We start from the raw sequence: 72,089 nt of genomic DNA on the forward strand, positions 1-72,089 counted from the left end.
ACTGTTATTGATCACAATCCGCCCTTCTTGGATCATTTTCTCCACTTCCCTTTTCAAAGTACGACAACTCTCAATGTTGTGCCCTACGACATTGGAGTGGTATGCGCATCGCGCTGCCGGATCAAAGTTCCTTACAAGTGGATCTGGAGTACATGCGGGGAGTGGCTCAATCAAACCAGCATGCCTTAGCCTTCCAAACAGACTGGCATAAGATACTCCGATAGGGGTGATAGTCTTTCCTCGTTTCAATAGCCTCTTCATTCTTGCATGTTGACAGGGCCAGAAACCTGATCCAGGTGGCTTTTGGTAGGCTTGTGTAGGTGGGTAGGCATTTCGTGGAGCCGGATACCTGGAAAGTGAAGTATGGCCGGGAAAGAAGTGGTGTTGGGGAGCGGAGAAGCATTGAGGAGTGATGGAGCTACTCGGGTAGCTGGGAAAGCCGCCATAAGTGGGTTGGGATGGAGAGTATGGGGGATCTTCCGTTATGGTGTTGGGTGTTTGGGAAATGACAGAGTTCAAGAGGCTTGGCGGTGGAGGGGGTGGTGCTTTTCCAGTTATCCATGCCTGATACATATTTGCCACATGTTGTCTCAGCATTTTCACTTCCTCTACCAACCCGTTGTTCCGTTCGACCAATTGTTGTCGGTCATCAATACCGACCCACTCGGTTCTGCGGTTCTGAGCCATTGTCCTTTGATTTTGCTTTGCAGGGAGGAGTTACCACAACCAACCACTTTTCTATATATGAACACAGCAAAGGGAAGCCATCACGTTAATGTTAGGGCATTTGACAAACAATCATATATCAGAGATACAATGCACCTAAGCAGTCAGACAATTGTGCCCCTCTGAAAATCTCCCACACTTTCCTTTATTTATTTATTCTTTTTTTATATTATTATTATTATTATTATTTAGTGGTGGTCGAATCTTATGGAGATTGTCTACGTATCATGACCCCGCATGAATCAGACCGAGCGTAGTTTGTGACAATAAAAGATAAACAGTAAATAGACATTTTTTTTGTTTTTTTGGAATTTCCAGCTTTCAAATTAAAACAAACTTGATTGCAAAAGTTTAAAAACTAACCATACTAACAGACTTTTGACGAGAGACAACAAACGGCCTCGAAGGATTATTTTGAGGCCGGGGAGGATTATTTTTTGACACTTTACAAACCTGTCCGTTCTTTTACGAAAATAAACTTTTCGGCAACTGAAAGATACTCTAAGGCTTATTTCGGCAAGAACGGTTTAAGACGCGGCCGAATATGGCTTGGCTTTTTTTTTTGACTAAAAATTCAAATGGTATTCACCTGACCGCTGACTTCTTTTTTTTTCAAATTACAATGAAAACACGGTGTTGCAAACACGGCCCTTCAGTGCCTCGGGGACGAAGATTTTTAAGGCTGTGTGGGTCAACTTGACCAAATTTCTAAACATGACCCAAAGGGTGGCTGTTTATGCAAAGTCAGCCTTCCGGCGTCCCTTTCGGGAACATTCGGCTATTTATGACAAAACAGCATCACCTGACTTATTTATGACTCTTTTGTCTTTCGTTTTTCAAATTAGAAAACTCAATATTGCAAACACGACCTTTCAACATCTCGGGGACGAAGATTTTTAAGGCTGTGTGGGTCAACTGGACCAAATCTTAAAAAATGACCCAAAGGTGGTTCTTTATGCAAAGTCAGCCTTCCGGCGTCCCTTTCTGGAACATTCAGCTATTTATGACAAAACAGCATCACCTGACTTATTTATGACTCTTTTGTCTTTCTTTTTTCAAATTACAATAAAAACCTGGTGTTGCAAACACGACCCTTCAGCGCCTCGGGGACGAAGATTTTTAAGGCTGTGTGGGTCAATTGGACCAAATCTTAAAAAATGACCCAAAGGTGGCTGTTTATGCAAAGTCAGCCTTCCGGCGTCCCTTTCGGGAACGTTCGGCTATTTATGACAAAACAGCATCACCAAAATTAAAATTTGACATATATTTTTTGTTATTTATTTGTTTTTGGCTTTTTAGCAAAATGGGGGGTTGGACCCGATGAGGGTTGCCTACGTATCTCACATCCGGTGAGAATCAAACCCGCGTAATTCGGGCAAATAAACTATTTTTCAGAAGACCATTTTCCATTTTCTATTTTTTTTATAATAATCAAATAGACTATTATTTTTCATTCATAACAAACGAACAAATTAACGAAAAACATAAAACATTCCTTCCTATCTTTTCTCTTTTTTTTTCAAAATTTTGGCAGAGTTTCGACACTACTTGGACATTGGTTTTTTTTTTCTAAAAATAAGTAGTTGTATCTCTACACTGTTATTTTCTCCTCTTTTTCACGATTTTCTAATTTGTGGAAAATGATGACAACATACAAAATCTTTTTTTGAATTTTCCATGCTTTTTTTATATATATATATTTTTTTATATATATATTTATTATTATTTTTCAAAAATGTGGCATGAGAGACATAAGGATTTCCAAGACTTCTTGGATTTCGCAAATGTTCCCCATGTGCTTTTTCCCAAAAATGAAGCGTGGGGGACATAGGGAATTCCAAGACTTCTTGGATTCCACAAATGTTCCCCATGTGCTTTTCCCAAAAAATGAAGCGTGGGGGACATGTGGAATACCAAGGCTTCTTGAATTTCACAATGTTCCCCATGTGCTTAATTAACATAATAACATGCTTATCTAAAAAAAATCGTGCAACTTTCTTATTTAATCAACATGATAAGGAGTGCCATTTGTCCTCAACTATCATTGGTCCGCCAAATGACCCATTCACCCTTGAATAAATACAACAGGTAGCACATAGGATGCCAAAAAATGGTCTATTATTTTCAGGTTGCTTGTCCTAGACGGACCCAACCCCTGTGTTGAGTCCCCTAAGTCAAATGCACATGATGCAAATAAACGTTCCTACTAGGGATCCGGTATGTGGCTTTGTTATACTAAGTTCATAACCTGGGTATTTGTTCTAGACCTGGCTTACCCGAGCGGACAACTCGAGCCGAGGATGGGAGATGTGTACCGGTAACCAAAAGGCCATCCGGTTTTGCAACTCCTCCGAATCCTCGTTCTATTTTGGTATATGACACTAACATAAAGAAGTCACGACCAGCGTGCACTCCTCAAGAGAGAGAAGAGAGGGGTTTCGGCACAGTTTATATATACAGTCCATATAATATCAAAGCAGTAAAATACATCATTTAGCACATTGAGCCCAAACATGTAACAAAATCAGATAAAACCAAATATAACAATTTATCTAAGCTCGAATTTCTAACCCTGAACCAGTGGTTCTGGGTTTTAGTTCCCCAGCAGAGTCGCCAGAGCTGTCACACCTCCTTTTTACGCACCCGCGAGGGTACAAGGGAGTTTTTTCCAATTAAAGGACAATCGAAACGGGATTTATTTATTTATTTCAGAGTCGCCACTTGGGAGATTTAGGGTGTCCCAAGTCACCAATTTTAATCCCGAATCGAGGAAAAGAATGACTCCATATTACAGTCTGCGTACTAGAAATCTGGATAAGGAATTCTGTTAACCCGGGAGAAGGTGTTAGGCATTCCCGAGTTCCGTGGTTCTAGCACGGTCGCTCAACTGTTATATTCGGCTTGATTATCTGATTTTATACAAATATGATCTTATGTGCAAATTTTAACTTTTTGCCGCTTTCATCATCTACTGTTATTTTTATCAAGAATTGCAACATCGTGGAAACCCATTTCGAACCACGTCACATCAATGCACCTGTGGTTGTTGGCATATTTCAACTCTGTTGAGATTTGGATTTGGGTCACATAAATGTGCACCCGAGTTTAAGGAAATTAAATTATTAAAGGCGCGCCTAAAGCGACTAGCGTATCATTTACTTTGGGTAGGGCCATGGAATTTTGCTAAACGGTCCATCCCGAAGTCTAAGCAATTTTAAAGCAAATATTTACTGAGGGCCCCGCAATTTGTATTTTTATTCGGCGAGGCTCATCTCATTCTTATTTTTTTAAAGGAATTTGCAACATCGTGGACATGCATCTCGAACCACGTCACAATCAATGTACCCGTGATTAGAGACACATTTCAACTCCGCTGAGATTTGGATTTGGGTCACATAAATGTGCACCCGAGTTTAAGAAAGTAATTTAATTAAATCGCGTCTAAAGAGGCTAACGCGTTATTATCTTTGGGGAAGGCAGTGAAATTCACTAAACGGTCCATCCCAAATTCTAAGTATTTATTATGACTAATTATTGAGGGCCCCGCGATTTGCATTTTTATTTGGCGAGGCTCGTCTCATTTTTATTTTAAGGATAAACCTACAGTGACTACATTTCTCTATTAAGTTCGTCTCTAAAATAAAAGAAAATTTCTTAATTATTTACATGCTGAAAAACGTAACTTATTTATTAGTTCACGGCTAATGCGAATGGAAAATTGCGATCGAGTTTGTACAAAGAAAAACCGCTTTCATTCTATATTCTATTATTCAATAATACTAGAACACGAGATTGACACATCATAATATCAAAACAGATTAACTATTCTTCGATTAATTTAAACTAACATTTATTATATGAAGAAATTATACATATGCAACCTCATTACTCATTAATCAATCAACTACATTTTTATACAACGACAGGAAAATTATATTCAAACACAAATCCAAACAGGAGTAATTCAACAGGAACAAAGCCTGATTAATATTTCATTTCGCTTCAAGCCGAGAGTGTACAAATGTGTACCTGGAAATGGCAGTACAAGAAGAAAAGAAGTAGGAGTCAGCAGCAATAATACCACAGCAACAGCAGATTCAGCAACACCGCAAAACTAGCAACAACCAGTAGAATAACCCAGTAACAGATTGAAAACCCAACAATACCAAAGTGCAATCACAGTCAAAGCCGAAGAGCAAACGACACAAGATGCAATAGTTTAATGATTTTTGAATAACACTCGAGAAAAGCAAACGGAAATTATTCGAGTGAAAGTTCAAATTGCATTTCTCTTTTACTCTCAAAATGTTTCAAGTCTGTCCGCTCTCAAGTGTAAAAATCTCTCAATAATCTCCACCCTTTTTCTCTCAATGTTCAAGTCCTCCCAATAATGTTCAACCCTTTTTATGTCAAGAATAACTCTTATTTATAGCAAGACCTTGTCTTGAATTCCCAACCCCAAATTATTCCCCCAATGGCATGCTTTGTCCCACTATTAAATGTCTTCTTTATTTTAAACTTTGTCCCCCATGCCTACACTAAATAAATACCACATTCTCAACCCATTACAATATGTCCCCCATGCCCACATTAAACAAGTACAAGATTCCTTCCCATTATGTTTTGTCTTGTCCCCCATTATATTAAACAAGTACATCAAAAACCCCACCCCATTATATTTTGTCCCCCATGCTTAACATAAAGAATCAAAATAATGTTCAATTACCAAACTACCCCTCCGACCTTATTGCAATTACAAATCTACCCCCGAATGCAATGCAATTTACCAAATTACCCCTCTGCTCTAAACAATCAATTAATCATAACTTGACCAAAATATAGTCAAGATGACCAATTTCTCAACAATCTTCAACAACAATTATATGAACACGATGAACAACACAACTCCAAATTAATGGAACTAAATTAACCATATCGGGAACCAATCCTGGTTAATTTAGCAAGGATACAACAATACAAACAACAAAATACATGATTCAAACTAAATCAAACCAATCAAAAACAAACATAAACTCACATTAAATCACTGGATTTAAACATGAACTTCAAACCAAGGCGAACATGAATTAAATCTATTTTTAAGCAACAAAACATGACGGATTCACATGATTCAAACAACATTACTAATTTCTGGAAAATACATAACAACATGAGACAAATTGAAGAGATAATTAATTAAATTTCAATTTGAATCTAACAAACATTAAACTAACAAATATTTACATGAACAATAATACAAACATGAAATAAACATGAAAAACAACTAATTAAACTTCTATTTTGAAATCTGAAAATTAATTTAACAAAACATATGAACATGAACAAAACCAAAAATCAAATATTTAACCATAGACATGAACAAAACAAACATTTGCCGCTTTTAGATTCGAAAAATATCAAAACAAAATACGGACAAAATAAAACTCAAAAAATCTACTAACTGAATAGAACAACATACATACGGACTGTTTCGATGACCCTCGACCAAAGCTCGACCACAAGACGACGAACGAACTTAAGAAGCCAACTGAAGCCGCGCCAAAGCAGCATCAGCAGTTGTCGCGGCAGAAGTGAAGGAACAAAGCAGCTGGGGGTTCGTTTGGTTACGTGAAGGAACTGGGGTGCGTTCAGTTGTTCGCGCGAAGACGAAGAAGATGAAGGTGAGGCAGCAACTCGTCGATGAAGCAGAAACAACTAACGACGACGGAGCAGCAGCAGTTCGCCGGGGAAGAAGACGATAGCGGACAACAGTAGCTCGGAGGTGACGCAGAAACTGTGCACGCGTGGGGCTGCTGGAGGTCGACGACGGACTGTTTTGACGTGAGGTTGAGGACTGGCTCAGCAGTAGGAGCGACGATGATGAAAGGGAGTCGACGGACTGGTTGTTGGAAGGTCATAGAAGAAGAAACAACCATGTTCAGTTGGCGCTCGACGAAGACGCAATAGTGGGTTTTCTTCGGAAACCAGCCATGATTGCTCCAATCGTCAAGTTTTCCGGCGATTGGAGGGGTCATTTGGAGACGAGGAAGAAGATGGAGACGTGAGGTGAGGAGTTGGTTGTCGATGGGGATGGTGAAGGGCAGCCATGGTCGTTGCTTGGAGTTTTAGTTGTGGAGAAGAAGAAGATGGAGGGGGCGGATGGTTTTCTTAGTTTTTAGGGTTTTTTGGTTTGTGTTTTGTTTTGTGTTGGACAAAAAATGAAGAAGGGGTGTTGGGTTAATGGGTTAATGGGGCGGACCGGGTCGACCCGATCTGAAGTGGACTGGGTCATGGGGAAGATTGGACAATTGTTTGGGTCTGGGGCCCAATCCGATTTTTCGGAGTATTTTTATTATCTTTTCTTCTTTTATTTTCTAAAACTAAATTATAAAAATACTTAAATTATTATTAAGAACTAAATTAAGTTATAAAAGTGCAAATTAACTCCCAATAATAATTAACGCACAATTAAGTAATAATTAAGCATAAAATTGTTCATTTGGACATTAAATGCTAAAAATGCAAAAGATGCCTATTTTTGTAATTTTTAATTTTTGTAAAACTAATTTAATTACTAACAATTGTAGAATTAAATCCTACATGCAAAATGCGACATATTTTTGTATTTTTTATTAATTTAACAAATAAGCAAACACAGACAAATACAAATAATTATCCAAAAATATCACAAAATCTCACAAAATTTCACACCAAGGAAAATCATTTGATTTTTGAATTTTTTGGGAGTAATTCTCATATATGGCAAAAATCACGTGCTTACAGCAAGTGGGTCTACCGAAAGAAAGAGGGAATTCCTGAAGTGGAAGATGCTAGGTTCAAGGTGAGATTGGTTGCAAAAGGTTTCAGCCAAAATGAGGGAATTGACTACAATGAGATTTTCTCTCCGGTCGTGAAGCGTAGCTCAATTCGCGTGCTACTAGCATTGGTTGCACAATTTGACTTGGAGCTTCAATAGTTTGATGTCAAAACTGCTTTCTTACATGGTGATCTAGAAGAGACAATCTATATGGATCAACCTGAAGGTTTCCTAGTTGAGGGAAAAGAAGATCGCGTATGCCAACTAAAGAAGTCTTTGTATGGTTTGAAGCAATCGCCTTGACAGTAGTACAAGAGGTTTGATGCATTCATGACTACACATGAATTCTCAAGGAGTGCATTTGATAGCTGTGTGTATCACAAGAAGATGTCTGGTAACTCAATGATTTATTTACTGTTGTATGTTGATGATATGCTTATTGTTGCTAACAACATTACAGAGATAAATGCTTTGAAGAAACTGTTGAGTAAGGAATTTGACATGAAGGATTTAGGAGCTGCAAAGAAAATCCTTGGTATGGAGATTTCAAGAGAAGACGGTGTTGTACATCTTTCTCAGAAGAGGTACATTGAAAGGGTTCTCGAGAGATTCAATATGCATACGTGCAAGCCTGTAAGTACACCATTAGCTCCTCATTTTAAACTTTCAGAGTTACAAATGCCTCAGTTCGAGGATGCGGTGGAGCATATGTCAAAGATTCCTTATGCCAGTGCAGTTGGTAGTATTATGTATGCTATGGTATGCACACGTCCAGATATTGCTCAATCTGTAAGTGTGGTAAGTAGATACATGTCCAACCCAGGAAAGAGGCATTGGGAAGCTGTCAAGTGGATATTGAGATATCTCAAAGGAGCTTCTGGTGTTGGTCTTACCTTTCGAAATAGTGGTACATATATTTCAATTCTCAGTTATGTGGATTCTGACTATGCAGGAGATCTTGACAGAAGAAGGTCCACAACTGGATACATCTTTACCCTTGTTGGCAGTGCCGTCAGTTGGAAGTCGACTCTGCAGTCGATTGTCGCTTTGTCTATGACAGAAGCAGAATACATGGCAGCAGCGGAGGCGGTAAAGGAAGCTATCTGGTTGAAAAGTTTAGTAGCGGAATTGAGTTTGGTTCAGCTGGAATCAACTCTTAGATCTGATAGTCAGAGTGCTATTCATCTAATGAAAAATCAGAGATTTCATGAGCGCACTAAACACATTGATGTCAGATTTCATTTTATTCGAGATGTTATTGATGAGGGAACTATCAAGGTCGTGAAGGTTATCACAGACAATAATGCTTCAGACATGTTGACCAAGATAGTCTCGCTCGCTAAGTTTGCACACTGCAAGGACTTGGCGGGGGTGTGCATCAACTGATGCAACTCTGAAGAGAACAGTTGCTAGGTGGAGGTGGTATGTTCAACAATGGTTTGATTCTTCTTGTTTCTTACAACGGGGTTGCCCAGTAAGCTTAGAAGTTTTGGCCAGAGTTGTTCACACGCTCGAAACGCAAACCAAGGTGGAGATTGAAAATGTTGGTTTATGTTTAGTCAACAATGGCATGCTGAAAATGTTGGTTTATGTTTAGTCAACAATGGCATGCCAATTGGAAGAGTTGGTGGAAAGAGTTGGTGTGGATGCTAGGAGGAAGCTTCCTCCTTTGATGTCACCCATGACATCAAGAGGAGGTAGTTTGATGTCACCAATGACATCAAGAGGAGGTCTTTACCTCTATAAATAGATGCACTCCTTCACTTGTAGAAATTATCCCAAAAATAATACAACACATTGTAGTGAGTAGAGAGTTAAGAGAGAAATTCTCTTAAGTGTAATTGGGAACTCTCCCATTCCTTTGTTAATATTAAAAAGGCAACTGTTCTCTGGTGGACATAGGATTATTTTGATCCGAACCACGTTAAATCTTGTGTTCTTTCTTTTATGTTTCCGTTAACACTAGGAAAAACAATTATTTGAGGTTAAAGCCAAATGATTCTCTTGGAATTGAAGTACATAGTACTTTCACGGCATAAGCATGATATAATTCGCCTTAGGAAAGTTTTGGATTATCAAATTTATTTGGTTATGTACTCTGCCTAATTTGGGGCAGTAACGTTCGTCCTAATAATCTGCATTTTTAATACATATCTTGTCTCACATAGTATTGAACCTTTGTACCTAATTACATGACAGATGGTACTAAGTTTAGAGACATAATTACAATTCTAGGTACACTTCAAAATTACGCCTTAATCAATTATTTGTAGAAATGCTTTAGGCGCGCTTAATAAACCATCGTGACTATGGGTACAGTTCCCGTGGCATAATCATAATACATAAATCCAAATTCGGGGGTGCATTTCATGTAACCCGATTATAACAACTTCGAATAATAAAACCCTTTGAAATAATTTGAGGCGTGTCATACCAAACAAAATTTATAATCCATGGCCCTCTTAAGATTAGATTCAAGAACTAACACTTAAAGAAAAAGGTTTTGAGGTGTGCCATAAATAAATTAAATTATCCATGGCCCTCACGAATGTTGCTATTGAAAATTGAATCGTCGTAGTTGCTTTGGGCGCGTTATTTAAATAATTCATCATAGCTATGGGTATGGTTCCCGTAACATAGTTGTGATTTTTAATAATAAAATCGTAGTGTACATTTTATATGACCCGAATCTTGCCTCTAACAAGGTTAAATAGAACGTGTCATGAATCACGGGTGCATTTCATGTAGCGTGGCTTACGATGTGTTTTAAATAACCTTGAAATAATCTCTTAAACAAATAAAGGCGGTGATAAAGTTAAAAATACACAATAGGTTTAAAACATGTAGTAAATCAGAAATAGGCCAATTATTAATAGTTAAGCGACCGTGCTAGAACTACGGAACTCGGGAATGTCTAACATCTTCTCCCGAGTTAACAGAATTCCTTACTTAGAATTTTTGGTTTGCAGACTTTTAAATAAAGTCAAAATTTCCTCGATTTGGAATTTTAAAATAAACTGATGACTTGGAACACCAAAAAAACTATTCCAAGTGGCGACTCTGAAAAAATTAAATAAAAATAATCTCATATCGAATAATGTCACTTTAATTGGAAAAACTCCCTTATACCCCTCTCGGGTGTAAAAAGGAGGTGTGACACCACCGCCTCGTGATTGAACCATTGTCTACAAGTGGAATTCAGTTGAAGCTTGTTAGCATCACAGTATCAGAAAAGAAAACAATTGCAGACAAAGAAGAAAATAATTGCAGACTGCAGATTGCGGACCGCACAAAATCACAGTACGGTCCGCACTGAGGTGGGGATCAGACTACCCACTCTCTGATAAAGGCCATCGCGGACCGCACAAAATGGTATCGTGGTGCGTATTAAGGCATCGCGGACCGCACAAAATCCACCGCGGCCGCGGTCCTCAACTTTCAACTTTTTGAAGTTATACCATCGCGGTCCACACAAAATGGTATTGTGAACTGCAAAGAAGCACCGCAGACCGCACAAAATACCACTGCGGACCGCGGTAAGCCAAGAACAGTAATACCAACCTAGGGTTTCAAATATTCATCTCAATTTTAGCCTAAAATCACATATTATTGATTCCCTAGGTGTTTAATCAACTTTCTTCATTAACTAACCCTAATTTAAACATTATAAAGTAAAACCTACGCATCGATTGAAAGAACAGGGAAGAAAAAGAACAAAACTAACTAATTAAAAGAAAATAACAAAGTTAAAAACTAAGAAAAAAAATTAAAATTACCAGTAGTGAGATGCAACACAGATGAATGAGAGTGAGTCATTGAATACGTGCCATTAGGGCTTGGGTGAACAGTATTTGTTTTACTATTTGAGAGCAAAGGATCGAAAAGTTTTAAATGAGGGCCTCAAGTCCTATTTATAGAAAAAGGACCTGGGGCCCGCTTCACCTACCCACCGCGGACCGCACAGAATAGCACCACAGTCCGCGGTACTCACAAGTATGAATCACTGAGGGTATGTCCACTGCGGATCGCTAGAAATGCAATGCGGCCGCAATGGTCCACCGCGGACCGCACAAAATGCATTGCGGCCGCGGTGGCAAACTTCAGAGAACCCCATTCTTGACCAATTAACTCTGTGGACCACATTGAAATGCTGCCCCCGCACTAAGGTCTTTGTGGCCGCATAAAATGCAATACGGCCGCAATGCAAACTTCAGAAAGTGCACATTTTTCCTAACTTGGTCCTGCACTACATCAAAACAATCCTACACACATCTCACAACTAGTTAGTCCAAAGAAAATCCTATACTATAAAGAAAATCAAAGAAAAACAAAAAAAAGAGATGCATGGGTTGCCTCCCAAGAAGCTCCTGATTTAACGTCGCGGTACGATGCAGGTTACCATCAAATCACATGAGATCGATCAGTGCCACCACGTGGCTGTCATAGTGCTTGACCCGGTGCCCATTAACTCTGAAGACCTCTCCATTTTTGTTTTTCAAATCAAGTGCACCAAAAGGAGTCACAACCACCACTTCAAAGGGTCCACTCTATTTCGACTTAAGTTTTCCCGGAAACATACGTAACCGGGAGTTGAACAAGAGAACCAAATCCCTCACTTTGAACTCCTTGCCGCGAGCATATTTGTCATGAAGATACTTCATCTTGTCCTTTTTTAAGAACTAACTGGAGTAGGCATGGAATCAGAATTCATCAAGTTCATTAAGCTATTCCATACAAAGATTTTCTCCCACATTCCATTCAAGATTCAGCTTCCTCAAAGCCCACATGGCCTTTTTCTCTAACTCAACCGGCAGATGGCAAGCTTTCTCAAATACCAACCGGTATAGAGGCATACCAATCGGAGTCTTGTAAGCAGTCCTATAAGCTCATAGAGCATCATCCAACTTCTTTGACCAATCGGTCCTATTTGCATTGACCATCTTTGACAATATACTCTTTATTTCCCTGTTTGAGACTTCAACTTGGCCACTCGCCTGAGGATGATAAAGAGTAGAAACTTTGTGATTGACACCATATCTTGAAAGCAAGGTATCAGAAGCTCTATTACAAAAATGAGACCCCCCATCACTTATGATTGCTCGAGGAGTATCAAACCTAGTAAAAATGCTCTTCTTGAGAAATGCAACAACACACTTCAGGCCTCATTGTTGGGTAAAGTCACGGCTTCAACCCACTTTGAAACATAATCAACCGCCACGAGAATGTATGTGTTCCCACACGAACTAACAAACAGGCCCATAAAATCAATGCCCCACACATCAAAAATATTAACTTCGAGAATAGTATTAAGAGGCATCTCATCTTTCTTCAAAATTTCACCCTCTCTTTGACATTCATCGCATCTCTTCACAAGATCACCCGCATCTTTGTACAAAGTTGGCCAATAAAACCCACAACTAAGAACCTTCGAGGCGGTCCTCACCCCACCATGATGACCACCATAGGGTGAGGAATGACAAGCCTCTAAGATACTCAATTGCTCCTCCTCCGGGACACACTTTCGGATCACACCATCTATGCAGATCTTGAATAAGTACGACTCATCCCAATAGAAGTCCAAACTATCCCATTTGAGCTTCTTCCTTTGGTTAGAAGAGAGCTCACACGGGATTATACCAGTCACAAGAAAATTAGCAACGTACGCAAACCATGACATACCATTCACCGACACAGAAAGGAGTTATTCGTCGAAAAATGAATCATTGATCTCTAGGCCATCACGAGGCCTCCCCTCCTCCTCCAAGCGGGACAAGTGGTCCGCCACTTGGTTTTCACTAACCTTCCGGTCCACAATCTCCAAATCAAACTCTTGAAGTAACAAAACCCATCACATTAGTTTAGCTTTGGAATCCTTCTTCGCCATCAAGTATCAGAGTGCGACATGATCGGTATGAACTATAACCTTGGCACTCATAAAATACAGCCAAAATTTCTCCATTGCGAACATAATAGCCAAAAGCTCTTTCTCAGTCACCGTGTAGTTCACTTGAGCATCATTCATTGTCTTACTCGCATAGTACACCAGATGAAACATTTTGTTCACTCTTTGACCCAAGACCGCCCAACCACAACATCACTCACGTCACACATGTGAGAAGGCACGGGAGAAAATATGATATATATTGATATATATTATGTGTGATGCAATACAAGAGGTGCTATTTATAGCTACTCTATACAAAGGGGATACTACTCCTATTCCAATGTGGGACAATACATAGCTATCTCTAACACTCCCCCTCAAGTCGGAGCATATGAATCATATGTACCGAGCTTGTTACATATATAATCAATGCGAGGACTAGTGAGGGACTTGGTGAAAATATCTGCAAGTTGATCATTCAATCTCACAAACTTCGTAGTAATATCTCCTGAGAGTATCTTTTCTCTGACGAAGTGACAATCAATCTCAATGTGTTTAGTTCTCTCATGAAACACCGGATTTGATGCAATATGAAGTGCATCTTGATTATCGCACACAAGTTCCATCCGACTGATTTCACCAAATTTCAACTCCTTGAGCAATTTTTTGGTCCAGACTAGTTCACATGTTGCCATAGCCATTGCTCGGTATTCTGCTTCTGCACTAGACCGAGCAACTACATTATGTTTCTTACTTTTCCAGGACACCAAATTTCCTCCTACTAAAACACAATATCCAGACATAGAACGTCTATTAGAAGGTGATCCTGCCCAATCAGCATCCGAGTACCCAACGATCTGCTCATGACCTCGATCCTCAAACAGTAATCCTTTACCTGGAGTCGATTTTATATACCGGATAATGCAGACAACTGCATCCCAATGACTATCACAGGGAGAATTCATAAACTGACTTACAACACTCACAAGATAAGAAATGTCGGGCCTAGTCACTGTGAGATAATTTAATTTACCAACCAACCGCCTATAGCTTGCAGGATCGCTAAGCGGCTCCCCTTATTCAGGCAGAAGTTTAGAATTCGGATCCATCGGCGTGTCAACAGGTCTACAACCTGTCATCCTTGTTTCCTCAAGAATGTCTAACATATATTTCCTTTGAGAAATAATAATACCTGAGCTAGATTGAGTAACCTCAATACCTAGAAAGTACTTCAATCTGCCTAGATCCTTAGTTTGAAAGTGCTGGAAGAGATGTTGCTTCAGATTAGTAATACCATCTTGATCATTGCCCGTAATGAAAATATCATCAACATAGACTACCAGATAAATACATAGACTTGAAGCAGAGTGCCAATAAAACACAGAGTGATCAGCTTCACTACGAGTCATGCCAAACTCCTGGATAACCGTGCTGAACTTACCAAACCAGGCTCGAGGAGACTGCTTTAGACCATAAAGTGACCGACGCAAGCGACATACAAGGCCACGAGACTCCCCGTGACCAATAAAACCAGGTGGTTGATCCATATAAACCTCATCCTCAAGATCACCATGAAGAAAGCCATTCTTAATGTCCAACTGATAGAGGGGCCAATGACGAACTGCAGCCATGGATAGAAAAAGGCGAACTGATGCCACTTTAGCCACTGGAGAGAAGGTATCACTGTAATCTAGCCCAAATATTTGAGTGTATCCTTTGGCAACAAGACGTGCCTTAAGTCGATCAATCTGGCCATCGGGACCAACTTTGACTATATAAACCCAACGACAACCAATGGTAGATTTACCTGAAGGAAGAGGAACAAGCTCTCATGTACCACTTGTATGTAAAGCAGACATCTCGTCACTCATAGCCTGTCGCCATCCTGGATGAGACAATGCTTCATCTGTATACTTAGGGATGGAAACCGAGGAAAATGAAGATATAAAAGCATAACGGGGAGATGACAGACGATGATAACTCAAACCAACATAATGAGGATTAGGGTTTAGTGTGGTACCTTTTCGAAGTGCAATCGGTGTACTAGGAGCATGATCCGCAGTAGGAGCCATGTTAGGTGCAGGACGAGAACCAGATGGGCCTGATGTAGGGCGCGAACGACGATGATAAGTCAAGAGTGGTGTTCCTGTGGCTGGGGAACTAAGAGGGATAACACTAGACTCCTCAAAAGTTGGTATGGGTGAAACCTTTGTGGTTGAAGGTGGAGGAGGATTACTAAACTCCTCAAAAGTCGGTATAGGTAAGACCTCAGATATGTCATGGTGGTCAGCAGAAGTGACATCAGTTGTGAAGAAAGGTTTAGACTCAAAAAATGTGACGTCAGCTGACATAAGGTACCTATGAAGATCAGGTGAATAACAACGATATCCCTTCTGAACACGAGAATAACCAAGGAAGACACACTTGAGAGCACGAGGAGCTAACTTATCTTTCCCCGGGGCTAAGTTATGAACAAAACATGTGCTCCCAAAAACCCGAGGTGGAAGAGGGTATAAGGCTGACTGGGGAAACAATATTGAATGTGGAATCTGACCCTTGATGGGAGATGAAGGCATCCTATTAATCAAATAACAAGCTGTGAGAACTGCATCGCCCCAAAAACGCAGCGGAACACGAGACTCAATTAGAAGTGTGCGAGCAATCTCAATAAGGTGCCTATTCTTTCTTTCTGCAACCCCATTTTGCTGAGGGGTATAAGGACAAGATGTCTGATGAATAATTCCATGAGAAGACATAAACTGCTGAAACTGAGAAGATACATATTCTAAGGCATTATCACTGCGAAAAATGCGGATAGAGACACCAAATTGGTTTTTGATTTCAGCACAAAAACTCTGGAATATAGAGAATAACTCAGAACGATCTTTCATTAAGAAAAGCCAAGTACATCTTGAGTAATCATCAATAAAGCTAACAAACTAACGAAATCCCAAGGTTGAACTGACTCTACTAGGACCCCATATATCAGAATGAACCAAGGAGACAACAGACTCTGTATGACTCTCAACACTACGCGTAAAGGAAGCTCGGGTATGTTTCCCAAGATGACACGACTCATAATCTAATCTAGACAAACTGGATAAACTAGGCACCATCTTTTGAAGTTTGGATAAACTCAGATGTCCTAAACGTCTGTGGATTAGATCTAGAGGATCTGTAACTAGACATGTTGTGGAAGGACTGAGCGAGTTAAGGTAGTAAAGACCTTCTGATTCACGATCTATACCAATTGTCCGTCCCGTACTGCGGTCCTACATAATAAAAGAATCATCAATAAAATATATACCACAATTGAGGGCACGAGTCAAACGACTAACAGATGCAAAACTAAAAGGACAACCAGGAACATAAAGAACGGAATCTAGGGTGATAGAAGACAATGGGTTGGCTTGTCCAGCTCCTTGTGCCTTAGTTTGACATCCATTGGCTAAAGTAACAGTAGGAAGAGACTGTGAATATACAATATTTGACAAAAGTGATTTATTACCAGAGATATGATCAGAAGCGCCTGAGTCCATGACCCATGGTCCAAGAGTACTAGACTGGGAAACACAAGCAAAAGAATTACCAGCAATAGGAGTATCAGTCTGGGCAACTGAGGCTACTTGTGGAGATGTTTGCTTACTTGCTCGATACTGAAGGAGCTCATTATATTCTTCTTTAGATACAGAAAAGCCCTAGTTACCTGTAGTTTCGCTCTGAGCAACGTAGGCATTTTTGGGTGGACGGCCATTTAAGGAATAACACATTTCACGAGTGTGTCCAAGTTTGTGACAATAAGAACACTTGGGTCTAGATCTCCCAAAACGACCGCCTCCTCGTCTATTCTCCATAGCTTGAGATTCCCGAACATCCACTGTCTGGGATGCAAGAACAGAGGAATCAAGTATCTGTGATGAAATCACTAGGTGACTTGGTGCTGCAGTAAGGCGAAGTAATCGAGAGAATAATTCATCAACTGTAGGGATAGTCGGACTCGCCAAAATCTGGGCTCGTACTGAACCAAGATCATGAGGAAGTCCAGCGAGTGTAAGAACTAGAAACATTTTCTGTCGCTGCTCTTGTTGTTTTGACACACTAGCAGAAATTGGCATCAATGTCTCAAATTCCTCCATGACTGCCTGTACCTGACCCAAGTAAGTAGACATATCTAATTCTTGCTTCTTTAAGTTTGTCATCCGTGATATCACATCATAGAAGCGAGATATATCATTAGTGTATAACGTACGAGCCTTTGCCCAAACCAAATAACATGTCTGGAATGGCCGAAACAAAGACATCAACTTAGAATCAATAGAACGCCACAAGATGCTACATAATTGAGCATCAATTTTTGCCCAAAGCGCTATCGCCTTTTCATCTCCTTTGCTAGACTGTTTAATCAGATGATCTTGTACACCTTGACCTTTACACCACAACTTGACAGATGAAGCCCAAGCTAAGTAGTTTGAACCTCCCATTAAAGGTTCCGAGGTAATCATAACATTAGAGTTTCCAGAACTCATGCTTTTAGACCCAAAAACATCAATTCCCAAAGACATCTTGTAAATTATTACCAAATAAGAGAAATAATCAACTGTAATCCACTGAAAATAGAGTAAGGAACACTGAACCAGAATAGGAAACTACTGTAGCAGTTGGAAAGTTACTGTTGCAGCCGGAAAATATTCAAAGTGGTCGGAATGAAATAAAAACAGTAGGGGTAGGATCGGAATTACCAGAAGACCCAACTGTTCTGAAGGAACTTTTTCAAAAAATGGCCGGAAGTTCATTTTTTTTTTGAAATCACTATTCACGCCGGAAAAATAAAAAAGTGATCGGAATTTGGTGTAACCTGGATGGGTAGGCTCGGAATTGCAAGGGAAACAATCTGTCCTGAAGAGTTGTCGCCAAAAAATGGCCGGAAGGTGACCCACGCAACGTTGGAACTTCGCCGAAAAAATTTCTTTGGACAGCTACAGTATCACCGGAGATTTTCACTGGGATTTGGTCGTCGGACAGTGACTACTCTTGTGGTAGTGTTGGATTTTGTGCACAACACTGACCGAGACAAAGCAGACGCAAAACAACTGTGAAAGTCACCGGAAAAAAGGGTTCCGGTGACTGATTTTACTTCCCGGAATCGCTGGAATTTATGCACAGCGATAAATCTCTCACGATAGCTCTGATACCATGTGAGAAGGCACGGGAGAAAATATGATATATATTGATATATATTGTGTGTGATGCAATACAAGAGGTGCTATTTGTAGCTACTCTATACAAAGGGGATACTACTCCTATTCCAATATGGGACAATTACATAGCTATCTCTAACAACACATAAGCTCGAAAGGCAAGCTCCAATTAGGTGTGGTAATAATACGAGGGGTGGTCAACTTGTGCTTAAGAAGTTCAAAGGCTTGCATACATCTCTCATCGAACACGAACTTGACATCTTTTTCCAATAACTTACATAAGGGATTCACTACCTTCGAAAAGTCTTTGATAAATCTCTGATAGAACCCCGCATGCCCAAGAAAACTTCTAACTCCCTTGACAGAGGTAGGGGAGGAAGCCTTGACATCACATCAATTTTTGCTTTGTCCACCTCTATACCATGCTTTGAAATTTTATGCCCAAGAACTATGCCTCCTCCACCATAAAGTGGCATGTCACCCAATTAAGCAAAAGATTGGTTTCTTCACAACGGGCCAACACTCTATCAAGATTTTTCAAACATTCATCAAATGAGCCATCCACAGTACTAAAGTTGTCCATGAACACCTCCAAAATATCTTTCACCATATCGGTAAAAATGGCCATCATACACCGCTGAAATGTAGTCGGTGCATTACACAACCCAAAAAGCATCCTAGAAAAGGCAAAGGTGTCATATGGACAAGTGAATGTGGTCTTCTCCTGATCTTCCGGAGCAATCAAGATTTGGTTGTACCCAGAATACCCATCCAAGAAACAGTAAAAGGCATGTCCAGCAAGTCTATCTAATATCTGATCAAGAAAAGGCAATGGAAAGTGATCCTTGTGGGTCACTTTATTCAACTTGAGGTAGTCCACCTTCACCCTCCACCCGGTGATAGTCTTTGTTGGAATCAACTCATTCTGCGAATTTGTAACCACAGTCATACCACTCTTCTTCGGCACACATTGCACCGGCGAAGTCCAAGAGCTATCAGAGATGGGGTACACAACCCCGGTATCCAACCACTTGATCACCTCCTTTTTCACAACTTCTTGCATTGCCTCGTGCAACCTCCTTTGATGTTCCAAGGAGGGCTTTGCATCATCTTCCAAAAAAATCTTTTGCATACAGAATATGGGGCTTATTCCCCGAATATCAGCTAAGGTCCATTCAATTGCCTTCTTCCGCTTTTGAAGCATCGCCAATGTGGCATCAACCTGCATATTAGTAAGATAAGAGGAAAGAATAACTAGCAAAGTTGAAGTAGGGCCTAAGAATTCATACCTGAGGTGTGGAGGCAACAAATTCAACTCCAACACCGGAGGTTCCTCGATTGAAGGTTTTGTTGGTGGAGTATTCCTATTCTGAAGATTCAAAGAGAGTTTCCTAGGCTCATAAGAGTAAGAGCCCATTCCATGTAAAGCATCAACACAGTCCACCCGGCTTGCATCCTGATTGACATCAAAATTCAACAATACCGCCTTTAGAGGGTCCTCCACATTGATCATTGCACTAGTATCATCAACTATCACCGCCGTGACAAAATCCACAAAAGAGCACACCTCAGAACTATTGGGATGCTTCATAGACTTGCACACATGAAAGACCACTTTCTCATCACCCACCCGGAAGGTGAGTTCCCCTGCTTCCACATCAACTAAGGCCTTCTCAGTAGCAAGGAAAAGTCTTCCCAATATGATTGGAACCTCATAATCTATCTCACAATCCAAGATCACAAAATCATCTAGCAAGGTAAATTTGTCCACCCGGAGAAGCACATCATCAATAACACCCAAAGGTCTCTTCATTGTTCTATCTGCCATTTGCAATCTCATGGAAGTCGGCCTCGGTTGCCCAATACCCAAAGTCTTGAAAATTGAGTAAGGCATCAAGTTGATATTTGCCCCCAAATTACATAAAGCTTTTGCAAAGTCCGCACTCCCAATGGTGCAAGGAATGGTGAAAGCATCGGGATCTTCTAACTTCGGGGCCATTGAGTGCATGATTGCATTAACTTGGTGGGTCATCTTGATAGTTTCATAATCCATGGATCTTTTCTTTGTCATTAAGTCCTTCATGAATTTAGCATAACCCGACGTTTGCTCTAGAGCCTCCATCAAAGGCACGTTAATGGATAAGCTCTTCATCATGTTAATAAACTTCTTAAACTGATTCTCCTTTTTCTGCTTCTCGGGCCTTTGAGGATAAGGTAAAGGTGGCCTTGGCAAAGGAGCCTTGGCTTTAGGCACAACCATTTCCAGCATGTCTATTACGTGTTCCCTAGACGGGTTCACGTCTGAGTCTCCACCTCGGCATCTTGAATATCAATCCTCACTTCATCATTCACGTTCTTATCAATCACATTTGCAACCACCAAAGGGATCTCATTCTCTTTCAATTCAACTTCATCACTCAAAATTTCTTTTTGTTTGGAGGCATGCACATCACCGCCTCGTCCACTTCTTGTAGTTACCGCCATAACATAATTGTTCCCACCCTTCGGGTTAACTACTGTATCATTTGGTAGAGCCCCCTTAGGGCGAGTATTCAAAGATTGTGAGATTTGGCCTAATTGAATCTCCAAGTTTCTGATTAAAGTATTATGGGAAGCCAACTGAGCATCAGAGTCCACATTCTTTTTCATATCTGTTCAAACATCTTTTCAATTCTCCCCATTCTATTATTGGAAGAACTAGGACCTTGGGATGAAATGGAGGTGGATTATTCGGTTGTTAATACATTGGGGGCCTTTGAAAGCCTTACCCCCTATTTCCTTGATTGCCATTGTTCCAACCACCCTGGTTGTTGTTACCACCCCAGTTGTTGTTGTTGCCATTCCAATTACCCTGATTGTTCGGATTATTGTTCTGATTGCCCCAATTGGAATTTCGGTTGTTGTTTCACCAATTACTATTCCCTTGTTGTTGTTGATTGACCCAATTGCCTTGGGGTCTCCATTGTTGTTGGTTGGAAGAATTGCCCCTTTGGCCTTGATAATTGTTCACGTATTGCACTTCTTCATTCTGCCTATCATAACCATCATCTTGGAATCTACCATAATCATTATCAAATTGATCCGAATTCCTTTGGGTCTATTGACCTCTTTGTCTTCTTTTGTTCACTAGCATGTTGACACCCTCCATAACATTTACTTGGCGTGGATTTTGAACCTGCTGTAATTATGTCTTTGCTAGCTGGTTCATTATTGTTGTCAGCTATGCTATAGCCTGCCCATTATCATATAGCTCTTTGTGCAAGTGAGTGATCGTGGGGTCACCCTGTGGCATATTGGCTTTACTTTGCCAAGCGGAGGACGTGTCGGTCATCTCGTCAAGAATGTCACAAGCCTCATCATAAGACAGCTTCATGAAATTACCCCCAACAAGTTGGTTCACTATGTACTGATTTGTTGTGTTAATGCCCCGATAGAATGTCTATTGTATCATTGCCTCAGTCGTATCATTGTTGGGACATTCCTTTACCATGGTTCTGTATCTCTCCATATCTCATATAATGGTTCGTGGGCTTCTGCTTGAAAGCTAAGATCTCATCTCTCAATTCGCCATGTACCCCGGCAAGAAAAACTTTGCAATGAATTTATCTGCCAACTCATCCCAAGTAGTGATAGAATGGTTGGGAAGCCTTTCGAGCTAGTCCAATGCCTTCCCTCTAAGTGAGAAATGGAATAATCTCGACCGAAGTGCATCTTCTGACACATTAGTTTGCTTGCTCTCCCAACAGGTACCGATGAAACCCTTAAGATATTTGTAAGCATTCTGATGGGGAGCACTCGTGAAATACCCTCGCTGCTCCAACAATGTCAGCATCACATTTGTAATTTAAAAATTACCTGCCCGGATCCGGGGTGGGACAATTGCAATAACATAGCCTTGGTTTGGAAGCACCCGAAGAGCCACTCTTGGAGGTGTCGGGTGAGGGTCTGGAACATTGTCATTGGCCTGGTGGCCTCTCCTTTGTCCTTGAGGTACTATAGGAACCTCATCATCAATATTGTCATCTACCTCTTTCCCTGGTGGAAGGTCTCCAAGAGGTGCGCTGTTTGCAGCCATTTTGTACCTGAGTTTGCGATACACACAAATTAGTAACGCATAAGGAAAGAATAACAATACACAAAACTATTTAGATAGATATCCAAAACCGTTAGCTCCCCGGCAACGGCGCCAAAAAGTGATCGGAGCCAACCCTACACCACTACAAAGTGGTGAGAGCGGTCGAAGCAGGTTTTACCCGAGATAGTCGGATCGAATCCACAGGGAGCTATAAGTGAGAATTGGATTCCTATCTAAACTAGAGATGTGTAGTGTTCTTAATTACTATTCCAATCATCTTTTAGTTGGTTGTTAATTCTAATATTTATGCTAATGATAGGCTAAATTAAACTAAGATTGTTTGTTTGTAGGGTTTTCTAATTAATTAAAGAGGCACTAGGGAAGTGACTTTCTCCTAGGTGAATACTTGACGGGATCTAAAGCCTAAGGCAAAGAAGTTATGTTAGGGATTGTGATATAGCCAATGCACGGAATTACTCACTCTATACCTCTCGGTAGCTTGAGTGACCTTGTCCTAATTTACTTTATCAAGACCAATTGGGTGTCCAAATTGTGCAAACAATATAGGCTCAAGTTGGATATTACTATTTCTAGGTTTAACCCTTTAATTGGGGCTATCAATCTCTTGATTACACCTCAATTCCTTATTGGAATGATTTTCCTAGACTCAAGTTCTCTTTCTCAAGAAGAATCCAAGTCAAATAGGCACAAATTAGTGTTTGCAACCACTAATTCAACATGAAAAATACAAATCAGTCCAAATAACAACTACCTATAAACATCTAAGCCTTAAATTAAAAGACCCATTAAATACCCACACTAGGGTTGAGCCACAACCCTAGCTAATGGGTCTAGCTACTCATAATAATGAAAGAAAATAAAGAAATAGATGAAGAACAACCCATAAGATTTAATTACAAGCTAATAATTGAAGATTCAATGATAAACCCACTATAAAATTACTCAAACTAGTCAAAAACCACCGTTCACGTGCTCAGCTGAAAGTTAGATTACAAAGGATGACCTAAAAATGGGAAAAAAAGTATTTATACTAGGCTAAATTTTCTGGACAAAAATACCCTTGCGGGGGTACCGCGGACCACAAGAAATGGAGTGCGGCCGCAGCGAGGCTTTTTAGCTTCAAACTCCGCTCTCTGAAATTGGCCACCGCGGGCCGCATAAAATGCACCACGATCGCGGTGGCTTCAACTGCGGTCCGCACAAAAAGGACCGCGGACCGCATTGGCGATTACCTCCAAAATCCCAATTCTCTGAACCCCATCTTTGCGGACCGCACAAACTTGATTGCGGCCGCGATGAGGCCACTGCGGTCCGCACAAAATGCTTTGCGTCCGCAGTGCTTGAGGTTCCAAAATGTGCACCTCTCTGAATCTCCTCACTGCGGACCGCACTAAATAGAATGCGGTCGTAGTGGATTTGTTACATTGTGCTTGGACTTGTTCTTGGTACTTGTGCATGTTTCACTCCTTTTTGAGCTAGTTTTGACTAATTGTCACATTTTTTACCAAATCATTCAAACAAGTACAACATGTAAGCCTTTGGGACTATTTTGTATACATTTTTAATCAAAGCTCAAGTAAGAAGGAGTGTAAAATGAACTATAATCCCTAGTTATCAGGCTACATATCGCCCTTTTCCTCCTCTTTCTCGTGATCTCAAGGTCCATGACTAGGAGCCTATGAAGGGTTGAGAGGTTCTCACTCGGGATGACCTTGCAATCCATGCAAAGACCTCTATTGGACTTCTTGCAGAGTAAATAATCAATTTGAGTCTCGGCCACCGAACTTCGGAAGGTGACCAAGTGCTCCCTCTTCTTTGGGAAACTCGAGTTTGCTATCACCAAATCAAATGCTCTAACAAAGTCCAGGAAAGATGTTATAAAATAGTACAATACATTATAAAATGATGGGGAACAATGATTCAAACAGAGTGTTAAGTTCTTTTCTTTTCTTTTTTTCACTAATCATCAAATTTGAATGTTATCACTTATGACTTAACTTATATTTACTAATTTTACATATCATTACAAATAGTGGTCATCACACATTTGCTCCCTTTTTTTCCAAACAATAAAACAAAGAAAAAAAGGTTTACTCCAATTTTACGTCTATATTTATTAACGGTCCAAATAAGTTGGTTCTTGCTATTTCAAAAACTTTAATGTTTTGTTATAGTTGTCCCAGAGTACACATTTCCAAATATTTTTTTGGTAAAACGTCAGCTTCACTCTGATTGGAACGTTATTCACTTTAAAGAAGTCACTGTCCATTAACAAATAAAAAGAACAAAATTTTGTTTTCTCACAACCAAAGGTTCTTCCATGCTCGTCTCGTCGAACTTGGGCAACCTCTAATACCAGTTGTTGACTTGTTGGGCTCAATTAGCCTACAAATATTCTTAATATAGCTTTATGCCAAATTTGTATGTTTTTTTTCTCCAAAGACCTCCATTATAAAAAATTCCTAGACCGTATATGTAAAAATCTGTTCGCACACCAATAAATATCGTATAAAATTAACAAATATAGTACGTGTATAAATTATACTCCCTATTAGATTCTTCTACTTTGAATGAAGAGATGCTATAGAGACGTAATCAGTAAGTACACTCTACCACCAAAGGATGTGGTGCAGTAGATAAGATTGCTCCTCCCTTAACTAACAGCTTGTTTGGATGTTTTACGTATCGTTTCATAATGTATCATATTGTATTGTATTGTACTGTATCGTTTGATGAATACAATATTTGAATGGATTGTGTCATTTTATCGTCATTTCATGGTATCACGCACCAGTAATATGATGAATAAACTTGCAATATTATAAAAAAAAATTATGATACGGTATATAAAAAGGTAGAGTAAATGATAAAATAAAATTATTTAATACCAATGAAGGGTGAGATTGAGAGAAAAACCCAAGGAAACGACGCGACCATACCAAATCGGTCGTTACATAAAGTGACACATTTCATCGTTACATAACATCGTATTTAACGATACGATACCATAAAATTTAAGTAACAATCAAAAGATTATATTTAAAGTAATAATATGATACGATACGATACAATAGGTAACAACCATCCAAACAAGCTGTAAAGGTCTCAGATTCGAACCTTGGATATGAAAAAATTCTTGGTAGGGAGTGCTACCTCCCAAATGCGACCCTACCCGATGCAAATCCGGATATAGTCGGGCTCCAATGCGGATACCGAACACCGGACACCGAATGGAAAAAAAAAGTGAGTACACTTCCCATTTTTTTTTTTTTTTGGTAATTCAGTCATTACACTAATTTAATATGATAATATGAAGTGGGGTCCAGTTTTCGAGCTCCCAAAGATGGGGTCACAAACCAACTGTTTCTTTCTCTCAAATATGCTGTTTCATATTATCTTCAATTCTTCTTTTACCCAAGAATAGATCTGCTTTCTCTCTCTTCTTTTTCTCACTACAAGTAGTCACCTCAAAAGGGGTGACACCAAAGACCTCAAGCTATTTTCTCATATTTTTGTTTCTCTACTTTGGTCTTAGAGATATATTCTGAAATAAAGTTAACTTCTTTCAAGAGCACAACAAAGAAATGTAAGCTTCCTTAGATCTGTCAAGCTCCAGTTTTTACTGCATATTTTTCTTATTTCACCAATTTCAAGTTTAATGTATGCTTCTTTCTTGTAATTTAGCTCTATATTTTCTTGTTTTCTTGTAATTTAGCTCTATAATTTAGCTTAATTGATAAATGTGTGTTTGATCTTTGGCCTATTATTGAAAAGGAAGTTGATTGTAGTGACGTTATGCAAATGTCTTTTAATTTGTATATTTTTGGTTGGGTTATTGCAATTTGGTGCATTATCTTCTGAAAAATTACAATGAAAGATAAATCTTTGAAGCTTAATTTGTCCAATTGAGTTAGTAGTTACTATACTGTTTGAATTAGATTGAGCTGATATAAACACTTTAAACAGTTGGGATTTTTGTTAGCAATGAAAGTAATTCACAGATCTTAGATTGTAAGCCCAAATCTCCATTCCCTCTATAGATAGTCACAATTAAAGTTGATTTATATTTATTCAGAAAATTTGTGAGCCCTACACCAAGGGAACTAGCTCTGGTATTTAAGTGGAGAAGGGTAGAGGGTCGGGCCGATCATCCCCGAGTTTCAAGAAGAATTAACCCAAATAGCCGCCCACTCAACCACTTAAACTAGAAATAGTAAGTGGAGGTATAATATATGCATAATATGTGTAATATATATGTATAATCGTGTATAATCTATGTATATGGCTAGAAAAAGTAAACAGTGAATATGGTCAGCTATTCATGTAAAGATCCCGAGTTTCAAAGACTGTGGTCAGCCCAAAGGGTCGGCTTCGGATGGATTTCTCGGTCATAACAAAAAATTCACAAAAATTGTGATACATTTTGATGTAGATTAAATAATTAATGTAATGAATTGTGTTATAGGGCAAATTGAGGAATGAAAAGAAGATGGGGAGGAAAGGAAGCTGGTTTTCTTCTGTAAAGAAGGCTCTGAGCCCTGATCCTAAGGAAAAGGCAGACAAGGTATATTGAAATAGCAATTCCCTACTCCTTTCCTTATGAAAATTCTCTCTTTTATCGATGGTTCTGATATTTATTGTGCTTAAATTTTAGAAAGCAAGTAAATCAAAGAAGAAATGGTTCGGGAAAGAAAAGCAGACGCTCCCCGATTCTTCGACTGTGGTGACCGCCACAGTGTCGCCTCCTCGTCCTGCCCTTCCTGTGGAAGAGGTCAAATTTGATGAAGTGGAAGAGGAGCAGACGAAACATGCTTATTCGGTCGCAGTTGCCACAGCTGCTGCTGCTGAAGCTGCTGTTGCAGCTGCCCACGCTGCTGCAGAGGTTGTTCGATTAACTACAGTGAACCAATTCACTGGCAAATCAAATGAGGAAGTAGCTGCAATCCGAGTTCAGACTGCCTTCCGAGGTTATCTGGTATGCTTTTTAAAAATAATAGTGTTCTTTTTGTTTTATATAGGAGCACTTTTTAAAGCTAATTTACTATAAGTCTAATTCTATCAAACAAACAGCACCAATACATGTATGTTGTTTCATCTCATTTTAATTGTTTGGCTTGTGAAAATGTACAATAATTGGTTAATGCTGAGATATCCATGCAATTTTTGGTTTATCATTTGTAGGCGAGGAGGGCATTGAAGGCCTTAAGGGGACTCGTCAGACTCAAATCACTTGTTGATGGACCTACTGCCAAACGACAAACTGCAAATGCTCTCAAATGCATGCAGACTTCATCTCGTGTTCAATCTCAGATTAGCTCTAGAAGGATCAGGATGTTGGAGGAGAACCGAGCTCTCCAGAGGCAGCTTATGCAGAAGCATGCGAAAGAACTCGAGAGTTTGAGGGTTAGTTTCTTTCTTTATTCCTGGAACAACGGAACATAATTCTACAATCACTTTATGTGATTTAATTTAGGAGCATCTATATTCTGGTGGCAATATGTCTTTTCTGAATGAATTCAAACTCTTCATCTAATAGCACTCTTTGTTTTCTCATTTTTGCTAGAGAGGAGAGGAATGGGATGATAGTCTACAATCACAGAAGCAGGTTGAAGCTAGCTTGCTCAGCAAATATGAAGCTGCAATTAGACGAGAAAGAGCGCTTGCATATTCATATTCTCATCAGGTATTCAACGAATATGTGTTTCATAAATAAAATTGACATTTTGGATAGCACAGTCCAATGAAATATTACATTTTCTATGGGAAGTTTTTAGATGTATGCAGCGCTCTAAGGTGCAAAGCCCCTTTTCCCCAATACTGCCAACATTCATATAGTCCAAAATTAAGAAGGGATTATTAATTGGGCCGCCCTCTAAAATAATAGCTGGCAAATGTATATATTTTGTATATAAGTATGTAAATATACATACAACATACATATAATATACATATTATAAAAATAATCAGTGTATATGGTTTGTATATGTTGGCTAGCGCCTGTAATTAATTTTGGCCGACAAGCCAACAAAAGCGCAATTAAGAATGGATGATAGGCCTCGACCTCTATTATACATGACATAATGCAGGACTTTAAAGATAGACTGATTAATGTGTTTAGAAATTATGATCTTTCTCAAGCTACGAAGGACTTTTCGATTCATTGATTCTGTAAACTATTAACTGAACAGCAAACCTGGAAAAAATCGTCAAGATCTGCCAATTTGTTATTCATGGATCCAACGAATCCTCAGTGGGGTTGGAGCTGGTTAGAGCGGTGGACGGGTGCTAGGCCTTGGGAAACTCAAAGCTTATCTGAGAAAGAACGTAAAAATGATCAGATGTCTGTTAGAAGCATGAGCATTACTGGAGGAGAAATTGCCAAGGCGTTTGCCCGTCATCAGCTGAATTCTGAACTCCCTTCATCACCTACTACTCCTTCGAAGCCAAGAACTTCAGTAACAGCGAGAAAGCTGAAATCAGCAAGCCCAAGAGTTAGTGCAATAAACCAAGATGATGATGATGCTCGAAGCATGTTTAGCTTGCAATCAGAACGGAACAGGAGGCATAGCATTGCAGGGTCATCCATACGAGATGACGAGAGCTTGGCGAGCTCTCCCTCAGTCCCAAGTTACATGGCCTCTACAAAGTCTGCAAAAGCAAAAACACGGTTGCAGAGTCCATTGGGCGTAGAGAACGGCACACCAGAAAAGGGATCGGCAGGGCCTGTGAAGAAGCGGCTATCTTATCCACCTTCACCTGCCCGGCCAAGGCGACATTCAGGCCCACCAAAGATTAACAACACCTCATTGAACACCTCCATCACTGAGAATAATGTGAACGTTGTCATCAACTAATAAGCGACCCTACCAACGCCCTTCTGGCTTATTATAGGTATGCATTAAAAATGCCATTCATTGTGCGACCTCAACTGCACCACAAAATTCTTATTAATTCATTGCTGTACGGGCTTGCCCTGGATGTTTCTTGCTTTTCATTTTTCTTACTCCCGCTGTTGTTGATGAACATAGAAATGCAATAGTTGTGAATCATTTTAGACAGCATTTCCTTGATTGTGATTACATATAATTCAATTTTTATTTATGTACCGAACAGTGAATGAAAAACTATTACTATTTGTTTGTTCAGTCAATTGTATATTTGTATACTGCTTGTTTTGCCTTTCCATGTATTGTTTTTGCCTGCTAAGAACTCTGGGGATAGTCGTTGGATTATGGTCTTGAAAGGAAAAAAATGTCTTTTCCCTTCGTCCATTTTTCCACGATCTAAATAAGATATTTATTCTCCTAATTAGTTTGTAATTGAGGTATAGTTGAATGTAATATTTGATTTGGAAAAGATATCCTTCCATTTTTGTTATATCTTCTTTTTTTTACTTCATTATCAAATAAACGAAACAATTTCGTTTAACAAATCCATCATACTACTGTTTGCATATGAAATTCTATCTCAGAAACGGAAATTGCCATACTTGTAGTACTAGTGTTTTATTGTAACGGTAGATACTGCTTATCCTTACATGGATTCTTTTTTTGAGCCGAGGGTATATTGGAAATAGTTACTTTACCTTCACAAAGTAGGGATAAAGAAATAGAATTGTGTTACGTTAACAATCAGTGTCAAAATAATTTAATTATGATAGTCAAAAGTCGATTAGGATTGAAGCACAATTACCCAACCATTGCTTTTTGACATGTAAAACCTACATTTTTAATAATAAAACTTTTTTGACCCATGAAATATAAATGGGTATAAGAGACATGAGTTAAATAGGTGTGATCATTAAAAAAATAAGTATTTAATATGGCATTCATGTCATGGAGAGAATGAGGCTTTTATGGTGTCTCTTGAATACTGAGTAAAAAATAAAAATAAAAATAGTATGATGGATTTGTTATTATCCAAAAAAAAAAAGACTTCGGTAGGCTATTTTTATAAATCGGATGATCATACAAGAAATTGACTCCAAATAATGATTACTCACTTCATAAAACGGTTCAAAATATAACTAGAAGAAATTTTACTTAAATTTATTGGACTTTTGAGTTTTTCAACTATTAAATAACTTATTCTTTGAACTCTAAGAGTGAGGCATACTAATCAATAAAAATGGGAGGAGAACTATGGGGTGTCGGATTTCAAGTCCTAACGGAGATAAATAATACTACGTGATTTTCTTGTCATCTTTAAAAAAATAAAAATTTCACGAGTAAAAAATTATCAATGTATGTCTAATCCACGAGACAAATCAATTTAAAAAAGCTATTTGCTTGTAAAATAAAAACTCACTTCTAAAAATGATTTACGAAACATATCTTGATAATTGAATATTGTTGAAAAAAAAAAAGATAATAAAAAAACATTCAAAAAAAACTATTTTTGTTTCTTTTAGAGAGAAACCCTAACAGGAAAAAAGTGGGACCCAACAAAAGATTCTATATAAATTTTGGAGAAGCCCATGTATGGATTCTCATTTGGTCTAATCTCTTCTTCTTCAACCCCTTAAGTGAAGAACCTTCCGTAAAAATGGTGAACACTCTTTCTTTAATTTGAATATTTCTTCTTCTTCTTCTTATTATTGTTCTATTTCAATTTATACCACACTGTATAATTTTTTTAAGGTTCAAATTGTTTGTTCTTCTAACCCTTTACTGATAAATTTCCAATTCCCCTCCCCCCCCCCCCCCTTTTTCTTTCTTTTCCAGTACCTAATTCTTGATTTTTTGGGATAGTCATAGTATGATACATAGTGGGTTCTATGCATCTATAGTCATCTGGGGTTCCTTATTTGTTGGTTCTGATCATAAAGCTTTAATATTTGATTTTCATGCATCTTTAATCTTCTCTGTTTGTTGCCTATGCACTTAATAAAGCTTCGAACTTGCTTTTTCCTTTGAGTTTGAGATTTTTAGGTTATACTATAAACTTGGATAGAAGGGGGAGCCTTGGAGCAAATGTAAAGTCGTCCCCGCGTGACCTGTAGGTCACGTGTTCGAGACGTGGAAGCGTCTCTAATGCTTGCATTAGGGTAGGCTGTCTACATCACACCCTTGAGGTGCGGCCCTTCTCCGGACCTTGTGTGAACGCGGAATGCCTTGTGCACCGGGCTGCAAAAAGGGAAAAAAAACTTGGATAGTTGCGTTGCATGATAATTTGGTTAAGCATCTTTTTCATGTCTGTGTTCTCAAGATGACACCGTTTTGCTATTTTCAATCTAAAGTATCAATTTTCATAAGCAATTGCTACAAAAGCTTTTGATTTGTTTCTAATATTTATAATATGGATTATAACATTGTTAAGAAAGTGATTATTTTTCTTATGTTTAAAAGAGGAGTGCAGATTTATTTATTTGCTTAATGAATATTTTAGTACACCTCATCTTAATTTTTTTTCCTTAAAAATGTGCTTTTGATTCGCTGTAATTTAATGTATTTTTTATACTGCTAATTAGATGTTAACGACGTATTGTAATTGAAGCAAAACTAGACTTGATAAAGTGATTAATAAGCCAATGGTATTATGGAAAACAAATCCAAGTTAAAAGCAATCACATGTTTAGATGATACACTACATATACAATCTTAACAAACATGCAATAATGAACACTATATTTTGTCGCTTATAATTCACCATATTATTATCATCGTATCACTTGACTATGGACCAAATGGTTTGATGTTTGTTTGGTATCATAGTTTATCTTTTGCTTTGAGAACTCTCTGTGATTGGCGATGATGGGATTGCTCTAACCCATTAGGAATTGACCAGCTTCTTATTAGGAATTCTTTTCTAGAGTGGGTGGACAAAGAGTCGTAGTGGTTTTTTTTTTTTTTTTTTTTTTTGGGGGGGGGGGGGAGGCAAAGGGCTTTTGTCTTTGGAAGCAGATGTTTAACTTAGATAGTGTCATTTCACCGATATATTTTTCTATTCTTCCAGCTTCAAATCTACTCACTGTTGCAACGTCCCTGTTGTTTTCTGTTAACCTAGAAGTGGCCTGTTGCATATATCTCGTTTTATTCATTACTATTTCGAGCTTCTTGTTTGTGGCGCTAGTAGCATCTGTATCTTCTTTGCACATTCTTGAGTCGTTCTTCAAATGGGAATGGTATTGGAGAAATGGTCATATATTGGGCCGCGAGGGCTTTGGTCTAGTAGTAAGAGTGTAGGGCGTGATGTGTGGGGGTAAGCACACGTCATTGGTTCAGCACTGCCGCTGACAAGCCTGGTATTTGAATGGAGAAGTATTAAAGGGCTGGCCCATTATCCACCAGATTTCGAACCGTGCACCAGAACCCCCCAACTCCCCACCCCCACCCCACCCCCCCAAAAAAAAAGATAGCCCATATATCGGATTACCTTAGTCTACTAAGCTATTTCTCAGTTGCATTGATAATGCATCAGTAATTATGTCATCATGCTGCTTAATGCTCACGATGTGGTTTCAGTATAATGGTTACTTTATCTTGATTATACTCATAATTTTCCTAATTCTAAATTGTGCTTCAGCCTGCACCATTGGTAGCAGGACTGGCTATAGCTGCCGCTGCATATGCTGGAAGGTATGGAATCCAGGCATGGAAAGCATTCAAGGCCAGACCTCCGACTGCAAGAATGCGTAAGTTTTATGAAGGAGGTTTTCAGCCTAAAATGAACAGGAGGGAAGCAGCTCTTATTCTTGGAGTCAGGTGTGTTCTCTCATTCATGTTAACACCTTGCTGCTTTTCCAGTATATCACCATACTCCCGCTATGACTTTAGTGTTGAGCCAAAAGTTATTAAGTAAAGTACATAACAGATGAACTTTGCCTAAGTAAAATAATTGAAATTCTTTATTATCCAGTCAAGTTTATTCAGTAAAGGAAATCTGGTAAGGTTTCCCGGCCTACCTCTTTTTTGCCTTCTTTCTTTTCCTTGTCTGATTCAAGTATTACTATTCATGCTTGATCATAGCATACGGTTCCCAGAGACATGTAATTTTCATGTAAATGTAGAATTTCAATTTCTGTGCCTTACTAGGAATGTAAAAGTGAAGGGGTTACAGATAGTAATAAGTATGAGCTTTTTTTAGTAGAGGTTAATTATTTATGCTGTCCCCGTAGCCTGGCCAATATTGATATTCTAATTACTTCTAACTTAATAAAACATAGTTACTGAAATTTCTTGTTGTAGACTTAGCTATAAATGTATTTTCCATCTGTCAGTATGACTCAACTTGCCCTTGTTACCCGTATTATAGAACTGTAAGTTGGTGCATCCTTGAAACTATTAAATTTGTTTTTGATAACCGAAGAAATCCCCGAGGACAAGCGGCGCAAGGATCGAGACTTGGTGGATAATGAATCCCCCACCCCCCGCGCTCGCGCAATGGTGTTTCACCGAGTTCAATAGCTTGTCTTGTGTGAAAAAAACAGTTGATGCTTTGATCCTCTCTTCCTATGTATTGTGATGATTCTGCCTTTTGTGTTTAATTTGAGAAACAAGATTCTAGATCTTGCATTTGTCTCTTCACTTTTTAAGTTGATTCAGAAATTGAACACCACTTTCAGCAGCACATGAAGAGATAAGTGACATTTTTCTTTCAATTTCCTGGACCTCATTTCTTGACTATGGTCTAAATTTTGTGTTTGTTAAGACATCGTGCTTCGTAGTACTGTATATCTCTCTTTCCACCCCATCCCAAGAAAGAAACAGACTTAGTACAATGCTATTCAATAGAGAAGAACTGCAGCATAACTCGCCTTTCTCATTTTTTTCTTTTACTGGATATGTTATATTGACATCAACTTTCAACAGGGAAAGCGTTCAAGCAGATAAAGTGAGGGAAGCGCATAGGAAGGTGATGGTAGCTAACCATCCAGACGCAGGAGGTAGTCACTACCTTGCTTCTAAAATTAATGAAGCCAAAGACACCTTGCTTGGAAATACGAAGAACAGTGGATCTGCATTTTAGGCTCAACAGAGTTTTTAGTGGTGCTATAGAAGTTCCAAATACTACGCTCTTTTATAGGTATTCATGTTCTCCAGCAATTAGATAGTAGAATATTGAGGATAGTATATAATTCTTTTAATCCAAAAGATGCATTCAGTTGGATAAGTTAGCATTTGTCACCTGCACTAGTTTACCGATTGTTGGAAATTTTGCTACTAGAGTTTTAACTATCGAGTTAACTTGTACTTCAATGCATTGATGACAGATTTTTTCCTGCTGGTGCAAGTCTTTCAAAGTTTACTTTTAGCTATTCGTGAGTGTCCACGCTTAGAACAGCCAGTTATGAGCAACTACTTCTCAATTTTAGAATCGAACTGTTTAAATTCATATTGTTGGCAATGTGATGTATCCTCTTTTTTCGGTGGCGGGGTTTGGAGGGGAGGAGGGTTGAGGAATTGTAGGACTGTTACTAATAGAACCGGAGATATTTATGCTTCCATAATTTGAGTCACGTGGTCTCACAACAAAAAATTGTGTTCTTCGACAAGAACGGGTAATGCATATCAAACGCAGTGTACTGTGGTGTGGCTTTTTACTCTAAAAACAATATTTTTTGCAAGGGAAAGGTCCAAATTTGTCCACGTATTATTCAAAGTTACTCTATTTTGCACTCAATTCACACTTTTGGTCAATTCTTACCTTGTCGTAAATCATCTCGCGTTTGTCCTTGCCATTAATTAAACTCTAGCGTGAAGTGGATAGACTTAACATATCCAAATATTTCAATTAAAAAAGGCCTAGAGTACCACTTAACTGTTGCCTAGGTTTAAAGTTACTCTTAAGTGGGAGATAAAGGGTCAAGAACAAAAACTTTAAAGACAGATCCTAGCAACAAGGAATATCCAAATAAAGGGCATCTATTGAAAGATAAAGATATGCTTCTCCATGGAAATTTTCCTGTGATCATCTGTTCCTCGACCTCTGCTGTTAGGATTCATAGTGAAATCCACAAAGTACTATCCACCAAAAAAAGAAGGGGAAGAAAAAACATTTGAAGCCCATTAGGACCACTCGTACATCTGACCTTTTAGTGCTCCTGGAGAAGAGCATTCCTGTAGTATATACATCAATAGTTAGTGATCAAGAAACTATTTCCTCTCATTGTGCTGCCAAATCAAGATTTGTAGCTTCCTCCTCTCCTAAATTCGTAGCTTCCTGTTCTCCATCATCTTCCGTTGGAGCATCACTGCTATTTTCAAGAGGTCCCTGAGGGCTTCCGAAAATGGTCAGGAACATTTGTCTATGGCATTCATCACAGAAGAAGAAATAGGAAAAGTGGCCCTCATCGGGAAGCTTGTGCATCACCACTCTTGGCAGAATTCTAGCCACATAGTCAGTCATTTGGTGCGGTACAACCTGATCATCCAACCCCTGTTCATAATTCATATGCTCATGAAATATATTCTACACTGTTGAGACATAGTAGAGATATTCCTATCTTTGCGCAGATCAATGTTCTAACGAAACTCAATGCAGGAAGAGATGAGAAAGCATATGAAACCGAGGAAACAAGATCTAGATGTTTGCAAACCTGCCATATATGAACTGGTCCTAGAAATCCAGTCAATTCACACTTGACTTGACCATAACCAAACTTAAGCCATGATAGGATCCCTTTACCGGAACACTTTTCTTGAATTTGAAGATCCACAAGGCTAAACCCCCAATTTGATACTTGAAGTGAAGCTTCCTCTATAAATGGCTTTGAGCTACCCTGACGTATTGACTCCTCAACATCCCTGTGCCAGAACTCTTCAAAGGACGGTTCGCTGATCAGCGCTTTATCCTGAGAACAACACGAGAAGATACATGACAAAGACAATTAAAACGTTACAGAAGACACTGCAAGCAGAAGACAGAAAAATAAGTATCTAGTCTTTCTATATCACAAATACAGTCAATCAAATCAAATATGTTTCAGTCCCAAACTAAAGCCGAATTTACAATTTTCTGCTAAACAGTAACTTGAATACTGCTGTAATAATGGGGTAGGAAATGCAAAGTGTGTTTACCATTCACCTTTTTCTTTTTTCTTTTTTTATTTTGGGATGAACTATTTTCCCTTTTTAAGTTTTTAATTCTACAGAGTCACTTACTAGGGGCAATCCAAACTGAAAATTAAGAATGAATACATTCTGGACTATCTTTTTCTCGTTTCACAGAGCTGTACAAGTAAATATTTGCATTCCATAAACACTGATCAGACCACTTTCGAGGATCCGGGAGTGGGGTGGGGGAGGAGAGAGAGCTAGGGAGCGAGATCGAACATGAATATTTAAGGTGAAATTCATGTTACTCAACATTCACATTATTTGCATGCACAGTTTTCTAATTTCTTAGGTATAAAGGATATCTACCTTTTGTCCCAGCGACAGAGACAGGTATTTATCAATTTGACCATGCTTTCCAGATAGAAATCTGCAGCGATAGAAGTAATCAAGAAATTTTGGAAATCTTCGAGCTAAATAGTACATCAATTTCCTTTTCCTTGTCCACTTTTCCCAAGTTCCTGCCATCTCTTCCTTAGTCATGCTTGATTCATATGGGTTGACAAAGGGGGCAAACATGGCTACGCCTGTAACAGGATGATAAAATCAACAGGAAAATGATGAGAAACGTTTGTGTGATCTATTAGAGGGAAAAGTAGAAATGATGTTTTCTCAGACCATCCAGCAACCAAGGAAACCATCATATTAAAGTGCCAGTCATCCAAGTGATGTTCCTTTCATATATCTTTCTATTTCAAGAAATGGTCATTGAATGTGGTGAACTGTCTCAAAGGTATATTACAATGCCGTGTTAACAAAAATGGGAGAACGAACATACCTGCAACTCGATCAGGAATAAATTTCATTGCAGCCCAAACATGTATTGCTCCACTTGAGTATCCCAAAAGCCAGAATTTACCATTAACTCCTAGACCATCTGCCAAGTATTGCATATCCAGAGCAGATGAATTAAGGTTTCGTTCAGGGTGAGGATCACTCTCTCCAAAACCTGGAAGGTCATATGTTATCAAACGAATGCCAAACTCTTCAAGAAGAGACATTTTCACTCCGGGTATACCTATCACAAAAAGTCATCCAGAACAAGTTAATTGACATCAACCAGTGTCAAATTAATAAATATTAATCACCAGCTATACACCAATTTCCTACCTCCAAGTCGAGAAGAGAGAAAGCCATGTGGAGCAATTACAGAATATCTAGCACTATCAGGTGGAACTCCTATCTCATGATATGCCATATGTCTACCGTCTGGAAGCACTATACGAGTAGCACTAGGAGGATGTATGTACACTTCTTTCACTTGCGTGCCTGAAGTATCTTGTTTACTATTTACACTCAATGCTGCACATGTCACCAATTATCAGGACCAGAAACCAAAGAGAATCATGTGCTGGAAGGAAAAAATCTAGAGAAAGAAGCACAATTAAGATCCCAGAAATCAAATGATAGAGCCTAAGAAATGTTCAGTGAGTGTAGAAACATTAATCAAATCAGGTTATTCTGCATCGTGACTAATATACATTGGATCACACAAAGAAACAGAGGAAATACTAAAAGAAGGAAGGATGAGAATTTCTTCATCATCAAAGAAAATTCTAGATTTGGAAGTTACTCGGTGTAAAAATGATCCGTTTTATTACTCCATCCGTTTAAAAACAATCAATGCATCAGTATTTTTATTTTCAATTTGGATATTGATTTGTTAATTCTTTTTAATACAAAAGTATAAATGTACAATGATTACTCCCTCAGTTCAATTTACGTGAACATGTTTGACTAGCCACATAATTAAAAAATAAATAAAAACTTTTGAAATTTCTGGTCTTTAACATGCCATAACATTTTTGTGGCAACAAGACTTTTGAAAGTTGTGGTCTTAAAAGTTCTTATAACATTTGTGTGAATAAAAACTTGTTATTAAGGATAAAATGAGAAGTTTAAGTTAAGTTGATATCAAATTTAGAAAAGGATTATTCTTTTTGAAACTGACCAAGAAGTAAATAAGCTCACATAAATTGAAACAGATGGAGTACAGATCACAGTTTTTTTAAGTTGAAGTTAATCAAAATTAATATATGAAGAAAATCATAGCTAAATAAAAGTCAGTTTGATTCACAAATAGTAACAGTGCCAAACAGGGAGTATTTTTAAGTTTTTCCGTTTCTATGTTTAGCCGAACGTTAGATAAAGGATTTTAATTCTACAATCACAACTTTTAGGAGAAGCTAATCAACCAAAAACCTAACACTTCTAAATTTGAAATTCAAATATCGATTCATAAAAGGTCATACATACCACAGGCAAAATGCTTATATGTCAATGCAAAAGGAGAATATCTCAAACTATTAAAAGAAAGCCAAAATTTACCGGAGAGGGCGAGGATGAAGACGAAGAAAATGACGGGCCAAGCATGCACCGGATCACGATCCTCCGGCAAAAGCTCGTTCAAAACACTCAACCTCCTCGATACCTCACCCAAAGGACCTTTCGTTTTCTGCACAATGTATGATTCCTCAGTCAATAGGCTTTGTTGCACCACATCTCTACAACCTCTCACTAATTCCACCAACATTTCTCCCCAAGCCTTCGCAAAACCCTCAATTTGATCCTTAAAGCTCTCTGGCTCCGCCGCAACCTCTTCGGTCGCCGGTGATTCGTACACCGATCTCTTCTCCTCGTACACCGGCGTGGAAAACGCCGGAGTTGAGATTTCCATCGCATCTGCAGCGAACCTTATCCCACTATCCTCCACTAAGCTTGCTAGCTCGTCTCGCCATGACTTCACAACTACAACATCCGCCATTTCTTCGCGTAAAAATTATCTCTATATATAGTTTATTAGTTGTAGTTCATCGATTAATCACTCAAACGCTTCATCACACATGCGTACTTGGAGATTTACAGAAATATGAGTTTTCACTTGAGCTATTTGCACTTAAAAAACACAAATTACGAAACGAATATGCAGATTAATTACGAGTTTTCGGGAAGCAGCTGATGTTAGTAAATTTCCACAATATGCTAACAATCTATTTTAGTGTTATTAAAATTAATAAGTAGGATTTTACTGATAACCGCCACTGTACTCCGACGAAAAGTGAGGAAGAGAGCGGCGGCACACGGTGGTGGCGGTGGTGGTAGGAAAGGGGACTGACTACTGTGGAGAGAGAATATAAAGGAGATAGTGATCACCTGCTCACTGAGGTGTACTAATTTTAGTATGTGACGGTGATTAGTGTGGAGAGAGATTAATTCTGTGGAGCCCACTTTTCTTTTTTCTTTATACTTTTGAATTTTCTGGGTTGAGCCTCGCCACCTTTTTCTTTTTCTTTTGATTTTGAAAAACAATTACTAGTAAATACGTTAAAAAGCATTTTTTTTTCTATTAAACAATACTGAGAGGAACTAATAAATTAGAAGCAAATAAGCAATAGGCGATATTTTGATAGTTAGGTTATTAATTTATGGGTGAATAGTTAGTTTATATATATATATTTTTTAATATTTATGAGAAATTGTACTCGCTTTGAACATAGTAACAATAAATCCTAGTTCCTCCTCTAAGTAAAAAAGATATGCGTAGTTTTTAATTGGGAAACTACCATCTATGTCCATTTATAAGTAGCTCATTACAAAATTGGTCAATTCATTAAAAATATTACTAATATTAGCCAAATATTACTAATATTAGCCAATTAGCTATTTGTACCCAAAAAAGTTAAATTTTTGCTTTCTTTTGAGTGGATGTTATTAGAATAGATTGTGTACTTCTTAAGGAGCTTGAATCTCAGTTTTGGGATGATTTGGTGAAGTTTTGGGATGGTTTGAATTGAAAATTCGAAGTAAAAACTGAACGTGAAAAAATGATATGTGTATCACATTGTGTATCACATATGTATCATATTTGTATCAATTGTGTATCACATGTATATCCATGTATACATGTGTGTGAGATACATGCGTGATACATGTTTGATACATGTATCTCAGAAGAATTTTTTGAACTCGATTAAATTATGAATTTTGATACAAAACCAGTCCAAATCACCTCCAATCTTCCTCAAATTTTATATATTGACTTATCTATATGTTTTCAATAAATTTCAACTATATCCATTAAAAAAATTCCTTTTTTGCTTAGATTTTTGGAATGTATATATTCATCACCTTATTTGCTACCTCATCCATGAAATTTCCTTTCTGTCTTGCATCTAATGTTACTAATCACGCTTAAAAAAATGGAAGGTGATTTTTGCATGTGATTCTTTGAGATAAAGAGCCTTGTTTATTTGATTTTTTAATTTTTATATGTGTTTGGCTAGTTTTGGTAAGTTTTAACTAAAGGCTAGAGGTTGTTAAGTTGAAACTTATTTGGTAAAAATTGCACGGGGCGCCCTATTTGGTCGCCCCCATTTAGCCTATAACCATTTTTTTAAAACTTTTTAACTTGTACCCACTTTTTAAAAAACTTCAGACCCCTTTCTCCTCATCTTTCTCCCAGTGATCTCCACATCTCTCCGGAACATAACATTGATGTAACAATATCTCTCCTTTTGTGGCTTCACTCAATTCCTCGTAAGTCATCTTAGTATACATAATTAAAATAATTGTAATGTAAGAAAACCTTTTTGTGAAATGAATATTTTATAGACCGATGCGGTTCAAAATCTTTATTTTCAATCTACTTCTTCAATGTTTGTCAAAAGAAAAGTCAATTGTGTTACCGGAATCCCAATTTAAAGTGTTGCAGCTCAAAAAAAATCTAGTCTTCTTGACATTTATGGAGCTATAATATCCCCAACAGCTAAAATAGTACTACTTAATGCTATTTAAAGTCATCAGATCTCAAACTCTCGCATGCAGAAAGATCATGTAGATGAAGGGTAGTTAATCAATGATTTTTCTACAGTACTGGTCATGTATATATCCCTGCAGAAGGTATGGGTTCCTACCCCAAAAATTGAAACTTCAGCAGTACATACTCAAGGGTTTTAAAAACTTCAGCTCTAGAGGTGAAATTCGCCAGTTACAAACAAAAACTTCAGCTCTATGGCTAAAGTATGATAGTTACAAAACAAAAACTTCAACTCTAGAACTGAAGCTTACAAACAAAAACTTCAGCTCTAGAGCTGAAGTTCGCCAGTTACAAACAAAAACTTCGACAGTTACAAAACAAAAACTTCTGCTCTAGAGCTGAAGTTCGACAGTTACAAAACAAAAACTTCAGCTCTAGAGCTGAACTTCAGGCCCGGCTACTAGAATGCTGAAGTTTTGCGTGATTGTCTTTGCTACTTCAGCCCCGTATGCTGAAGTTATGCGAAAAAGCGGATACGTTTGCAATTTTTTTGGCAAAACAAGCACAAGTTAAAACGTGATATAAAAAGTGGGTATATGTGCAAATGCCTCATTTATTTGGAACATTTGTGTAAGTTTCCCATTTTAATTTGTGTATTGATGTGTATGGGCTTTGCAGTTTAATAGAAGGCATTAAGGTAATCCCTAGTCAACGAATAAATTTATTAAGCTCTAGGTCTATTCAGCAGTACGGATAATAGTTAAACATAAGTAATGGTTGTAATTTCAAGTGAAAGCACATAATTAATGAATTAAGGGGTGGTTTAGTTTATTAGTGAGATAACCAAGGATATACTATGAGATGTGATATCCCTTGCGATTAACTATCTGAGCTTTCATATGGGATAGCTAATTACACTTTTTTACTGTAAAATTTATCTTGGAATTAATTACGTATAACTAAATATAATCTCAAATTTTATGTCGAGATTATTATTCTTATCTTTTGTACTAAATCATCCTTAAATATTAAGTGGTATGATGCAACAACCACAAACCTAGTGTAATCCCACAAGTAAAATTTGGGGAAGGTAGTGTGTACAGTGGCGAAGCCAAAAAATTTCACAGGAGTGTTCAAACTAGAAATAAGTAAAAAAAAAAAGTATCCCAACAAAGGGTATTCAATATATATTATGTACCTCTAAAACCTGATATGTTACCTAAATACGCAGTGTAATTTTTCGATAAAAGGTGGTCAATGACCACCCTTACTAAAGTGTAGCTTCGCCCCTAAGTGTGTACGCAAACCTTAATCCTATTTTGTGGAGGTAGAGAGACTGATCCGATAGATTTTAGGCTCAGAAAAAGCATAATCACAGTATAATTGGAAAGAAAATATAGTAACAGAGAAACTGTAGACATCGAAATTTTAAGGGATCAAGTCAAATCCTAAATTAAAGATACTACATGACTCTTGAAATCCTAGGAGTCTGTTAGGGTTTCTTGGAGGTTACTCTACCCTAAACCCTAATTCACACCTATATAAAGGGATACATATTCCTTTGAAGAGGTGTCTCAAAATCCCATAAACTCCAGGGATATTCATAAAAAGATCAAAATATGGCCGGATACTTCTTGACAATCAAATAGTTCAAGAAGCTGGAGATCAAATACATCCACAAGAGGTCTGCATCATCCTACATTCGAGAAATATGCGGCTTCAACCCTCGAATCACAGAGAATGCGGCTTCAGCCCTCGAATCACAGAGATAATCAAGAGAGAAGAATCAAGGGAACAAACAGAATTGTACTCCCATCATTTTATCAATAAAATTATGTTTCTTCATATTTATATTGTGGTTGCAATTTATTTTTGTATCACAAATAAATTTATTGCAAAAAAATTGGCACGCCCAGTGAGACCAGTTCTGCCCTTTCATCTCTTCCTCCTGTAAATCGAAAACACCAAGTTTCAAAAGCATTTGTTGCGATGGTAGAGTACTTCAAATCTCTTCTTAAAGTTTCGGCAAGCCTACCCCAACAAACCTTGAAATATGTGGCATTTGTAGACATCGAAATTTTAAGAGATCAAGCCAAATCCTAAATTAAAGATACTACAGGACTCTTGAAATCCTAGGAGTTTATTAGGGTTTCTTGGAAGTTACTCTACCCTAAACCCTAATTCACACCTATATAAAGGGATACATATTCCTTTGAAGACGTGTCTCAAAATCCCATAAACTCCGGAGATATTCATAAAGAGATCAAAATATGGCCGGATACTTCTTGACAATCAAATAGTTCAAGAAGCTGGAGATCAAATACATCCACACGAGGTCTGCATCATCCTACATTCGAGAAATATGCGGCTTCAGCTCTCGAATCACGGAGATAATCAGGAAAGAAGAATCAAGGGAATAAACAGAATTGTACCCCCATTATTTTATCAATAAAATTATGTTTCTTCATATTTATATTGTGATTGCAATTTATTTTTGTATCAAAAAAAATTTATTGCAAACAGAAACTATAGAAAAAAACAGTAACAAAAAAATAAAAACAACAGTATAATAATAAGATAATCTAAGTAAACGTCAAAGGGTATGCTAATACAAAATTCCTTGTATGTACAATTGTTCATTAAAGTGAAGTAAATGTACATTCCCACAAGGCCACAATTAGTTAGGGGCATGTGAGGCTTGCTTTCATGTCGTGCGGCGAACAAATGTTTGTAACGTAGAAAATACTCTCTCTCTCTCCTAATCAATCCTTACCGATCTCTGCAGAAGAATCATATCTTCTCAAATAAAGTTCAAAATATTAACCTAACCAAAAGGTAAAAGCGTCTCTCTCTCACGCACTCACTAGATCAGACGGGGATAACGACAACTTTATTCATGTTAAGGATTTTAAGAACAATGACACTTAAAATAGGGTGAACGGGAAATGGGGAAATGAAATTTGTAAGTGAAATTTTAAGTTTTTTTCCTTTGGTAAAGGGATATTATCTCATATTGGAAGAGAAAGGGGTTTTTTTATGGGTATTTAAGCAATTGCTCTTCTTCTAGCTCTTAAAGAGTTGAGAAGAAGGCAAGCCTCATGCCGTCGTCGTCGTCGTCGCTCGGCTCGGCTTCGGTCAAATAATTGATTGATTAATTTTTTGGACCGAATTTATTTGTTAATAGTAAAATATTAATAGAAATGTTATTAAATATTCGTTTTAATAACAGAATATTAATATTAAATCCAATCCGTTTTTCAGTTGTGTAACTGAAAATTAAACTACCCTCTTTATTTTCCCTCTTTATTGTTGAGTAAAAACTCATTTATGTTATGGCATTTATGATATGGCCGTTTTGCATAAACAACCATTCTGAAGAGTTGCACTCCTTCAGATTTCAACCCAACTTTGGCTATAAATACAAGTCTATTCTCTTAGAATTTTCATACCATTTTCTGAGTTTCTCCTCCTTCTTGTGCATACTTTTAACATCAAATAAAGCAATAGTAAGTGTGATTTGCTACCGAACTTTATGTTCGCTGAAACACTGGGGTGTGAAGTACCACTATACCGGTGTGTAATTTGTTCTATCCTGGGAGGAAATAATTCACGACCTTGGGTACTAGGAGGAGATTAAATTCCTTAAGGAAACACTGTGAATTCAATGGGCTCGGATTAAAATTCTTTTTCTGTTTTTCATTTCTTTTTATACGTTATTTTATATTCTCCAGAATTATTTTACAAATATAGTTTACTAACATGCTTAAGGAATTTAATTTGTATTCTGTATTTGTGTTATATTCACTGTTTTGGAGTTTAAAACCTTTGTGCTTTTTTACTCCGTTGGAGATTAAAATCTACATGATTTTAACGTTTATATCATTCTTTTACAGAAATGACTAATGATAACGGGAACCAGGCTGTTCCAATGGTGATTGTCAATGCATCAACAAACCGAACACTGGCGTTGGCACCGACGGAGAAACCCGAAAAAAATTTCGGGTTAGATTTCAAGCGGTGGCAGCAGAAGATATTCTTCTACTTGACTACTTTAAGTCTGCAAAAGTTTATCAAGGAAGATGTTCCTGTTCTGCCTGATGAAACTCCAGAACGCTTTCTCGTGATTGAGGCGTGGAAGCATTCGGATTTTCTGTGCAAGAATTATGTTCTTAGCGGACTGGAGGACGATTTGTATAATGTCTACAGTGGCGTAGAGACGTCAAAAGAATTTTGGATTGCGCTTGAAAAGAAATACAAAACTGAAGATGCGGGGTTGAAGAAATTCATCGCCGCCAAGTTTTTGGACTACAAAATGGTAGATAGCAAGTCTGTTATTATCCAAGTCCAAGAATTGCAAGTGATTATTCACGATCTCCTTGCTGAAGGTATAAATCAAATTAATACTGATGTTGAAAGTAGTAATCTTAGTATTTTTACTAACAAAATTTTCATTGAAGGTCTTGTCATCAATGAAGCATTCCAAGTAGCAGCGATGATTGAGAAGTTGCCTCCTTTGTGGTTAAAAAATTACTTGAAACACAAACACAAGGAGATGACCCTTAAAGATCTCATTGTTCGGTTGAGAATCGAAGAGGACAACAAAGCTGCTGAAAAGAGAGGTCGTGGAAACTCAACAATAATGGGAACAAACATTGTTGAGGATACTTCTCAAAATAAGAGAAAGATGAAGCAAACTTCTGGACCAAAAAAGTAACCCAAGTAAGAAGCGGTTCAACGGAAATTGCTACAATTGTGGGAAAGCTGGGCACAAATCTACGGAGTGTCGTGCTCCAAAGAAAGATAAGAAGAAGGGTCAAGTAAACATGGTTGAAAAGCAAGAAGATATTGGTGACTTGTGTGCCATGCTTTCTGAATGCAACCTGGTGGGCAATCTAAGGGAGTGGTGGATTGATTCTGGAGCCACTCGCCATGTTTGTGCTGTTAGAAAAGCTTTTGCAACATATGCTCCAATTGGACGTGAAGAGACTCTTTCTATGGGAAATTCTGCAACCGCCAAGATTTAATGTTACGACCCCGGTTCGCCCTCCGTGAACCATTGTGAGGGCACCTAGTCTCTACGACTAGGTAAGCCTAAATTGCGGAAGATAAACTAATTTGCGGAATAAAAATATTTTAAAACAAAAATAGAGTGATATAACAGCGATTAAAAGTGCCGCTCGGCATACATAATATAAATTCTCAAAACTAATACATTTTTCCAAAACCCGAAAACTCATGAATCACAAGCTACGAATATAATAAAATACTCTAACTCCGAAATATCTACATCAATGGAAAAGATAGAAGGGTTGTTACTACAAGAGAGAATGGAAAGGGACACCTCGGTCTGTAGACGGAGCAGATATACCTCGAAGTCTCTGGAGCAGTCGCCTCGCCTCAAGGGTGATAGGACTGAGTCGCAGTCCCTGGATCTGCACGTGAAAAACATGCGCAGAAAGGGCATGAGTACACTACAACGGTACTCAGTAAGTGCCAAGCCTAACCTCGGTCGGGTAGTGATGAGGAAGATCAGGGCCCTACTAAGATAAAATAAAAATATAAGTTATGACAGTATACGATAAGCATTACAGTTGAAAGCTAACAATAAGAATTTAATACAAGAAAACAAGGAATTCAATAACTGAAACAGAGGAAAAACAATCACAAGGAAATAACTGGGGATCTCTCAGTATCCCGATGATCTCTTAGTACCCTCAATATATGCCAGGGATCTCTTGGTATCCTCAACATATGCTAGGGATCTCTTGGTATCCCCAATATACGTGCTAGGGATCTCTCGGTATCCCGAGGATCTCTTGGTATCCTCAATATCCGTGTTAGGGATCTCTCTATATCCCGCACCTCAACTCAAATTCATAAATACGTGCAGGGGATCTCCCTGGATGTCATCCCGTAGTCCCAAAGTAAAACACGCAGCAAAAACACAAGGAATACTCATTTAAGCTCAATTTCGTACCAAGTAAACAGGTAATTCTAACATAACATGCTTCACGTAATACAATTAAGGCAGGTTAAGCAAGTAAACAATTAAGTCAATTAAACATACTTTTCTAGGCTAACAACAGGCTTAAATTGCAAGTAGTATAAGACAGAAAAAAGGAACACAATTAAAATTACTTAAAGAAAACTGAATTTTCAATAATTAGCTCAAGTACGCACTCGTTGTAAGCACGCGATTTTTGCTTTACGAGCAATCGCTCCAAAAGAAAATAAAAATAGTAACAAATGGTTTCGCTGTACAATGTTTGAGTTTTCATGACATGTGTTGTTAGTCATTTGTGGATCTGTCCATTTTTTTGCATTTAATCATTGGCAAACAAAATACCAAACATGTATGTCAGGATGATTAAACCATAATTCGGTCAGTAAAAGAAAATTCAAAATATAAAAAATATATATATATGTGTGCATCGTCCGTTCTAGGCTTTTAGCTAACTTACTTAAATATTTTTGTGATAATTGTGTTAAAATGTTGCATTGTTGCTTAGTTTTAATTTCGTTATTTTATTATTTGTTATTTTTATTTTTTGTTTTAAAAGAAAAGTGAAATTAGAAAACAAAAAGTGAAAGAAATTGGTTTGGGCAAAAAGAAATTAAACAAAAATAATAGGCCCAACCAGCACTCAGACCCAGTCCAAGTCCGGCTGCCCAGGCCTCTTCTGAAACGACGCCGTTTCAGGCAAATCAATCTGGGCCGTTCAAACTCTCGATCCAACGGCTCAGGACCTCTATCAGTAACCCGCTTCAAAACCCGACCCAGGAACCAATCCGATCCAACCCCTCACTTAAACCAAACGACCCCGTTTAACTACCAAACGACCCCGTCTCATTTCTCAGCATCAGATCCAAGCCGTTGAGATCATCTGATCTAACGGCTCAGATCCAATCAACCTCCCCATATATAAACTCAGCCCCTTTACCCCGCACCCCCTATCCGAACCCCCCCTTCAGTCATCTCCTTCCCCGAACCCTGAAACCCCCAAACCCTAACGCCGCCCTAGTTTCCCTTCCACCAAAACCCGGCGGCATGAATGCCGGTGGCCACCTCCCGAACACCCTAAGACCCCCTCACTCTCCTGAACATGGATCTGTTACTCCCTAGCCTCGAATCACTTTCGTTCGTCTCGAATCTTCATTTGAAGATTTGAGTCGAACCCGGATCTATGCCAAACCACCCCATCTTCATACCAGACACCCCCCTGACCTTCCTCGTGACCAAACCAAGCTTGGTTTGGTCCGAATCTACCCACAACTCCTTAAAAATCAGATCTGGAAATCCAGACCTTAGGACACATGCACCTGGGGAACCCGGCCAGTCTTGACAAGGGTTTGAGGTCTAATAGACCTTAATCAAGGTGTTCTCATGTGAGAACACCCTGATTAAAGTTTGTTCGGCCTCAAGGGTTCGAAGTTGAATCAGAATTTGGGTCATTTTTGATTTCAAACCTTTTTGGTAAGTTTTCCTTTCTTTTGTTTTAGTTCTAATTAAGCTGTCAGCATGTTCTGTTGTGTTTGTTTGTTATGTTGTTATTTTTATTTCGGATTTCTTCCATCTCTGTTAAAGGCCTTTTATTTGGTCGATTGTCTTCTGTTTGTTCTGAATACACTCTGTGATAAACATGATCGTCAGTTAGATTAATCGTCAAATGAACTAATTCATATAGGCCCAGTAATTTAACAAAAGTTGTCTGATACCCCTTAGGTCCCTGAACGTATTGTTTATACGAGCGACTGATTATTACCTGCTATAATTAGTATAGTCGACTCGATAAATGTCGTCGATTAGTTTTCTATAACTAATGAATCGAATGAGCTAATAATGTCGCATGACTAATGAGCCTGTATTGTTATTTGAATGTTGGGCATTACCCATGAATGGTAGTTTGTAACTACATTGTAAACAATTAGAGGCCAGGTTGGGGCAGTTCTGAAATCGAATGTTCAAAGCCCAAAGTGCCCTGATGCTGCAATAGGCAGGGTAGTAATAATCCAGGGTGAACAAGGGCATTCTGGGGTGTTGAAAAAGACAGAAAAGATTAGTATAAATGGGTTGACAAGTAGGGTACTAATTTAGGATTAAACTAATACCAATGGGGAACTAGACACAAGGGTATGGGGCTTAAATTGAATAATAAAAGGATGCCCATAACTCCTAATTAAACAAAACCAGGCGTGGGGAACAAAAGGGGCTGGCACCAAAGATGCTTAGGCATGGGCTTTAACAGGGTATGGGCAGGCTGCAAGTTGCAGCATGAGGGCAGCCTAGCTGCACCGAGTCATTTGGCTTATAAATAGGCCATTTGAGAACTTAAAAAGGGGGATTTTTCTTAGTCTTCAGAAAAGAAAAACAAGAAACATAAAGTCTCAGAATATTGTAACCAAACACGGTCTGAAAATTACATAAGAGTTTATGTTGGTTTAGCTGTCTTGGCCAATTACTGTTGGTTGCCTGTTTGAGCTGCTTGTGGTTGTTGAATTGCTGGGGCGTTTACATTGAATACTCTGTTGTCTCTGCTGGTTCATACTCTGTTTCTGGGATTGTTGTTTGTTGCTCGACTACTCGGGAGCTTCATCTTTGTTGGCTGTTTGTTTGTTGCTGTGTTGTTGCTGTGAATCTGCTGATTGCTGTTGTTTGCTGTGTGCTACTCAGCTTATCCCTTTTCTTCTTCTTCTGTTCCTCTATACCAGGTACACACCTAAGACACTGTCAGATGTAGCTGGAAATTTGAGCATGAATGTAAAGGAAAGACCTGAAGAATGTTTTTTTATAGATATAGATTGTTACATTAAATATTCATGCAATGTGCAATAGTTTTACATTTTTGTTCTGGGTACTAGAGATAGTCTTCATGCCTATAAATGTCAATGTATGGTAGTTGAATGCTAGAATGTGCATATAGGTTGGTGATGAGAGTATGCCCAAGGCAGTAGCTTGTATCTCATATTTAGTTCAAAAGTGTAGTATAAGCCTGTAATGTATGCTAAGCATGAAATTTGTACACTAACTAAGTTCTTTCCTTTCCAATAAATTGCTATATATGACTCTTAAAACCATGTTTTAAGATCCGGAACACAAATTCAGGGCCTCAACCTCACAAAGGTCGAGTTCAGGCCAAGCCGGCCTGCTTCGAACAAGCAGTGGCCCAGGTCTGGCCAACCACGCTTGGGCTGGATTTGGGCCCGTGATTATTTGTTCGGGCAGCCTCGTTTCTGATTTTAGGCGTTTCTGAATGTTGTTACAAACAACTTGCAAGCATGTAATTAATTAGGACTATCTACTGTTTTCAATTGATAAGGACAAACGCGATAAGAAACGTAGTTGCTATAGGATATCCTTTTAAAATAAGAACGAGATGAGCCTCGATGAAAATAAACAAAACGTGCAGATGCGGGGCCCTTGTTTAAATGTATAATATCGAAGCATTTAGGTTCCAGGACGGGTTGTTTAGTAAATCTCACAACCCTCCTAAAATAACAATACGTTAGACTCTTTAGGACGCGCCTTAATAAATCTTACCTTCTTAAACTCGGGTGCGCATTTATGTGACCCAAATCCAATTCTCAACGGAGTCGAAATGTGTTTCTAATCACGGGTACATTGATTGTGACGTGGTTCGAGATGCATGTCCATAACGTTGCAAATTCATAAAAAATAAAGAACGAGATGAGCCTCGCCAAATAAAAATACAAATTGCGGGGCCCTCAGTAAATATTTGCTTTAAAAATTATTTGGATTTCGGGATGGACCGTTTAGTAAAATTCCACGGTCTTACCCAAAATAAGTACGCTAGTCGCTTTAGGCGCGTCTTTAATAATTTAATTTCCTTAAACTCGGGTGCGCATTGATGTGACCCAAATCCCAATCTCAACGGAGTCAAAGTGTGTCGACGACCACGGGTACATTGATTGTAACGCGGTTCGAGATACATTTTCACAACGTTGCAATTCCTGATAAAAACAGTAAAATGATAAAAGCGGTTAAAAGTTAAATTTTGCACATAAGTTCACACTTGTATAAAATCAGATAATCAAGCCGAATATGATAGTTAAGCGACCGTGCTAGAACCACGGAACTCGAGAATGCCTAACACCTTCTCCCGGGTTAACAGAATTCCTTATCCGGATTTCTGGTACGCAGACTGTAATACAGAGTCATTATTTTCCTCGATTCGGGATTAAAATTGGTGACTTGGGACACCCTAAATCTCCCAAGTGGCGACTCTGAAATAATTAAACCAATCCCGTTTCGATTGTCCTTTAATTGGAAAAAACTCCCTTGCACCCTCTCGGGTACGGAAAAAGGAGGTGTGACAGCTCTGGCGACTCTGCTGGGGATTATTTTGACCCAGAACCACTGGTTCAGGGTTAAGAATTCGAGCTTAGAATAATTGTTGTTATTTGGCTTTATTTATTATCGGATTTTTACATGATATATGCTTAATGTGCTAAATGATGCTTTTATCGCTTTAATATTATCTGAATGGTGTATATAAAACTGCTACGAAACCCTTCCCTCTGAGTCTTCTGAATTTATGGTGTACACGTGCGCGTGACCCACCTTTCTGTTAAAGTCATACCAAATAAGACGGAGTTGGGACAAGTAACTAGGCCGGGCAGACTTTCGTGCTCCCGGTACGTTGCCCCCACTTCGGTTCAAACTGTCCGTTTGGGTAAGCCAGGTCTAGAACAATCAACCTCAGGTCTTACACTTAGAATAACTCAGCCATGTACCGGATCCCCAGTAGGAACGTTTATTTGCATCACGTGCATTTGACTTAGGGGACTCAACATAGGGGTTGGGTCCGTCTAGGACAGGTGAACCCAAAATAAAAAGACCATCCTGATGCATCCTACTTGCTATATGTGCATTCATTTGCTTCGAACATGCTTGCTGACCGGTTTAAATAAATTATGATGAGAGCTGAGGAATAAAATAGGTCTTCATAAATAAAAAGAAAATGAAAAAATAGAATATATATATATACATAAAAAATATATAGTTTTGAAATAAAGGTATCAAATCTTGAAAATAATTTGAAAAAAATAAAAAAAATATATAGTTTTAAGTCTTGAAATAGTTTGACTGAAAATGATTGGAGTATGTTTTCGAAATAAGTCTTAACTTTATTAAATTAAAATTTCAGATACAAAATGAACACCACACAAAACCCTTTCTCCGCAAATACAGAGGAGTTTTTATTCTAGCTTCAAATGTGGTGGTGTGAATTAGGCGAAGATGGTCAAAAGTGGGTCATCAAGCATCTCGGAAATCTCCCGGACATTATGAAGGTGAAACCACGCGAGGATCTGATTGCAGCATTAGTGACTTTTTGGGACCCTGTTCACAATGTCTTTCGTTTTTCTGACTTCGAGCTCACTCCTACATTAGAGGAGGTAGCCGGATATGTTGGATTTGACGGAAGTTTAAGGAATCAAAGCTTGATATTTACGAAGGCTCCCTCGGTACATCGATTCTTCGGTCTTCTGAACATCAGCAGTCAAATCAGGAAAAGCAATGTCATCAACGGATGTTGTTCTTTCAACTTTTTGTATTCAAGGTTCGGAAAGTCAGATGGGTTCGAAATTCATGAGAAAGGCCTTACTAACAAACAAGACAAAGACGCATGGCAGGTTCACCGTCGTTTCGCCTTCATGGTGGCTTTTCTAGGAATCATGGTCTTCCCGAACAAAGAACGAACAATCGATATTCGCGCCGCAAAAGTTGTGCAAATCCTCACCTCCAAGGAAAACCACACCATTGTCCCCATCATTCTCTCAGACATTTATCGGGCTTTGACTTTATGTAAAGCAGGAGCGAAAGTCTTCGAAGGATGCGAAATTTTTTTGCAAATGTGGCTGATTGAACATCTCCAACAACAGCCCAAGATCATACAGTACAGGCCAAACAACGATAATTACATCGAGGGTTATGAGGAAAGAGTGAAAAATTATCAGGTTCCAGAAGGAACAGAAGCATGGGTATCTCGGCTAAGGGCTCTAACGGCAAATCAAATTGAATGGACTCTGGGATGGCTACCAATGAGGGAAGTGATACATATGTCAAACTCAAATAGTTATTTGCTACTATTGGGATTGAGAAGCATCCAGCCGTACGCGCCATTGAGAGTTTTAAGGCAGCTAGGCAGATATCAGGTAGTCCCCGATGATGAAGATTTGAGCACACAAGAAATCGAATTACACCCAGAGGCCACTATCCCTGAGGCGTTACTTCAACAGATGTGGAATGGGTGTCGATACTTAAAAAACGATACTCAAGTCCCAGACACCACAAAGGGTGAGATAAATCCCGGATATGCAAGGTGGTTCGAGAAATGGTCTCGCGTGGACGATGTACCAGAACCTGAGCTGAGAAGGCCGATTAAAAGACCTCATATTCAAAACTTCAATGATAAAATCCAAGAGCAGTTGATTTGGGGAGAAAAAGAGAAGGGGTACAAAGCAACTATCCACGCCCTAAAGGAAAATCTAAGGAACCTCAGTCTGGAGAAGGATTTGCAAGCACAAGAAGCTGAAGGCGAGAAGAAGAGTCTAGCCTGTGAGAATGAAAGTCTTCATGCTCGATTCCTGAAAATGAAAAAGGCTTCTGAAACGCCAATGAGGAATTGGAAGGATCAAAAAACCATCGCCAAACTTTTTGAAAGAATGCAGGATTATGATTCCATTCTTGCTGCAAAAGAAAGGGCGTTGAGCAAAGCAAAAGAAAGGGTCCAACAATTAAACGAAGAAGCCAGATCTGATAAGGAACGCCAAAATAGGCAATCCGAGAAAGACAGGGCACAATTCGAGAAGGAAAAAGACCATTGGATACGATCAGGAGACCAACTTCGGGCACAACTGGAAGAGGCAAGAAGATACAGAGAGCATCAACAAGCGGACACTGAGAGAGAAAGAGCGCAGATGAGATTAGAGCAGGCCAGACTCCGAGCTCTATTAGAGTCAGCCCTAGATCGTGAAGGCCGTATCCGAGATGTAGCCACCACTCGCCAGCAGCAATTGCAGGATCAAGGCCAACGTCTCCAAGATTTCAGGGCACAGATCCACGACCTGGCGGTCTACACCTCTCAAAGTTATGTAAACTGCCAAGGAATGGATTATGAAAGGTTTACCGAGCATGCACCCACCTTTGCCCGTCATCTAGCAGTGGAGTTGGAAAGGATGTATCGAACATTGGGAGGACATCCGGGTCAAGCCCCGCCTTGAACAAATGATCTAATAATTTACAACACAAGTGGAAAGTGGGGCACGTTATGAGATGTTAAGAATTGTATCTTTTTCTTTCAATTTGAATGTGTGTGTTTCAAGACATTGTTTTTACAAAGTTTTCAAATGTAATGTTGCTTATTTTCTTTGATGTGTATTTCAAGACATTGTTTTACAAAGTTTTCAAATGTAATGTTTGTTCATTTTCTTTTATAAATGTTAGCCTCATGGCAGAACTACGCCTGGTCTGATTCACGCGGGGACGTGATACGTAGGCAATCCCCATAAGATTCGACCGCTTTTAATAAATAAAGAAAAGAAAATGTAAATAAAATAAAACGCAGGGTTTCGCAAAATACTTTAAAGAGACGAATGAGCAAACCGGGATGACGCATGTTGTTTGAAGCAAAGCATGTAGAGACGGTTAACTGCCTAGGTGCATTGCATCCTCTATGTGTTATGATCAAATCTGTTAAACTCTAACACTAACAAAGTTTGTTGTTGTCTGACATCAGACAGTTAGTTGTTAAAGAATTCTGGCAACACATTCATACCAAACCAGATCCAAAGGACCGGTAGCAACAAGCATGACTACTTCGGAGAATAGCAATGAGGAAGAAAGGCCGATGAGCCAGTTGTTAAAAGAAGCGATGGAAAAGATTGAAAGGATGGGACTAGAAATGAATGCAATGCAACTAGCCCTAGCCAAAACACAAAAGAGTCCTGAAACACTGGGACACATGCCGGAGTACCCTCACTCTGGCCCTTCCACAAGCCGCCCAAATCCCCTCTATCATCAAGAAAGAAGCCCTCATGATTCCCAAGCTCCACCACCCCATCAACCTCTCCCAACACCCAATATTCCCATTTTTGTGGGACCTACATCAGCCCCTTTGCAGAGAACGACCAGTGAGCCATTGTTTCAGGCTCACGATACCCAATACTATCCCCCTGAGCCTACATTCCATGCACCCGAACCACATGCTTACAATCCCCATTTGGAAGTACCGGCAGAGGTTGAGAAGCCGGTTAAGGCCCCTGAACAGGATGAAGTGTTGAGAAAGTTCAAAAGCCTGGAGCAATCCTTCAGGAACTTGCACGGGCTGGGCAATCAAGTCAGCGTGGCATACAAAGATCTGTGCCCTTTCCCAGACGTCCAACTCCCAGCCGGGTTCAAGATGCCCAAGTTTGATTTATATGAAGGGCACGGCGATCCCATGGCACATTTGCGGGGATTCTGTAGTAAAATGAGAGGGGCAGGAGGCAAGGACGAGCTGTTGATAGCTTATTTCGGCCAAAGCCTGAGCGGATCTGCACTGGAATGGTATACCAGGCAGGATTTCAGCAGGTGGTACACGTGGGATGACCTGGCGCAGGCTTTTGCAGGTCATTTCCAATACAATCTGGAGATAGTCCCTGACTGTCTCACGTTATTGAGAACTGGGAAGAAACCCGGGGAAAGTTTTTGCGAGTTCGGGTTCCGCTGAGAGAACAAGCAGCTAGGGTCGATCCTCCCATGAGAGAGGGAGAAATGGTAGACTATTTTTTGCAGACATTGGATCCAACCTACTTTGGTCACTTGGTGACAACGGTTGGAAAATCTTTCAACGAGGTGGTCAAAATAGGGGTCATGATAGAAGAAGGTTTGAGGTCGGACAAGATCTTAAACTATTCGGCACTTAAGGCCACAACCCAGGCTATTCAAAGCGGCACGGGAGGTGCGCTAAGAAGAAAGAAAGAAGAGGTTGCCACGATTGAGGCAGGCAGTTGGTCCAGGGCTGGCAGGCCGCACTACAACCAACCCATGCCTCACAGGTCAAACTACCCATACAACCCACCACAAAATTTCTATCCACCTCGAGAACCACATTGTTCCGCACACCAAGCCCAGGTATACACTCAGCCTCCGGCTCCCCAGAACATATATGCACCACCACAAAACACCTACCCTCCACCAAGGGCATATAGAAATCCTTCAGGGGCAGGTTTCCGGGGAAATCCAGATGCCAGGAATGACAGATTGCGGAAGCAAAGAACCTTCACCGAACTGGGAGAAACCTACACCGCTGTGTTCCACAAGCTGCGGCAATTGGGTTTGGTTAGTCCTGTCCATACTCGGGAACCAAATCCCCCGCCTCAGAATTTGGATCGTTCAATCAGTTGTGAATACTGTTCAGGGATGCTCGGGCACGATACCGAGAAGTGTTGGAAGTTAAGGCATGCCATACAGGATCTTATTGACACCAATAAGATCGAGGTCCAGACACCGGAGGCCCCTAACATCAACCAAAACCCACTGCCAGCGCACCACGAAGCTCACATGATTGAGTTAGTGTGTGAGGGAGGAGAATTAAGAAAACCCTCACAAACAGTGATGATGATCCAAGCCGCCCCGAAAGAAGTCTTAACCAGTGGAGCAACGAGTATACAGCCGCAGGGTGAAGGCGTCAAGCCGGTAGTGATATTGGGGAAGAGCCCGTCCGTCATAGCAAGCAAACCCGAGCCAAGCAAGTTGGTAATACCAGGGATCCTGCCCACACCGGCAGTCATGTTGAAAGGGGTATGTAGAGAACGGGTGACCATAAAGCCGGTGGTCCAACTGCCGATGATTGACAGCAGGGCTGTGCCCTGGAAATATGAAAAGGCAGTGGTGACATACCAAGGAAAACAGGTGGAAGAAGTCAGTTGTGAAGCGCAAGGGCTGACTCGATCAGGTCGATGTTTTGCTCCGGTGGAGTTAAGAAAAACCAACCCAGTGGCAACCAAGAAGCCAGTGTCAGAAGAAGAGGCTGAAGAATTCCTGAGGAAGATGAAAGTACAAGACTATTCTGTGGTAGAGCAGCTGAGAAAAACACCGGCCCAGATCTCACTATTGTCATTACTCCTCCATTCCGAGGAACATCGTCGGGCCCTGTTAAAGATATTGAACGAGGCCCATGTACCCAGTGAGATTTCTGTAAACCACCTGGAAACCATTGCCAGCAAGATTTTCGAGGTGAACAGAGTGACATTCTCAGATGATGACCTGCCGGTGGAAGGAACGGAGCACAATAAAGCTCTATACCTAGCTGTCAAATGTGAAGACTCGGTGGTAACCCGAGTATTGGTAGATAACGGCTCAAGCGCCAATATTTGTCCATTATCCACCCTGGACCAGTTAAAGATTGACCGTGGAAGAATCCGGGAGAATAGCATCTGTGTCCGGGGGTTTGACGGAAACGGAACAGCCACTGTGGGGGATGTTGTACTTGAACTGACCATTGGTCCGGTCCTGTTTACCATGGAATTCCAGGTATTGGACGCCACGGTATCTTACAACTTGCTGTTAGGACGACCCTGGATTCATGCAGCTAAAGCGGTGCCTTCCACCTTACATCAGACAGTGAAGTTCGAGTGGGAAAGACAAGAGGTCGTGTTGCACGGCGAGGATACAACATGCACCATGGGCGGAACCATTGTGCCTTTCATAGAGACCACTGATGACAAGGGTCCCTGGGTCTACCAGATTCTCGATACAGGGTCGGCCCACAAAATTTCTGAAGGAGAAATCATCCCGCACCCTAGGGTGGCTGCCGCAACAGTCATGATGGTATCAGAAATGCTGGGTAATGGGTTTGTGCCGGGAAAAGGCCTGGGAGTTGAACTTCAAGGGATAGTCCAACCTGTCTCCCTTCCTAAGAATCTAGAAACTTTCGGGTTGGGGTTCAAACCAACCGCAGCAGATAGGAAGCAAGCGCGAAAAATGAAGAAGAGGGTCTGGTTTCTGCCTAAACCAGTGCCATGCCTCTCAAGGTCTTTTGTTAAAGCAAGTGCCAAGGGGTCAGCGATCCCAAAGATTCGAGGACCTTTGATTGGTATAAATGAAGACCTGAATCAGAGTTTTGAGAGGCTGTTCGCGGATGTCAGTATGGTGGAAGCTGGAGAAGGTTCCAGCAAAGCTGAGATACAATTTGTGGGGCCTGAGGCCAAGACCAACAATTGGACGGTTACTCCTCTTCCTGTCCGAGGGGAGTCTTGGTAGTAGGCTTTGATTAATGTTTTGTTTGTTTATTTGTTTGATCGGATTATTCAAGGGTGTAATCCAAATTTTACTTTCGTTTTTGTAAAAGTGTGAACCCTTTTATCCCGCAAATTTAATAAAGTTCTCTTCTTTGGTCTCATTTTAATTTTTGTCTTGTTCTTTTTCCTTCTGAACAGTTCTCTTTTTACTGGTTCTAATGACATGGCATGCACAGCGGATCTTCGACCTAGTCTAATAAATCAATCTGAAACCGACTCAATGATGCAAAAGGTCGTTTGTGACGATGAATCTGAATGTGACGAAGGTGAAGCCTTCGAAGAAATAAACAGAGAACTGCGCCAGTTTGAAGAGAAACCCAAGCCTAACTTAAATGACACCGAGGCGGTGAATCTAGGAGATGCTGATAACGTCCAAGAGACCAAAATTAGCATCCACATTGAGCCGAATGTCAGAGCAGAATTGATCAAAACTCTCAGGGAATTCAAAGACGTTTTTGCCTGGTCATATGATGATATGCCTGGATTAAGCACCAATTTAGTGGTTCACAAATTACCCACTGACCCGGCATACCCTCCGGTCAAGCAAAAACTAAGGAAATTTAAAACAGAAATGAGTGTAAAGATCAAGGAAGAAGTGATTAAGCAGTTACAAGCGAAGGTCATTCGGGTCACTCGATATCCCGAGTGGTTGGCCAATGTGGTACCAGTCCCAAAGAAGGATGGAAAAATCAGGGTGTGCGTTGATTATCGCAACCTCAACAAAGCAAGTCCCAAGGACAATTTTCCGCTGCCCAACATTCATATCTTAATCGACAATTGCGCAGGGCGCGAGATCGGATCCTTTGTGGATTGCTATGCAGGTTATCATCAGATCCTAATGGATGAGGAGGATGCTGAGAAGACAGCGTTTATTACGCCATGGGGAACCTACTGCTATCGGGTAATGCCGTTCGGGTTAAAGAACGCTGGGGCAACATACATGCGAGCAATGACTGCGGTGTTTCATGACATAATACACCAGGAAATTGAGGTGTACGTCGATGATGTGATCATCAAATCTTGGCGTCAGGAGAACCATGTGGCAGACCTAAGGAGATTTTTCCAAAGACTCCGGAGGTATGATATCAAGCTTAACCCGGCCAAATGCGCATTCGGGGTTCCATCAGGAAAGTTGCTAGGATTCATCATCAGTCGACGGGGGATTGAGTTAGACCCATCCAAAATTGAATCCATCCGAGATTTGCCACCGCCAAGGAACAAAACAGAGGTAATGAGTTTGCTGGGTAGACTCAATTATATCAGCAGGTTCATCGCTCAACTCACAGCAACTTGTGAGCCCATATTTCGGCTGTTGAGAAAGGACGTTGCAGTAGGTTGGACAGCAGAGTGTCAGGAGGCCTTCGACCAAATCAAAGGGTATCTGTCTAATCCACCCGTATTGGTCCCGCCTAAGCCCGGGAAACCCCTAATCCTTTACCTGACGGTCTTGGAAAATTCATTTGGTTGTGTACTGGGGCAACATGATGACACAGGGAGGAAGGAGCAGGCCATCTACTATCTTAGCAAGAAATTCACAGTGCATGAGGTCAAGTACACTCAACTCGAGAAAACGTGCTGCGCCCTAACTTGGATAGCTCAGAAGTTGAAGCACTACCTGTCTTCATATACTACTTATCTCATATCCCGCTTGGACCCATTGAAGTATATCTTTCAGAAACCTATGCCTACGGGAAGGTTGGCAAAGTGGCAAATTCTGCTCACAGAGTTTGATATCATCTATGTGACGAGGACGGCCATGAAAGCCCAGGCGCTGGCAGACCATTTGGCCGAGAATCCCGTTGATGAAAAATACGAGCCCTTAAGAACGTATTTTCCTGACGAAGAGGTGATGCATACGAATGAGTTGGAATTACCCGAGGAACCAGGTTGGAAGCTTTTCTTCGATGGAGCTGCAAACGCAAAAGGGGTTGGAATAGGAGCAGTACTCATTTCTGAAACAGGACGGCATTATCCCGTTACGGCTCAACTACGCTTCTATTGCACCAACAATATGGCCGAATATGAGGCTTGCATTCTGGGTCTGCGCTTGGCTGCCGACATGGATGTCCAAGACGTCTTGGTCTTGGGAGACTCGGACCTCTTGGTACATCAAATTCAGGGTGAATGGGAAACACGAGATCTAAAGCTCATACCATACCGACAATGCTTGCATGATCTGAGCAAGCAATTTCGATCGGTAAAGTTCAAACACATCCCGAGAGTTCACAATGAGGTTGCGGATGCGTTGGCCACCTTGGCATCAATGCTGCACCACCCTGACAAAATGTATGTTGATCCTCTACACATCCAGGTCCGTGATCAGCACGCCTACTGCAATGCCATAGAAGAAGAAGCAGATGGCGAACCCTGGTTTCATGATATCAAGGAATACCTCAGGATGGGGATATATCCAGAACATGCCTCTGGAGACCAAAAAGAGCCCTCCGGCGGTTGTCGAATGGTTTCTTCCTCAGTGGGGGAATATTGTACAAAAGAACCCCGGATCTGGGATTGTTGAGATGCATAGATGCCGGGCAGGCAACGTCGGTTATGGCAGAAGTACATGATGGAGTTTGTGGGCCACACATGAGCGGATATGTATTGGCAAGAAAAATCCTTCGAACAGGGTGTTATTGGCTCACCATGGAACACGACTGTATCACTTTCGTGAGGAAATGCCATCAGTGCCAGATACATGGAGACTTGATTCATTCTCCGCCAACAGAGTTACATACGATGTCAGCACCCTGGCCGTTTGTAGCATGGGGCATGGATGTCATTGGGCCCATCGAGCCAGCAGCGTCCAACGGTCATAGGTTCATTCTAGTGACCATTGATTACTTCACCAAATGGGTTGAGGCTAAAACCTTCAAATCAGTAACCAAGAAGGCAGTGGTGGACTTTGTTCACTCCCATATCATCTGCAGATTTGGGATCCCAAAAGTGATCATCACGGACAACGGTGCGAATCTTAATAGCAGCTTGATGAGAGAGGTATGCCAACAATTCAAGATTACACACCGCAATTCCACCCCATATCGTCCTAAGGCGAATGGAGCAGTCGAAGCAGCCAATAAGAATATCAAGAAGATACTGCGAAAAATGGTGGAAGGGTCCAGACAATGGCACGAGAAGTTACCCTTTGCCTTGTTGGGTTACCGCACTACCGTCTGGACTTCCATAGGCACAACTCCTTATTTGTTGGTGTATGGAACTGAGGCCGTGATACCAGCGGAGGTCGAAATTCCGTCCCTCCGAATTGTCGCTGAAGCCGGGATTGATGATGATGAATGGGTCAAGGCTCGATTGGAACAGTTGAGCCTGATAGATGAGAAAAGATTGGCAGCAGTGTGCCATGGTCAACTGTACCAGAAGAGAATGGCAAGAGCGTATAATAAGAAGGTGCGCCCCAGGAAGTTTGAAGTAGGGCAGCAAGTATTGAAGAAGATCCTCCCACATCAGGTCGAGGCAAAAGGCAAATTCGCCCCAAATTGGCAAGGGCCTTATATCGTGACCAGAGTATTATCCAACGGTGCTTTGTGTTTGACAGATGTCGAAGGTAGATGTGTCGACATGGCTATCAATTCAGATGCAGTCAAGAGATATTATGCGTAACTTCTTTAATTATGGCAATTTTTGGTTTATTTGTTTGTATTTGGCATTTGTTGAATAATGAGATGACGGAGGCAATTCTTTCTTCTATCCAAACACTTTTAACCCTCGCTTCCCCCTTTGAGCCTTAAGCAATTCTTTCAATACCCCTCTTTTGGAAACACTAATGGGAAAGATATGAAAAAAAAAAGAGAAAAGAAAAGAAAAAGAAAAGAAAAGAAAAAGACATGAAAAAAAAATGAATGAAAAGAAGGAAAAGAAAAAGGAAGAAGATAAAATCACAAATACAAAGCCGTGGGAACTACGTTTGACCTGATTCCTCAAAGAGGATACGTAGGCGCTTCACGGCTCGGTCATAGTATGCATCATAGTAAATATAGGATGCATAATGTACATAGTGTGCACGATATAGCACCATGTGCGTAACGCACATAGCTCAACATAAGCGTAAAAATTTTCCCCAAGCAAGAAAACTGGGGCAGAGGTTATGTTTTAAGTTCCAACAAAGGCTTGATTCCAAAAGTTGTAGCACATCACCCGTCAAATAGTTTTCATAGCCTTTCTTTAACCCCACACCAAAACCAACATCAACATCCAAAAGACCTCCCGATCAATGTTCAAGAGATGTCGAGTCAGGCAAATAAGACCGAGAATAATACACCAATCCCCAGCAAAGAAGAGGATCGTAAGACTGGGAATGAATTGATAGTCAAAGGAGTCTCCAGAAGAGAGGGTCGTATCTACAACGCCCCGATTCCTCGAAAGAAATAAAATGAGAGAGTCTCATCGGTGAAAACCTTCACAGGCACCGAGAGGCGATGTAAGACGAGGGATATGAAATGAGAGAGTCTTATTGGTGAAAACCTTCATAGGCACCATAAGGCGCCGGGAGATGAGAGAAAAGAGAGAGTCTCATTAGTGAAAACCCCTCGAAGGGCACTATGAGGCGACAAGATAGAGCAGCAAAAGCTACCACATTCGCAACAAGATGAACATCCATTTATCATCCCCAGCAAGTCAAACCGTCGGGCAAATCGATTGATACAAATAGACTGGGTCGGGAATCTATGGTGCACGTCATGATCTCGGGGACCAGTCATGTCCTCCAGTAAGTTCTTTTGATTATCTCCTCCCACAAAAAATATTGGTTCAGAAAGATTTTATCCTTTCCATATCTTTTATTTCTTTCCCTAAAATGTGTCTTGAAAGGATTTTTCAAAGCTTACTACCAGAAACCGAAGGGGAATTCATCCAATGCAGGATAATACAAACAGTCTTAAAGGCCGGTCCCGGGCAATGCAGTGATTGTGCCCGGAAATTTTGGAAGAAATAGGCTCCAAAAGGGAGTGGTTTCGGGAGTTAGAAGCAGACTCCCACATCATGTGTTTAAAAAGAAAGCAGAAAAGGGGATAAATTGAAAACCAATCCCCAGCAGGCTAGAGACCCCCAACAGGCAACTTGGCCCGCCAACCAATTATGGGGACAAAGAGCAAGAAAAGAGGAAGAGAGAAAAATTGCTCGCCAGGAAGGCACCCTCTACCACCACGATTAAAACTGACCAAATCCTTTTGTCTGTTGCAGGGGAACAGAGGATTGATGAGGGCAGCAAGATGCAACGCCATGGAAGTCACCAAAAACCGGGGCAGAAAATTTTCTGCCGATTGTCGAAAATTTTCTCGGAAGAACGGGGAAACAATTTCAATACATTCAAGTTCTAGGTCGCCCACCAGTATAATGCGGGAATACTTTTAAGTTCTAGGTCGCCCACCAGTATAATGCGGGAATACATTTAAGTTCTAGGTCGCCCACCAGTATAATGCGGGAATACATTTAAGTTCTAGGTCGCCCACCAGTATAATGCGGGAATACTTTTAAGTTCTAGGTCGCCCACCAGTATAATGCGGGAATACATTTAAGTTCTAGGTCGCCCACCAGTATAATGCGGGAATACTTTTAAGTTCTAGGTCGCCCACCAGTATAATGCGGGAATACATTTAAGTTCTAGGTCGCCCACCAGTATAATGCGGGAATACTTTTAAGTTCTAGGTCGCCCACCAGTATAATGCGGGAATACATTTAAGTTCTAGGTCGCCCACCAGTATAATGCGGGAATACTTTTAAGTTCTAGGTCGCCCACCAGTATAATGCGGGAATACATTTAAGTTCTAGGTCGCCCACCAGTATAATGCGGGAATACATTTAAGTTCTAGGTCGCCCACCAGTATAATGCGGGAATACTTTTAAGTTCTAGGTCGCCCACCAGTATAATGCGGGAATACTTTTAAGTTCTAGGTCGCCCACCAGTATAATGCGGGAATACTTTTAGCTCTAGAGTTTGGAATCAGTAGCCCCACCTGAGGACGGAAGGTTACAACAGAGATCCCCAAGCAGGAAAAACAATAAAATCCCCAGCGCCAAGAAGCAGAAGTCTGCCAAAGCAAGCGCACATTCAAAAGCAAGAAAGAACGCGTCTCAGAAGAAGCAGTTCGGAAACATTGTAGCATGCCCAGTATGACGATACTGATGAAGAGACATGCCACTGAAGAAACCAGTGGAAGATTTAAAGAAGAAAGCCATGTTCCCAGCAAATCAAACAAAGTGATGAAAACTGGCATTTAGAAAGGCGGTGGACCAGCATCATCTCCAAAGGTCACAAAATAAAGGCATCAGAAGAAAGCGTTAGCCGACAAGAAAGCGAGACAACAAGAACAAGTTGGAGATGGATGAGATCTCATACTCTAGCTTAACTTCTTGTTTTTCCTTTTAGAGCAATGTAACAGGGAGATCGGTTGAGCAGTAGCATCCTACAGCAGCATGCGACAGCGCACAACAGCAGCAAGCAATACAGTCACACGGTAGTCCCAGCTACCAAAATTTCCCGAACTACATTGACCTGATTCCTGTTTCAGCCCAGGATATGTAGGAAACCTCTGAAGCAAAGGTTCGGTCAAATCTTTTTCAAAAATGCTTCACACGGAGTATTCGGACGGGCAAAAAATCACTCGCTTATCTTTGCGCGAAAACCCTTCGTGTCTTCGTGCAAAGAGGGGCAGCTGTAAGCATGCGATTTTTGCTTTACGAGCAATCGCTCCAAAAGAAAATAAAAATAGTAACAAATGGTTTCGCTGTACAATGTTTGAGTTTTCATGACATGTGTTGTTAGTCATTTGTGGATCTGTCCATTTTTTTGCATTTAATCATTGGCAAACAAAATACCAAACATGTATGTCAGGATGATTAAACCATAATTCGGTCAGTAAAAGAAAATTCAAAAAATATATATATATGTGTGCATCGTCCGTTCTAGGCTTTTAGCTAACTTACTTAAATATTTTTGTGATAATTGTGTTAAAATGTTGCATTGTTGCTTAGTTTTAATTTCGTTATTTTATTATTTGTTATTTTTATTTTTTGTTTTAAAAGAAAAGTGAAATTAGAAAACAAAAAGTGAAAGAAATTGGTTTGGGCCAAAAGAAATTAAACAAAAATAATAGGCCCAACCAGCACTCAGACCCAGTCCAAGTCCGGCTGCCCAGGCCTCTTCTGAAACGACGCCGTTTCAGGCAAATCAATCTGGGCCGTTCAAACTCTCGATCCAACGGCTCAGGACCTCTATCAGTAACCCGCTTCAAAACCCGACCCAGGAACCAATCCGATCCAACCCCTCACTTAAACCAAACGACCCCGTTTAACTACCAAACGACCCCGTCTCATTTCTCAGCATCAGATCCAAGCCGTTGAGATCATCTGATCTAACGGCTCAGATCCAATCAACCTCCCCATATATAAACTCAGCCCCTTTACCCCGCACCCCCTATCCGAACCCCCCCTTCAGTCATCTCCTTCCCCGAACCCTGAAACCCCCAAACCCTAACGCCGCCCTAGTTTCCCTTCCACCAAAACCCGGCGGCATGAATGCCGGTGGCCACCTCCCGAACACCCTAAGACCCCCTCACTCTCCTGAACATGGATCTGTTACTCCCTAGCCTCGAATCACTTTCGTTCGTCTCGAATCTTCATTTGAAGATTTGAGTCGAACCCGGATCTATGCCAAACCACCCCATCTTCATACCAGACACCCCCCTGACCTTCCTCGTGACCAAACCAAGCTTGGTTTGGTCCGAATCTACCCACAACTCCTTAAAAATCAGATCTGGAAATCCAGACCTTAGGACACATGCACCTGGGGAACCCGGCCAGTCTTGACAATGGTTTGAGGTCTGATAGACCTTAATCAAGGTGTTCTCATGTGAGAACACCCTGATTAAAGTTTGTTCGGCCTCAAGGGTTCGAAGTTGAATCAGAATTTGGGTCATTTTTGATTTCAAACCTTTTTGGTAAGTTTTCCTTTCTTTTGTTTTAGTTCTAATTAAGCTGTCAGCATGTTCTGTTGTGTTTGTTTGTTATGTTGTTATTTTTATTTCGGATTTCTTCCATCTCTGTTAAAGGCCTTTTATTTGGTCGATTGTCTTCTGTTTGTTCTGAATACACTCTGTGATAAACATGATCGTCAGTTAGATTAATCGTCAAATGGACTAATTCATATAGGCCCAGTAATTTAACAAAAGTTGTCTGATACCCCTTAGGTCCCTGAACGTATTGTTTATACGAGCGACTGATTATTACCTGCTATAATTAGTATAGTCGACTCGATAAATGTCGTCGATTAGTTTTCTATAACTAATGAATCGAATGAGCTAATAATGTCGCATGACTAATGAGCCTGTATTGTTATTTGAATGTTGGGAATTACCCATGAATGGTAGTTTGTAACTACATTGTAAACAATTAGAGGCCAGGTTGGGGCAGTTCTGAAATCGAATGTTCAAAGCCCAAAGTGCCCTGATGCTGCAATAGGCAGGGCAGTAATAATCCAGGGTGAACAAGGGCATTCTGGGGTGTTGAAAAAGACAGAAAAGATTAGTATAAATGGGCTGACAAGTAGGGTACTAATTTAGGATTAAACTAATACCAATGGGGAACTAGACACAAGGGTATGGGGCTTAAATTGAATAATAAAAGGATGCCCATAACTCCTAATTAAACAAAACCAGGCGTGGGGAACAAAAGGGGTTGGCACCAAAGATGCTTAGGCATGGGCTTTAACAGGGTATGGGCAGGCTGCAAGTTGCAGCATGAGGGCAGCCTAGCTGCACCGAGTCATTTGGCTTATAAATAGGCCATTTGAGAACTTAAAAAGGGGGATTTTTCTTAGTCTTCAGAAAAGAAAAACAAGAAACATAAAGTCTCAGAATATTGTAACCAAACACGGTCTGAAAATTACATAAGAGTTTATGTTGGTTTAGCTGTCTTGGCCAATTACTGTTGGTTGCCTGTTTGAGCTGCTTGTGGTTGTTGAATTGCTGGGGCGTTTACATTGAATACTCTGTTGTCTCTGCTGGTTCATACTCTGTTTCTGGGATTGTTGTTTGTTGCTCGACTACTCGGGAGCTTCATCTTTGTTGGCTGTTTGTTTGTTGCTGTGTTGTTGCTGTGAATCTGCTGATTGCTGTTGTTTGCTGTGAGCTACTCAGCTTATCCCTTTTCTTCTTCTTCTGTTCCTCTATACCAGGTACACACCTAAGACACTGTCAGATGTAGCTGGAAATTTGAGCATGAATGTAAAGGAAAGACCTGAAGAATGTTTTTTTTATAGATATAGATTGTTACATTAAATATTCATGCAATGTGCAATAGTTTTACATTTTTGTTCTGGGTACTAGAGATAGTCTTCATGCCTATAAATGTCAATGTATGGTAGTTGAATGCTAGAATGTGCATATAGGTTGGTGATGAGAGTATGCCCAAGGCAGTAGCTTGTATCTCATATTTAGTTCAAAAGTGTAGTATAAGCCTGTAATGTATGCTAAGCATGAAATTTGTACACTAACTAAGTTCTTTCCTTTCCAATAAATTGCTATATATGACTCTTAAAACCATGTTTTAAGATCCGGAACACAAATTCAGGGCCTCAACCTCACAAAGGTCGAGTTCAGGCCAAGCCGGCCTGCTTCGAACAAGCAGTGGCCCAGGTTTGGCCAACCACGCTTGGGCTGGATTTGGGCCCGTGATTATTTGTTCGGGCAGCCTCGTTTCTGATTTTAGGCGTTTCTGAATGTTGTTACAAACAACTTGCAAGCATGTAATTAATTAGGACTATCTACTGTTTTCAATTGATAAGGACAAACGCGATAAGAAACGTAGTTGCTATAGGATATCCTTTTAAAATAAGAACGAGATGAGCCTCGATGAAAATAAACAAAACGTGCAGATGCGGGGCCCTTGTTTAAATGTATAATATCGAAGCATTTAGGTTCCAGGACGGGTTGTTTAGCAAATCTCACAACCCTCCTAAAATAACAATACGTTAGACTCTTTAGGACGCGCCTTAATAAATCTTACCTTCTTAAACTCGGGTGCGCATTTATGTGACCCAAATCCAATTCTCAACGGAGTCGAAATGTGTTTCTAATCACGGGTACATTGATTGTGACGTGGTTCGAGATGCATGTCCATGACGTTGCAAATTCATAAAAAATAAAGAACGAGATGAGCCTCGCCAAATAAAAATACAAATTGCGGGGCCCTCAGTAAATATTTGCTTTAAAAATTATTTGGATTTCGGGATGGACCGTTTAGTAAAATTCCACGGTCTTACCCAAAATAAGTACGCTAGTCGCTTTAGGCGCGTCTTTAATAATTTAATTTCCTTAAACTCGGGTGCGCATTGATGTGACCCAAATCCCAATCTCAACGGAGTCAAAGTGTGTCGACGACCACGGGTACATTGATTGTAACGCGGTTCGAGATACATTTTCACAACGTTGCAATTCCTGATAAAAACAGTAAAATGATAAAAGCGGTTAAAAGTTAAATTTTGCACATAAGTTCACACTTGTATAAAATCAGATAATCAAGCCGAATATGATAGTTAAGCGACCGTGCTAGAACCACGGAACTCGGGAATGCCTAACACCTTCTCCCGGGTTAACAGAATTCCTTATCCGGATTTCTGGTACGCAGACTGTAATACAGAGTCATTATTTTCCTCGATTCGGGATTAAAATTGGTGACTTGGGACACCCTAAATCTCCCAAGTGGCGACTCTGAAATAATTAAACCAATCCCGTTTCGATTGTCCTTTAATTGGAAAAAACTCCCTTGCACCCTCTCGGGTACGGAAAAAGGAGGTGTGACACTCGTCACCTTACGCAAAAGGCATTTCAATTATCAAATGTACCAAATCCTAAGGGGAAGGTCCCCCACACAAGGTTAGGCAAGCCACTTACCTCGAACCCGCTCAAATCAATCTGAAACCATGCTCTTGCCTCGAGTACTCGACTCCAAATGGCCCGAATCTATTCAATTAAATTTCATAATGTAAATAACACTTCAAGTAACTGATTCTATAAAGAAATTCTAAGCTAATATGCGAAATTAGGTAAAATGACCAAAATGCCCCTCGGGCCCACATCTCGGAATCGGGTAAAATTTACATTTCTAGAATCCTCACATTCTCACGAGTTCATTCATATCAAAAGTACCAAAATCGGACCTCAAATGGTCCCTCAAATCATCACTCAAAAGCCTCTAATTAGTCAAGCCCTAACCCACAAATTACCACTGATTTTCCTTATTTTTTCATGCTTAAATTGATAAAAATTATTCCAATAACTATTTTAGGGACCAAAGACCTTACCCCAATGAATTCCTCTGAAAATCTCTCTTGAAAAGTGCTCCCTAAGTTCTTCCCGTTTAAAAAGAGGTGAAAAATGGCTAAATTTCGCGAAGGCAAGTATTTATATATTTTTGCCCATCGATTTCCGCATCTGCGGTCCCGCTTTCTCAGACCAATGGTCTCATCTGCAACAATCACTAACTCAGCTTGATTCCGCACCTGCGACTCCCCATCCGCAGATGCGGTACCGCTCTAGCGGAAATTCTACCGCTTCTGCGGCTCCTGCTGAACCTCACCATTTCCGCTTCTACGATGTCAAATGCCGCTTCTTCAGCTCCGCACCTGCGGTCCCACTCTCGCAGGTGCGGTTATGATAGAAAACCAGCTGAAGCTGCAACTCCAAAATCCAAAATCCTTCCGTTAACCATCCGAAATCATCCCGAGGCCCCCGGGACCACAACCAAAGGCACAAATAAGTCTAATACCACTGTCCAAACTTATACCAATCCTTAAAACACCTAAAACAACATCCAAACGACGAATCAACCACGGATTCAAGCCTAAAATTTTCAAAACTCTAAAAATACGCTTTCGATCAAAAAGTCTATCAAACCTCGTCCGAATGACCTGAAATTTTGCACACATGTCACATTCAACACTATAGAGCTATACACTTTCCGGAATTCCATTCCGACCCTCAGATCAAAATCTCACTATCGAACCAGAAACTTTAAAATTCGACCTTTCGGCATTTCACGCCTAAATTAGCTACGGACCTCCAAAATACAATCCGATCCCGCCCCTAAGCTCAAAGTCACTCAACGGAGCTAACAGAACCGACGGAATTCCATTCCGAGGCCGTCTTCATACTACTCCGACTACGGTCAAATTTTTAAAACTTAAACTCTCATTTAGGGACTAAGTGTCCCAAAACTCTCCGGAACTTAAAACCGAACATCCCGGCAAATCAAAATAGCAGAAATAAACACGGGGAAAGCAGTTAATAGGGGACCGAGGCATAAATTCTTAAAACGACCGGCCGGGTCGTTACATCCTCCCACACTTAAATATTCGTTCGTCCTCGAACGAGCATAAAGACATACCTGAAGTAGTGAAAAGATGAGGGTAACGGGTGTGCATATCCTGCTCGGTCTCCTAGGTCGCCTCCTCGATCGGCTGACCCCACCACTGATCCTTCACGGATGCAATGTTCTTTGACTGAGCTTTCTAACCTGTTTGTTTAATATTGCCACTGGCTCCTCAACGTAGGATAGATCCTTGTCATACTGGACTAAATTGAAATCCAACACATGTGACGGATCACTGTGATACCTCCGGAGCATCGAAACATGAAATACCGGATGAACTCCCGCCAAGCTTGGAGGTAAGGCAAGCTCATAAGCAACTTCCCCAACATGCCTCAATATCTCAAAAGGGTCAATAAACCTCGGACTCAACTTCCACTTCTTCCTAAATCTCATGACGCCCTTCATAGACGAAACCCAAAGCAGAACCCGCTCTCCAACTATATAGGAAACATCACAAACCTTCCGGTCCGCGTAGCTCTTCTGTCTGGACTGGGTTGTACGAAGTCTATCCTGAATCACCTTAACCTTCTCCAAAGCATCCTAAACTAAGTCTGTGCCCAATAATCTAGCCTCACCCGGCTCAAACCAACCCACCGGGGATCTACATTGCCTACCATATAAAGCCTCATACGGTGTCATCTAAATGCTGGACTGATAGCTGTTGTTGTAGGCAAACTCCGCCAATGGCAAGAACTGATCCCAAGACCCTCCAAACTCAATCACACATGCACAGAGCATATCCTCAAGAATCTAAATAGTGCACTCGGACTGCCCGTCTATCTGAGGGTTAAATGTCGTACTCAACTCAACCCGAGTACCCAACTCATGCTGAACAGCCCTCTAGAACCGTGATGTGAACTGAGTACTCCTATCTGAAAT

At 40.0% G+C, this 72,089-nt stretch overlaps 3 protein-coding genes across 3 annotated transcripts; 2 read left to right on the forward strand and 1 right to left on the reverse strand.

Annotated features, from left to right (window-relative positions):
* The first annotated feature begins 26,052 nt into the window (after positions 1-26,052).
* LOC107802585 (protein IQ-DOMAIN 3) lies at positions 26,053-29,882 on the forward strand. Its single transcript, XM_016626115.2, has 6 exons — positions 26,053-26,307; positions 27,187-27,285; positions 27,376-27,696; positions 27,903-28,124; positions 28,285-28,404; positions 28,910-29,882. The coding sequence occupies exons 2-6, from the start codon at positions 27,211-27,213 to the stop codon at positions 29,573-29,575; spliced, it is 1,404 nt and encodes a 467-aa protein (XP_016481601.1). The 5' UTR covers positions 26,053-26,307; positions 27,187-27,210; the 3' UTR covers positions 29,576-29,882.
* Positions 29,883-31,167: 1,285 nt separating this feature from the next.
* LOC107802587 (mitochondrial import inner membrane translocase subunit TIM14-2) lies at positions 31,168-34,941 on the forward strand. The gene is made up of 3 exons (XM_016626117.2): positions 31,168-31,268; positions 33,246-33,424; positions 34,532-34,941. The coding sequence occupies exons 1-3, from the start codon at positions 31,266-31,268 to the stop codon at positions 34,686-34,688; spliced, it is 339 nt and encodes a 112-aa protein (XP_016481603.1). The 5' UTR covers positions 31,168-31,265; the 3' UTR covers positions 34,689-34,941.
* A 627-nt stretch (positions 34,942-35,568) lies between these two features.
* Positions 35,569-39,937, reverse strand: LOC107802586 (uncharacterized). Its single transcript, XM_016626116.2, has 6 exons — positions 39,104-39,937; positions 37,886-38,077; positions 37,554-37,793; positions 37,085-37,302; positions 36,259-36,513; positions 35,569-36,098 (listed from the first exon to the last, which is right to left on the reverse strand). Exons 1-6 carry the CDS (start codon positions 39,537-39,539, stop codon positions 35,826-35,828), a joined length of 1,614 nt encoding a protein of 537 aa, XP_016481602.1. The 5' UTR covers positions 39,540-39,937; the 3' UTR covers positions 35,569-35,825.
* Between the last annotated feature and the right edge of the window lie 32,152 nt (positions 39,938-72,089).

The sequence above is a fragment of the Nicotiana tabacum genome, chromosome 10 (genome assembly GCF_000715075.1).
Source record: "Nicotiana tabacum cultivar K326 chromosome 10, ASM71507v2, whole genome shotgun sequence".
Taxonomy (NCBI): domain Eukaryota; kingdom Viridiplantae; phylum Streptophyta; class Magnoliopsida; order Solanales; family Solanaceae; genus Nicotiana; species Nicotiana tabacum.

Excerpts from the sequence above, each read along its gene's own strand:
- LOC107802587 (XM_016626117.2), top strand. Across the intron at positions 33,425-34,531 it reads GCTCTTATTCTTGGAGTCAG|GGAAAGCGTTCAAGCAGATA; the intron begins GTGTGTTCTCTC and ends AACTTTCAACAG.
- LOC107802585 (XM_016626115.2), top strand. The coding sequence starts at position 27,211 with ATGGGGAGGAAAGGAAGCTGGTTTTCTTCTGTAAAGAAGGCTCTGAGC. Across the intron at positions 28,125-28,284 it reads AAGAACTCGAGAGTTTGAGG|AGAGGAGAGGAATGGGATGA; the intron begins GTTAGTTTCTTT and ends CATTTTTGCTAG. Across the intron at positions 28,405-28,909 it reads CATATTCATATTCTCATCAG|CAAACCTGGAAAAAATCGTC; the intron begins GTATTCAACGAA and ends TTAACTGAACAG.
- LOC107802586 (XM_016626116.2), bottom strand. The coding sequence starts at position 39,539 with ATGGCGGATGTTGTAGTTGTGAAGTCATGGCGAGACGAGCTAGCAAGC. Across the intron at positions 36,514-37,084 it reads CTCTGTCGCTGGGACAAAAG|GATAAAGCGCTGATCAGCGA; the intron begins GTAGATATCCTT and ends TGTTGTTCTCAG. Across the intron at positions 36,099-36,258 it reads GACCAGTTCATATATGGCAG|GGGTTGGATGATCAGGTTGT; the intron begins GTTTGCAAACAT and ends AATTATGAACAG.